The sequence below is a fragment of the Loxodonta africana genome, chromosome 16 (assembly GCF_030014295.1).
Source record: "Loxodonta africana isolate mLoxAfr1 chromosome 16, mLoxAfr1.hap2, whole genome shotgun sequence".
NCBI lineage: Eukaryota > Metazoa > Chordata > Mammalia > Proboscidea > Elephantidae > Loxodonta > Loxodonta africana.
Genome location: NC_087357.1, coordinates 42,138,390 through 42,210,478, shown reverse-complemented (window position 1 = coordinate 42,210,478; position 72,089 = coordinate 42,138,390). Strand labels below are relative to the sequence as shown.

At 38.1% G+C, this 72,089-nt stretch overlaps 1 protein-coding gene across 1 annotated transcript; it reads left to right on the top strand.

Moving 5' to 3' along the window:
- Positions 1-16,314: 16,314 nt before the first annotated feature.
- On the top strand, positions 16,315-68,974 carry KIF11 (kinesin family member 11). The gene is made up of 22 exons (XM_003409233.4): positions 16,315-16,633; positions 23,339-23,471; positions 23,931-24,028; positions 24,112-24,190; positions 25,218-25,403; positions 25,795-25,919; positions 28,385-28,475; positions 28,721-28,963; positions 30,128-30,223; positions 33,585-33,673; positions 40,036-40,123; positions 40,654-40,842; positions 41,489-41,696; positions 42,631-42,803; positions 44,508-44,633; positions 44,711-44,869; positions 49,969-50,075; positions 60,338-60,617; positions 62,640-62,862; positions 64,522-64,673; positions 65,337-65,459; positions 66,763-68,974. The coding sequence occupies exons 1-22, from the start codon at positions 16,557-16,559 to the stop codon at positions 66,892-66,894; spliced, it is 3,177 nt and encodes a 1,058-aa protein (XP_003409281.1). The 5' UTR covers positions 16,315-16,556; the 3' UTR covers positions 66,895-68,974.
- Positions 68,975-72,089: the final 3,115 nt, after the last annotated feature.

Genomic DNA, 72,089 nt, shown 5'->3' with positions numbered 1-72,089 from the left:
TGCAGCCTAGGAAACCCTATGGGGCATTTGTCATATGGGGTTGCTATGGGTGAAAAACGGTTTGTTCTGGTTTGAACCCGTTGAGAATTTGCTTTTTCGCCCAGATACATTGAATCAAAATCTATATTTTAGCAAAATCCCCAGGTGATTCATATGTATAATAAATTTTGAGACCCACTACTCTATTAATGTAGCCCCAGTGGTTATGAGCTTAGTTGCTAACCAAAAGGCTGGCAGTTTGAATCCACTGGAAACCCTATGGGGCAGTTCTACTCTGTCCTATAGGTTCACTATGAGTTGGAATCAACTCCACGGCAACGGGTGTGGTTTCTTGGTTTGGTACTCTACTAGTGGTTCTCAGAATTGGCCCCTAACCAGCACCATTAACATCGCCTGTGAACTTGTTAGAAATGCAGATTCTCAGCAGGGGGTTGAATTTTCATTTCTAACAAGTTTCTAACCAACCCAAACGGTTGGAAGCCCTGAAAGAAATATGTTAAATGTTACCATAAGGATAAAAACTAAAACCAATGGGTTGCTGTCAAGTCCATTCTGACTCATGGCAACCCCATGTGTGCAGAGTAGAACTGCCCTCCATAAGGTTTTCAAGGCTGTGATCTTTCAAAAGCAGATTGTCAAGCCTATCTTCCAAGGCCACTCCGGATTAGTGTTGTTAGGTGATGCTGAGTTAGTTCCAACTCACGGTGACCCTATGTACAACAGAAAGAAACACTGCATGGACCTGCGCCATCACAATCATTGCTGTGTTTGAGCCCATTGTTGCAGCCACTGTTTCAGTCCATCTCTTTGAGGGTCTTCCTCTTTTTTGCTATCTCTGCTTCACCAAGCATGATGTCCTTCTCCAGGGACTGGTTCTTTCTGATAACGTGTCCAAAGTACATGAGATTAAATCTTGCCATCCTTGCTTCCAAGGAACATTCTCGATGTACTTCTTCCAAGACATATTTGTTCATTCTTCTGGTAGTCCATGGTATATTCAATTTTCTTTGCCAATACCATAACTTAAAGACATCGATTCTTCTTTGATCTCCCTTATTCATTGTCTAGCTTTCACAGGCGTATGAGGCAATTGAAAATGACCATGGTTTGGGTCAGGTGCAACTTAGTCTTTACAGTGACAGCTTTGCTTTTTAACATCTTAAAGAGGTCTTTTGTGCAGATTTTTCCAATGCAATGTGTCATTTGATTTCTTGACTGCTGTTTCCATAAGCATTGATTGCGGATTCAAGTAAAATGAAATCCTTGACAACTTCAGTCTTTTGTCTATTTATCATGATGTTGCTTGTTGGTCCAATTGTGAGAATTTTTGTTTTCTTTATGTTGAGGTGTAATCCATAGCGAAGGCTGTGGTCTTTGATCTTCATCAGTAAGTGCTTCAAGTTCCCTTCACTTTCAGCAAGCAATCTTGTGTCATCTGCATATCACGGGTTTTAATGAGTCTTGCTCCAGTCCTGATGCCACTTTCTTCTTCATATAGTCCAGCTTCTTGGATTATTTGCTCAGCATAAAGATTGAATAAGTATGGTGAAATAATACAACCCTGATACACACCTTCCCTGGCTTTGAACACGCAGTATCCCCTTGTTCTGTTGGAACAGCTAACTGCCTCTTGGTCTATGTACAGGTTCCTCATGAGTACAATTAAGTGCTCTGAAATTCTCATTCTTTTCAATGTTATCCATAATTTGTTATGATCCACACTATCAAGTGCCTTTGCATAGTCAGTAATACCCAGGTAAACACGTTTCTGGTATTCTCTGCTTTCAGCCAGAATCTGTCTGACATCAACAGTGATACCCCTCATTCCATGTCCTCTTCTGAATTTGGCTTGAATTTCTGGCATTCCCTGTTGATGTACTGCTGCAACCACTTCTGAATGATCTTCTTCAAAGTTTTACTTGTGTGTGGTATTAATGATATAGTGGTCGGCCCCTGGCCTTGTTCTAACTGATGATATTCAGGTTTTGCATTGTCCCTTTTCACAGATATAGTTGATTTGATTCCTGCCTGGGTTAGTAGTCAAGTGCTTAACCTGATTGTGCCACCCAGGGAACCCTTACCATAAGAGTAAACCAAAACCAAACCCGTTGTCATCAAGTTGATTCCAACTCACAATGACCCTATAGGACAGAGTAGAACTATCCCATAGGGTTTCCAAGGCTGTAATCTTTAGGGAAGCAGACTGCCATGTCTTTCTCGCATGGAGTGGCTGATGGGTTTGAGCCGCCAAACTTTTGGTTAGCAGCTGAGCTCTTAATAATTATGCCATCAGAGCTCCTACCACAAGAATACAATCAGCAAAATTTAGAACGTTTCGAACGCTACAGGACAAGTGACCTGATTTCTTTGACAAATAAATTGCAAAATAAAAAAGAGGAAGGAGAAGCCTATGAATTAAAAGGGACTTAAAATTGACTAGCAATGACAAGCTACTTGCAAAAGTTGATATGAAAATGCAAAGGGTCAAGAAGAAGCAAGTCAATCTGGAAGAAGAATCTGGAGCGTTTTCCATTGCCGTGGAGTCGATTCTGACTCATAGTGTCCGTCAAGGACAGAGTAGAACTGTCCCAAGGGTTTTCAAGGCTGTAATCTTTAGGGAAGAGCTGTGGCTGCTGACCAAAAGGTCAGCAGTTCAAATCCACCAGCTGCTCCTTGGAAACCCTGTGGGGCAATTCTACCCTGTCCTATAGGTTCGCTATGAGTCGGAATTGACTCGACAGCAACGGATTTGGTTTTTGTTTGTTTGTTTTTGACTCCCCTACCTTAAAAAAAAAAGAAAAAAAATTTTTTTTTACCTTGGAATTGACTCAACGGTAACAGGTTTTTTAAAATTGTGCTTTAAGTGAAAGTTTACAATTTAAGTCAGTTTCTCATACAAAAACTTACACACACATCGTTATGTGACCCTAGTTGCTTTCCCTGTAATGTGACAGCACAGTCCTCCTCTCCAGCCTGTATTTCTGGCAACAGGTCTTTTAATCTTTATGGAAGCTGACTGCCACATTTTTCTCCCGCACAGTGGCTGGTGGGTTCCTATTGCCAACCTTTTGGTTAGCAGCTGAGCACTTAACCACAGTGCCACCAAGGGTCCTTTCTGGAGTGCTTACATTATGAAATATTAAGTTATTATTATTCTATAATAATTGACACAATGTGATACTGGCACGAGAGTAGACAAATAGGCCATGACTGGTAATACTACTATAGCTGCATGTATGACCCAGCAACTTCACTTGTAGCTATATAGCCAACAGAAATGTGAACATATGTTCACCAAAAGACATGCACTAGAATGTTCACAGTAGCACAATTGGTAATAGCCCTAAGCCAGAAACAAGCCAAATGTCCATCAACAGTAAAATGGAAAAATAAACTGTAACTTATTCATGCAATGGAATTCTGTACAGCAATGAAAATGAACAAACAATAATTATACTCAGCAATACAAATAGATCTCAGAAACATGAGGAAAGAAGCCAGACACAAAAATATACTGTGTGATTCCATATATATAAAGTTGAAAACCAGGTAAAACTGGTCTATAGTCTTAGAAGTCAGGTGAATGATTACTGCTGGGTGGTAATGACTGAAAGGGGGAATAAGGAAGGTTTGTAAGGTATGTCTTACATGAGTGTTCAGTTTGTAAAAATTGAGCTTTACACTTATGACTTGTTTATGTCTCTGTTCATAATATTTCAATAGAATCTTCAAAAAGAGGTAAAATACAGAACAAAAAAGAGGGACATATTAACCAAATGAAATGTTTAGATCTTGCTTGGATCCTAATTTGTAAAACCCATTCTGAAAAAGAAACATTCATTTATGAGATAATCAGGAAAGTAGGAACACGTTATTTATTTATTTATATTTATTTTTTTGAACCCTGATCTTTGAAATCTATGCGAAAATATTCACAAATGAAACAATATGATTTCTGGTGTTTGGTTGAGAGTAATTCAGTGGAGAATACAAGGTTAGGGAAGAAGTGTAGGTGACAGTATTGGCTGTGAGCTGATCATCATTGAAGCTGGATAACGGATGCTCGAGGTACTAATTAAACTATTGTCTTTGCTTTTGTATATGTTTGAAATCTTTCATAATAAAAAGTTTAAAAATGTATGTTAGTTTTAAGCACAGTACCATTTTAGAGTAATAAAGTAGGTAAAAAGCAACATGCATTTTTAAAGCACTTGTAGATGCATGATTTATTAATTATAAATTTGTTAAACATTTTCCTAAGTGAATCATACTTAAAAGTCTTTAAAGATAAGTTTGAGTTACTTTATGGGCAGTACTTGAAATATCAATATAAAAAATCTATAATTTATATTTTCCACACTTACCACTAAAACAAAAAACAAAAAAACCCACTGCCATCGAGTCGATTCCTGGTGGCGTAGTGGTTAAGAGCTACGGCTGCTAACTCAAAGGTTGGCAGTTCAACTTCACCAGGCGCTCCTTGGAAACTCTATGGGGCAATTCTACTCTGTCCTATTGGGTCGCTATGAGTCACTTACCACTACTTTTCATTTATCCGTTCAAGAAATGTTATGGACCCAGGCTTTGCTTTAGATGTTGAGGACACACCAGAGAAAACAGCAACCAGGCTTCTGTTCTTGTGGAGATTATACTCCGGTGGGAAAGAGAAACAAGTTAACTAATACTTATATAAAATAATTACATATGGTGATTAAAATAACATTAATGTAACCACAATAGGTTTTTACTGCTGGTCAGCTTCACCCAAGTAACAGTTTTGGGACTTTTCCTCTATCACCACTACTGCCCCTCTGGGAGGGGAGAGGTGGCTAGGATTTCACCACCTATATTAAGGGGTTTGTGACTGTTCTGGGATGTTGACAAGAAGAATGTACAAAGGGGACAGTTTAGGTGGGAGCTTAGCAAAATGTCAGCATAGGAAACAGTAGTTTGGCTGTGTAGGCAACTGTCAAGAGAGAGGCAGTTTCTGTGGCACTTCTCACAGGCTAATTGTCCACCAGATCCCCTCCATGGATTCCCCACCATTCATCCTTTTATATATATTTACACACACACACGTATATGTCTATGTATACAACGGAAACCCTAGTGGCATAGTGGTTAAGAGCTACGGCTGCTAACCAAAAGGTGGGCAGTTCGAATCCATCAGGCGCTTCTTGGAAACCCTATGCGGCAGTTCTACTCTGTCCTATAGGGTCGTTATGAGTCGGAATCGGCTTGACGGCAACAGGTTTGGTGTTTTTTTTTTTTTTTTAATATAAACAACCCCTGACCTCCTCATGAACTTCTTCACCTCCTACTCTATTCTCTCCACCCGACGTCCCAGCCAGGAGAATCTCAACTAGAGGTTGAAAGTTGAAAAGGGGTGATCATCTGCCTCTCTTAATTAATGTCTTGCTTAGGGCTGCCTCAAGACTTCCCCCACTCCTTTTAAAAATTTTTTATTATGGTAAAACATATGACATAAAATTTGCCATTTTAACCATTTTTAAGTATACCATTCAGTAACATTAATTACTTTCATCATGTTATACAACAATCACCAATATGCATTTCCAGAATTTTCCATCACCCTTAACAAAAATTTAGTGCCCCTTAAGCAATGAGAGCCTTTGTCCCCCTCCTTCCCCCTCCTGGTAACCACTGATAAACTTGGGTCTGTATACATTTACCTATTCTAGATATTTGTGTCTGACTTAATTCACTCAGCATAATGTTTTCAAGGTTCATCCATGTTGTAGTATATATCAGGATTTCATTTCTCTTTATAGCTGAGTAATATTCCATTGTATGTATATACCACATTTTGTTTACTCACTCATCTGTTGATGGACATTTAAGTTGTTTCTATCTTTAGGCTATTGTGAATACTGCTGCAATGAATATTGGTGTATACTACCTGTATGCATTCCTGTTTTCATTCTTTTGGGTATATACCTATATTGTGGATTGAATTGTGTCCCCCAAAATGTGTGTCAACATGGCTAGGCCATGATTTCCAGTATTGTGTGATTGTTCACCATTTTGTCATCTGATGTGATTTTACTATGTGTTGTAAATGCTACCTCTATGATGTTAATGAGGTAGAATTATTGGAAGTTATGTTAATGAGGCAGGACTCAATCTACAAGATTAAGTTGTCAATCTCTTTTGAGGTATAAAAGAGAAAAGTGAGCAGGGAGTCATGGGGACCTCATAACACCAAGAAACAAGAGCCAGGAGAATAACACACCCCTTGGACCTGGGGTCCTTGCCCTGGGAAGCTCCTTGACCGGGGAAGGTTGATGACAAGGACCTTATCCCAGAGCTGACAGAGAGAGAAAGCCTTCCCCTGGAGCTAATGCCCTGCATTTGGACTTCTAGCCTACTAGACTGTAAGAGAATGTATTTCTGACAACCTCGGAGTAGAATTGCTGGGTCATATGGTAATTCTATGTTTACCTTTTTGAGGCATTCCCAAACTGTTTTCCACAGCAGCTGCACCATTTTACATTCCTGCCGGCAACAGAGAAGGATTGCAATTTTTCCATATCCTTACCATTTGTCTGATAATAGCCATCCTAGTGGGTATGAAGTAATTTCTCATTGTGGTTTTAATTTGCATGACTAATGACTTGAGCATATTTTCAAGTGCTTATTGATCATTTTTTATAACCTCTTTTTTGGAGAAGTACCCTGGCAGTGTAGTGGTTAAGTGCTACGGCTGTTAACCAAGAGGTTGGCAGTTTAAATCCACCAGGAGCTCTTTGGAAACTCTATGGGCAGTTCTACTCTGTCCCATAGGGTCACTATGAGTTGGAATCGACTCGATGGCACTGGGTTTGGTTTTTTAGTTTTATCCTTTCAAATCCTGTGCCCAATTTTAATTGGGTTGTTTGTCTTTGTATTGTTGAGTTGTAAGAGCTTGTTGTATATTTTGGATACTTTATATATTCTGGATGACAAAATCGTGGACAATCACACAATACTGTAAATATTTTCTCTCATTCTGTGAGTTTTCTTTCCCTTTCTTGATAATGTCCTTTGGAGCACAAAAGCTTTTTTAATTTTAATAAAGTCCAATTTATCTTTTATTTTGTTGCCTATACTTTTGGTGTCATATTTAAGAATTCGTTGCCAAATCCAAGGTCATGAAGACTTTGGGACATTTCCTTTTCATTCTTAAGAACGTAGCTTAAAAGTTACAAACACTAAATATTCTTTTTTCTTTGCATTCCTACTAATTCTTCTGAATGTCTTTGATGTCCTCAGAAGGATCCTGAGGTATGGAAAAGAAAGATAACTATGGAGAGTAAAATCTCAAAATTTTCTTTTGCTATGTGGTGAAGGAAATAAATGGGGTTCTGTGAGAGAGTTTGGGGCATTACTTTACATGGGGAAGGTTTCTCTGAAGAAATGACATTTGAGTTGTGGCTTGCAAGGTAAGAAGGAGCCAGTCATAAGAACAATGAGAGGAAAACTCCAGACAGTGTAAGCATCAGTCACAAAGGTTCTGGACAGGAGTCTGGCATGTTTCAGAAACTGGTAGAAGGCCAGGGAGCTGGAAACATATTCTTTCTCTTTCTCTCCCAATTAATCTTTGTTACTGAGATTCTACTATTAGAATACTAAAAACAGTAACCAAAATCTGGAACTGGGGTAACTCTATTCTTAAGCATTTTTGGACTGTTTTTTAGAGGCTTATGAACAATTATAGCTGTGGTTTTTCTCAGTTTGTAACCATATGCAGACATACTTTGTTTTATTTAGCATTCATACCCACAAACATACAGTAGCAGAACCTAACATGATCCTACAAAAAAAAAAAAAAAAATGATCCTAGCAACCATGGAAAAAGATGGCTAAAGTCAAGTACTCTTCAACTGTTGACTAAAATTCTTTTAAAGAATTGCATAGGTGTTGATCAAGAGCCTTAAAAGATCATACAAATCTAGAATATTATGCCACGAACAAAAATGAAGATTATGAAGAATTTTTAAGGTCTCCGGAGAATGCTTGTGTAAAATGAAAAATCAAGATGCCAAACTAGGTATTCAATTGTTATCTAAATTACTGATATATGTATGTATATATGTATGTATAAACAAACACAAAGAGAGAAAGATAAAATACAGGCAATTGGAAAGAAGTACATCAAAATATTAATAGTTGTAATCACTAGATGGTAGAAATCCAATACCCAAATATAGGTATTCCAGAAAGAAAGAGCAGAGAAAAATAAGTAGAAAGGATAGATGAATAATCAAAAAATATTTCCCAGAACTAAAGGAAAGTAGTTGTCAGATAGAAAGGATTCGCCAAGTGCTTAGCATAATGGATGAAAGAAGACCTACACCAAGACATGTCATTGCGGAATTTCAGCATAATGAGGGAAAGGGCAGATTGTTGAAAGCTCTAGAGAGTGAAAAAAGAGGCTACGTACAAAAGAGTGGGTATCAGAATGGCTTTGGAGTTCTCAGCAGCAGCAGAAACTAGAGGACAACGTCCTCGAAATTCTGTGGTGACAATACCTTCACCTTAGGAATGGCTCAGAAGCAGCAGGTCTCCCAGGCTATAAGGACTATTTGCACTTGAACAGTAGGCATCTCTGAAACAACCCATATGAGTCAAAAGCTGGAGGGCTCTCCTCAGATGTTTTTCTCTGTGTGAATCCCCCGGACCTTCCCACATAACGAAATGTGGGTGTGTGAAGATCTACAGTAATAATCAAACTCAAAGTTTCCAGGTAGAAGGGGGACTTAGGTCCACATTTAATATAATTTAAACAAGAAGATATGAAATTTTTTTCATACAGGTTTCAGTGGAGCTTCTAGACTAAGACAGACTAGGAAGACAGTCCTGGTGATCTACTTCCAAAAATTCACCAATGAATACCTTATGGATCACAGCATGCCTCACTTGTTTTGGGTGATCCTTAGGAAGGCTCAGTCTCTCAAGGAGGATGTAATATTTGGTTATACAGAGGGCCGTCGAGGGCAAGGAAGGCCTTCACTGAGATGGATTGGTACAATAGCTGCAAGGATGGACTTGAATGTGACTGAAATCATGAGGATGATGCAGAACTGGGCAACGTTTTGTTTTGCTTTACATAAAGTTGCCATGAGTGAGAGTTGACTTGACAACAACTGTCTATCCATGTGTCCGTGTATCCATGACTCTCTGTCTCTCCCTCCCCCACCTTCCTCCCTCTTTCTTGCTCTAACAGTTGTTAGGGTAAGCTTTTTTATATAGTAAAAAAATAAATAAATAAAATTTACCATTTTAACCACTTTAAAGTGTGCAATTCAGTGGCATTAAGTATATTTATGGAGCCCTGGTGAAGCAGTGGTTAAGCATTTATCCAAAGGGCTGCAGTTCGAATCCACCAGCTGCTCCTTGGAAACCCTATGGGGCAGTTCTACTCTGCCCTGTAGGGTCACTAGGAGTTGGAATCAACTTGATGGCAATGATTTTGGTTTTATGTACATTTGCAGTATTGTACGACCATCACCACTAACTAGTTCCAGAACTTTCAGATCGGCCCAAAAGGAAGAAGTCACTTCCATTTCCCCCTCTTCCTGGGTCCCTGTCAAACACTAATCTGCTTTCTGTATCCATGGAATTGCCCAGTCTGGACAATTCATATAAATGGAATCATGCAATTTGTGACTTTTTGTGTCTGACTTATTTCACTTAACATGTTTTCAGGGTTCATCTATATTGTAGCATATATCAGTATCTCATTCCTTTTTATGGCTAAACAATATTCCATTGTTTATCCATTCATCTGTTGATGGCCACTTGGGTTATTTCCACCTTTTGGCTATTGTAAATAGTGTGGAAAAGATACTCCTGTACAAGTTTTTGTTTGAACATGTGTTTTCAATTGTTTTGGGTATCCTGGAGTGGAATTGTTGGGTCATATAGTATTTCTGGAAACACTGGTGGCGTAGTGGTTAAGAGCCATGGCTGCTAACCAAAAGATCAGCAGTTCGAATCTACCAGGTACTCCTTCGGGCAGTTCTACTCTGTCATATAGGGTCGCTATGAGTCAGAGTTGACTCAATGGCAATGTGTTTTTTTTTTTTTTAACTAGTATTTCTACGTTTAACTTTTTTTCTCTATCTTTTCATTGTTGTAAAAAAATATGTAACACGGCATTTGACAGTTCAAAAACTTTTTGGTGTGTATAATTTAGTTATATCAACTATGTTAATAATGTTGTACAACTATCATCCGTAATCATTGCCATATATTTCATCACCATAGACGAAAACCCACTGCTTCCTAAACAATGGCTCCCCCTTTCCCTCTCCCTCCTGTCCCTGGTAACCAGTTATAAACTCTGGTCTCTATACATTTGCCTATTCTTGTTATTTCACGTAAGTGAGATCATACAGTATTTGTTCTTTTGTGATTGACTTTATTTCACTGAGCATTAGGTTCTCAAGATTTGTCCATGTCGTAGCATGGCATATTTAACTTTTTGAGCAACTGCTCAACTGTCTTCCATAGCAGCTGCACCATTTTACATTCCCAGTCATTTATACTAGTTTTTTTTATTATTTTGTGTGAGGACACTCTAAAACTGAGGTGCTTGACATGATCAAAATGACAGTCCCAAACCTGAATCAAAACTCTATATTCAAATTACACTGTAGCTTGTCGTAAGTGACTTTCTGCCCTTCTAAGAATAGAACCTGTGGTTTGGAGCCTATGACACGTAACTTCTTGTGAAACTTTAACCACTCTCAATAAACAAGAAGCCAGAATATGGTTTGTGAAGAAATGCTTATCAGGAAATGTTTATCAAGATGGTCTCAGGAGAATGCTTGGGCAGCATGCCCCAGGAAGAATACATTTGAGAAAAATCACTTGCTAGGTTGGCTCCAGGAAGTCTATGTTAAAAAATAGATCAGCTAACCTTGTAAAATTTTAACTTTTGATTATCTTGTAGCCATGTGTAATCCCAAGTCCCCATGATTATGGTCACGTACTCCTCCATTTTTCGTATAAAGCTCACCTCTCCCTCAGAATGTTTGAACACCTTGTGATCTTGCATTACATTGTGTTGCCCAGCTTGAGCTGTCCCATCCTCCAATTAAACTCTTTGCTTTCACTTTTAACAGTGTCAGTTTTGTGCAATGCTATGACAATTTTTAATTCTCACAACATGGAGACCAAGGCTGAGAGGTGTTGAATAACTACTTTTGGGTACCCAATATGCATTTATTTTTTATTAATTTTTATTGTGCTTTAAGTGAAAGTTTACAAATCAAGTCAGTCTCTCATACAAAAATATATATACACCTTGCTATATGCTCCTAGTTGCTCTCCCCCTAATGAGACAGCACATTCCTTCCCTCCACTCTCTATTTCTGTGTCCATTCTGCCGGCTTCTGACTCCCTCTGCCCTCTCATCTCCCATCCAGACAGGAGCTGCCCATATAGTCTCATGTGTCTACTTGGTCCAAGAAGTTCACTCTTCACCAGTATCATTTTCTATCCCGTGGTCCAGTCCAATCCCTGTCTAAAGAGTTGGCTTTGGGAGTGGCTCCTGTCTTGGGCTAACAGAAGGTCTGGGGACCATGACCTTCACGGTCCTTCTAGTCTGTCAGACCATTTAGTCTGGTCTTTTTGAAAGAATTTGAGGTCTGCATTCCACTGCTCTCCTGCTCCCTCAGGGCTTCTGTGTTGTGTTCCCTGTTAGGGCAGTCATCGGTTGTAGCTGGGCACCATCTAGTTCTTCTGGTTTCATGCTGATGTAGTCTCTGGTTTATGTAGTCCTTTCTGTTCCTTGGGCTCATAATTACCTTGTGTTTTTGGTGTTCTTCATTCTCCTTTGCTCCAGGTGGGTTGAGACCAAGTAATGCATCTTAGATGGCCGCTTGCTAGCATTTAAGAGCTCAGATGCCGCTCTCCCAAGTGAGATGCAGAAAGTTTTCTTAATAGATTTTATTATACCAATTGACTTGCCGTCCCCTGAAACCATGATCCCCAAAGCTCCACCCCTGCTACTCTGGCCTTCAAAGTGTTCAGTTTATTTAGGAAACTGCTTTTGGTTTAGTCCAGTTGTGCTGACCTCTCTTGTATTGTGTGTTGTCTTTTCCTTCACCTAAAATAGTTCTTATCTACTATCTAATTAGTGAAAACTCCTCTCCCCCTTTCCCTCCCCACTCTCGTAACCATCAAAGAATATTTTCTTCTCTGTTTAAGCTATTTTTTTTAGTTCTTATAATAGCGGTCTCATACAATATTTGTCCTTTTCAATATGCATTTATTGAGTGACTACGTTGAGTAGTTCTTGAAGTCTGAGCCAGCAGCCTATGGTCTGACTTGCCATTTCTGGGGTCCCCAGCTTCTGCAGCCTCTTGAGCCATCAGCCTATCCTCTGATCTGATCCACCAGCTTCCACAGCCTTGTGAGCCAGCAGCCTGTTGTCAGACAGGCCAGTTTGGGTTCCTCAGCCCCTGCAGCCATGTGGGTTGGGAGAAGCCTCTAGCCTGAGGCCTGACCTACGGATTTGGGACTTGCCAGCCTCCTCAACTGTGTGAGCCATTTCCTTGAGATATGGTTCATGAATTCTGTGAGATGTTGCAGTGAATTACAGAACCCAAAGATGGGAGGGAAAATACAGAGTGGAGAAGCAGTAATTGATGTTAGAGATGATGGAGTGGGGCAGCAGTTGGGAAAAGTTATACATTTGGGACATCTTTAACTACTGCCTCATAGAAACCAGCTTTGTGCTGATCCTTATAAATTATTCATGAAATTATTCATTCAGTTGGTCACATGCAAGTAAAATTTTACTGAAGATAATTAAAAAACAGCTGCAGCAGTATATCAACAGGGAACTGCCAGAAATTCAAGCCAGATTCAGAAGAGGATGTGGAATGAAGGATATCATTGCCAACATCAGATGGATATTTGCTGAAAGCAGAGAATACCAGAAAGATGTTTATCTATGTTTTATTGACTACGCAAAGGCGTTTGACCGTGTGGATAATAAAAAATTGTGGATAACGCTGGGAAGAATGGGAATTCCAGAACACTTAATTGTGTGCATGCAGAACTTGTACATAGACCAAGAGGTAGCTGTTCTAACAGAACAAGGGGATGCTGTATCGTTTAAAATCAGGAAAGGTATGTGTCCAGGTTGTATTCTTTCACCATACTTATTCAGTCTGTGTGTTCAGCAAAAAATCTGAGAAGCTGGACTATATGAAGAAGGATGCAGCATCAGGATTGGCGGATGACTCATTAATAACCTTGATATACAGATGACCCAACCTTACTTGCTGAAAGTGAAGAGGACTTGAAGCACTTACTGATGAAGATCAAGGACTACAGCCTTCAGCATGGATTACACCTCAACATAAAGAAAACAAAAATCCTTACAACTGGACCAATAAGCAACATCATGATAAATGGAGAAAAGACTGAAGTTGTCAAGGATTTCATTTTACTTGGATCCACATTCAATGCCTATGGAAGCAGCAGTCAGGAAATTAAACAACACATTGCATAGGGCAAATTTGCTGCAAAAGATCTCTTTAAAGTATTCAAAAGCAATGATGTCACCTTGAGGACTAAGTTGGGCCTGATCCAAGCCATGGTATTTTTCAGTCACCTCATATGCATGTGAAAGCTGGACGATGAATAAGGAAGACTGCAGAAGAATCAATGCCTTTGAATTATGGTGTTGGCGAAGAATACTGAATATACCATCGACTACCAGAAGAATGAACAAATCCGTCTTGGAAGAAGTACAATCAATATGCTCCTTAGAGGCGAGAATGGCAAGACTTTGTCTCACATATTTTGGACATGTTATTAGGAGGGACCAGATCCTGCAGAAGCACATCATGCATGGTAAGTTAGAGGGTCCAGAGGAAGACCCTCACTGAGATGGATTGACACAGTGGCTGCTACAATGGGCTCAAACATAGCAAGTATGGTGCAGGACCAGGCTGTGTTTCATTCTGTTGTACATGGGGTCACCGTGATTTGGAACCAACTCGATGGCACCTAACAACAACTTTGTGCAATCCTCTGTTCTAGATACTGGGAAAACAACAGTGAACAGGACAGACATGATCTCTGATGAAACTTACATTCTAGCTCAGGAGACAGAAAACATACAGACAATGTAATTACAAACTGTAGTGTCACGAAGGACTTAAACAGGCTCCTGAGATAGACAATTATAGGAGGGTGGAAAGACCTTTTTAAAGGGAAAGTTGAACTGAGATCTGAAAGATGAGAATGAATATGTCATGCAAAGAGCCAAAGAGTTTCCGGCACAGGGAACAGCAAGCATAAAGACCTGGCTGCTAGAAAGAACTTAGAAGCTCTGCAGTATAGTTGTGAGCTATGTGGAGAGTAGGTAGAGTTGACGTTGGCATAAGTAAGGTCTAGATCATGAGGTCCCTGCAGGGTATGGCAAAGAGTTTGAATTTTATGTGAAATACAATGAGAAGCCAGTGTAACTTTTTAAACAGATGAGGGACATGACCTGGTTTTTTTTGTTTTTGAAGATCCGGTCCTTTGTTGGGTGAATGCACTGGGGGTAGAGGATAGGAGCAGGAGTAGGAAAATCTGCCAAGGAGGCTGATGACAGTGGTCCATGGAAGAGATGAAGGGGACTTGGACGAGGGTGGTGGCAGAGAAAAAGCAACTGACGGGCATACCTTGGAGAAAGACCAACAGGACTGCACTGGACGGGGGAGTGAAGGAATCAAAGGTCCTATTTAGTGTCATGTGTCCATATTTAAAAGACTAAGATGGAAGTAAGGGGTTGACGAGTTGTTTTGGATATGTTGTTTGAGACGCTGGTGAGCCATCTAAGAGATGTAGGTAGATAGCTTACTATGTAGAATGGAGGTGACTAGTGGTCTGAGCTGTAGATGTTTCCCTGGGGAATATGGGGGAAAGGGGAGGAGCGAGAAGGAGACATTAGTGAGGGAACAAGGAGCTCTGGAGGCACAAAGGTTAAACGCTCGGCTGCTAAGCGAAGACTTGGTGGGTTTGAACCTACCTAGCGGCTCCGCCAAGAACTGGTGATCAGCTCCCATAAAGATTACAGTTTAGAAAACCCTGTGGGGCAGTTCTACTGTCACACGGGGTCGCTATGCATCGCAAAGGCCTTGACAGCACCTAACAACAGAGAAGGAACACCAAGAGATACGACGAGCTTTCCACTCTGCCAGGCCGTTGCCTTTTCCAACCTGTTGCCTTCGAGTCGATTCCAATTTATAGCGACCCTTTTCTAAGAAAGTAAAATAACATCTAGGTCCCTGTGGGCTACGTGTGGACCAGAAGCTAGCTCTAGGAGTTGATTAAGGTACAGGCCCCTGTCTCATTATTTCCCAGGCCTCTGACTCACTACTTCCCGGACTCCCAAACCAGATCAATCTCGGCTGCAACGCCCTATGAACACCGCCTAGACGTCCATATGGTGCCTACGGAAAGCCGGAGGCCACTGAAGGCCGGCGAGCCGGCGAGCACTGCATGCTGGGATTTGTAGGCTGACCGCCGACGGGAGTTAGCGCAAACTCCTTGGGAGTCGGCTGAAGGCGCTCCTTGTAGTTTCAGGGAAGCGGGTCTCTAACCTGCATCAGCCTGCAGCGCTGCTGTCCTAACACGCAAATCTGATCCTGCCTGGAACCATTTAGCAATGATGACTTCTTACAAGCTGAAGAATAAATTCAGAGTCCTTCAAATGACATTTAATGTCCATTTCCTCAGGATTTGGTACCAGTGGTAGCATCATCTCTTAGCATCTCTTCATACCATTCTGTACGCCGCCTTCAGGAAGGCGGCTCGCTTTGGACCTCCCCAAGGGTGTTTGGGTCCCTCTCCTGTGTACTTCCATAGCTCTCTCTTATAATTCTCTAATAATACTCACGGCCACCCTTTCCTGAGCGTTTACTATGTTCTAGACACAGTCTAAACTCATTAATTCTCACCACCACCCTTTGAGACAGTTACTCTTATTTTCATTTTGCAGATGAGAACGTTTCGGCTTAGAGACATTATGCAACTTAAACAAGGCCACGCAATTGGAAAGTGGAGGAGCCAGAATGTTACCATAGCAATTTCAGTCTTAACCCGAATGCTACGCTGAGTTGTCACACTCCGTTCACTCCGCGTTTCCCTCACTGGACTAAAAACTGGGAGGCGATAACAGAGCAGAGTTTTACATTCCCACGGGCCACGCCCACGACGACACCGCGTCCCATGGTGCCTTGCGCGCCCGCGCCGCGATTGGCCCGGCGACTCGGCTCCTTTTTCAAATTGAGGCGCGGAGTCGTTGCTTGGTTTCCCGGACTTCGGGAGGCGACGAGATTGGTGATTTCCGCGGCTGGGGCCGGTTCGGGGGAGAAGTCGTGGCCTGTCAGATCGCCAGGTGGAGAGCGGGAGCTCCGAGTCGCGTGTGTCGGTTCCCCCGGCCGCTAGGGAGGTGGGCACCCCGGCCCGCGCCGGCCGCCGCGCCCCTCGGCGCCTAGCAGCGCAGAAGCCCGCAGCTAGGCCTTGCTTTTTAGGCGAGGACCGTAATGGCGTCCCAGCCGAATTCCTCCGGGAAGAAGAAAGAGGAAAAGGGGAAGAACATCCAGGTGGTGGTGAGATGCAGGTAAGGCGAGGTTGGCAGGATTTGGATCGCCCGAGCTTTGCTCCTGGGTTCTCTCCTGCACGGTCTGCGACCCGACCTTCCTCCGTTCAAAGTTCCCCGCGTTCTGTTCGATAGAAATGATACTAGGTTGCTGTGATGAGTAGTGTCTATTTTCCGGGATAAAGCAAGGGCTGTATTGGATGTACTGGAGTGTATTTAAGCTGGTACTCAAAAAGCGCGTTTGATCATCGTTATTTAGTGGAAAGTGCATTCTTTTTTTAACTTATAAAGATGTTTCGCTTTTATATGCTGCTACGTCTAGTTTGTAGGTTTGGAAATAAGCTGCACACCTTCTTTGCAGATGTTTTAGCGCTTACATTGGGATTGTCATCTTTATCTCTAAAAACGTAATCATCTGCTCTAACTAGGTATTTTCTTCGTCACTAGTAAACATCACTGTATTTAAACTTTAAAAGTTAAGTCATAAGACGAGTGTATTTGTTGAAAGATCAAGGAGAAAATTTAAGCCAGTATAATACAACTATAGGTATAAGGTTTTGCTGCAACTTGGTCTTCCCTTTCTTTGCCTGTTGGTTCATAGACAGTTCAGACCCACACACCTTTTCCAGGGTGATGGTGTAGGTGTGTAGGGTGTTAACCCTCCCCTGACAGGTTTCCAAATAACTTCTTAGTTTTAAAATGAGTTAGTAAAGGAAGAACATTTATAGAAATTTCTGCTTAGAAATTAGTTTATTAAATTTTTTAGAGGCCCTGCACAGCTTACTTGTTGTATGTGTGTTTTTGCTTTAAACACTGTACCGACAACTATCTTTGCAAATATTCTGTAAATCTAAAGGAATTCTAAAATAAAAAGGTTATTAAGAAAAACTGTATCCACGAACTTTCTTAGGCTATTACTCAGCTCTGGTGAACTGAATTGTAGATATCCAAGGTTTCTAAACTAGGTGTGAGAATCTTCGGTGATAACCTTAAGTCTGGGGGATTACACTTACCAGTTACAAGTTACTAGTTGCTTGTTTTGAAGATTTAGTTTTTCAACAGCCTATATTACAAATGCAATTTTTTAGATTATTTTGATTGTTTAAAAAGCCAGGCATATTACTTTTTCTCTGTAGTTTTCTTTTGATTTTTTTGTTTTACTGTTACAAAATATTTCAGATCTATAAAGAGTTAAAAAGAACAGTGTACCAAACATCTGTGTATCTACCACCTAGATTAAGAAACAAAACAGTCATTACGGTTAGAGCCCCCTGTGTACTCCTTCTCATTCCTCTTCCTCCACTAGTTAATTTGGTATTAATCATCCCCATACAGGAGCCCTGGTGGCTCAGTGGTTAAGTGCTTGGTTACTAACCAAAAGGTTGGTTGTTCGAACTCACCAGCGGCTCCACAGGACCGTAAAGATTTACAGCCTTGGAAACCCTATGGGGCAGTTCTACTCTGTTCCACAGGGTCACTATGAGTAGAAATCAACTTGATGGCAAGGGGTTTGGTTTGGTTTTTGTATATTTCAAGACTTAGCTCTGAAGAGATTTCTTTTACTTTATCACCAGTGCAAAATGCTTTGTTGATAGTTGCTGTAGAGTAGACTCCAACTCATGGTGACCTCACGTACGACAGAATGAAATGTTGCCTGGTCCTGTGTCATCCTTACAACTGCCAGCAGGTTTGTTGTGGCTGTTGTGCCGCCGAGGGTCTCCCACGCCCTCCTTGGCCCTCCTCTTCTCCAAACATGATGGTCCAGGCAAGTCCCTGGGTGCAGTGGAAGCCTCTTGCTGCCAGGACCTCGCCTGGATCTTGACTGATGTGTGTCTTTGCTTATATCCTTTCTGGTTATAATAAATGGGTAATTTTAAGTGAAGGAGCCCCAGTGGCACAGTTGTTAAGAGCTTGGCTGCCAACTGAAAAGGTTGGTAGTTGGAACCCCCCAGGTACTCCTTGGGAGAAAGATGTGGTAGTCTGCTTCTGTAAAGATTTACAGCCTTCGAAACCCTATGGGGCAGTACTACCCTGTCCTATAGGGTCGCTGTGAGTCAGAATCAACATGACCAAAATGGGTTTATGGGTTAATTGTAAGTGGGTAATAGGTTTTTTTTTTTTTTTTAATAGGTAGTCTCCGTGAGTTCTACGAGTCATTCTAGTGAATTATAGAACCCAGTGGGGTGCAGTGACAGTCAACAGAGAAACTGGCCTTTGCCTATTTTGCAGGGGCTTTTTTTTTAAGAAGGACAGAGCCCTAACTTGTGGAAACCCAATTCTGGGAGCTTAGGGTCAGAGAAAGTGCCACGTGTGTGGCTGGTGTCAGGACCATGCAGTAGGAAAGTGGGGATATGAATTATCTTTACATTTTGGAAATTAGCCTTCTGTTGGCTATTATTAACATAGGTAAGGAGCCCTAGTGGTGCAGTGGTTAAGTGCTCAGCTCCTAACTGAATCATGTGCACTTTGAACCCACTAGCTGTTCCATGGGAAAAAGATGTGGCAGTCTGCTTCTGTAAAGATTTACAGCCTTGGAAACCCTGTGGGGCAGATGGACTCTGTCCTATAGCGTAACTATGCGTTGGAATTGTCTTGATGGCCACAAGTTATTAACACAGGTGTATACCTAGGAGTGAAATTCATTGTTTAACTTTTTGCAGAACTCCTAAATTGTTTTCTAAAGTGGCTGCACCTTTTTACATTCCCACTAGCACTAGAGGAAGGTTCCAGTTTTTCCACATCCTTGTCAACACTTATTATTTTCTATTTTTCTGATAATAGCTAACGGGTGTGAAGTGATATCTTATTGTGGTTTTGATTTGCATTTTTCTCAGGATTAATGAAGTTGAGCATCTTTTCATATGCTTATTGGACATTTATATATCTTTGGAGAAATGTCTAAGTCCTTTGCCCATTTTTAAAATTGGGTTAAGTTGTAAGTGTTCTTTATATATTCTGTATATTAAGCCCTGTCAGATGTATGATACCCCAAAATTTTCTCCCAGTCTGTACGTTGCCTCTTCATTTTTTGATAATGTCTTTTGATGCACAAAGATTTTTAATTTTGATGAAGTCCTGTTTATCTATTTTGTCTTTTGTTGCTTGTGCTTTTTATGTCATCTCTACGAATCCATTGTTGAAAACTATGCTTTCCAAAAATTTTATGGCTTTAATTCATACATTTAGGTCATTGATCCACTCTGAGTTAATTTTCATATATGATGTGAAGTATGAGTCCAGTTTCATTCTTTTGCATGTGGAAATTGAGTTGTCCCAGTACAATTTCTCGAAGAGACTATTCTTTTCTCATTGAATGGACTTGGCACTCTTGTTGAAAATCACTTGAGCATAGATGTATGGTTTTATTTCTAGACTCTGAATTTGTCTATATGTCTATCATTATATGAGTACTAGGCTGTTTGATTACTGTATCTTTATAGTATGTTTTGATATTAGAACTTGTGAGTCCTCCTAAAAACAAAAAAACAGAATCTATTGCCCTTGAGTTGGTACCAACTCATAGCGACCCTGTAGAACAAAGCAGAACTGCCTCATAGGGTTTCCAAGGCTGTAAATCTTTACAGAAGCAGTGCTGGTGGGTTTGAATTGCCAGCCTTTCAGTTAGCAGCTTAGTTAGCGCTTTACTGCTACACCACCCGGGCTTCTTGTGAGTCCTCCTACTGTATTCTTTTTCAATTTTTTGGGCTCTTTTTGGGCCCCTTGCAATTATTTGAATTTTTACATAAAAATTGATGTATTTGTTAGGATAATCAGCAGAAACCTTGCAACTTTTAATTAGAGAAGTCTAGATAGGAAAATAGTGGCTTGGCAGTACCTTCTTGTAGTACATACAGTCCTCAAAGTTCCTCTCTGGGATTTCTGATAACTTTCAGCAATGTGTGATCTGTGCGAATTTCCTATTCTGTCCTGACAATTTGAATGGTACGGAGTTGGTGACTTAATCACCTCATGGGGAGAGATTAGCACAGGGATGCCAGGAATAATAGACTAATTGGAAAAGCTTTGGCCACATGAGATCAATTCATGCCACTTGATCCTCTTGGCCTACCTCAATATAAGTGGTTCTGATTTAGTTTTGTTGAACTTTTAATAATACTGCATATTCATATGGGTTATATACATTGTGTCGGTTTACGCATAATTGGCAAATGACAGCATTACCAGTTATTACCTGGAAGTTGCTGAGGTAGATTTCCTGGTATTACAAATTTGGTCTTTGACCACTCAGAAACATGCTAGGGAGTGGGACATGCTAGGGGAAGTTGGGGTTTCCTTCTTAAATAAATAGCATCTTGGCTTGTTTAGAGATAAGGGGAAAGATAATTTCCTATGTGGAATTTCCTTCTAAAATGTGTGATACTTAATACAAGAAATAAACTCAGGTCAAGAGTGGGCCTCTACCTTTGGCCCAGATATGTGGTTGTTGTTGCATACCATTGAGTTGATTTTGACTCATAGCAGTCCCATGTGACAGAGAAAAACTGCCCCATAGGATTTTCTTGGCTGTAATCTGGCCTTTCTTCTGTTGCACTGCTGAGTGGGTTCAAACTGCCAACCTTTTGGTTAGCAGACAAGCTCTTAACCATTTGCGCTACCAGAGCTCCTAGATATGTGTAGTTGTTGTATACTGTGGAGTCATTTCCATCATGGTGACCTTGTATGAATGCCCCATAGGGTTTCCTAGGCTGTAATCTTTAGGGGAGCAGATTGCTAGATCTCTTCTTCCGTGGAACAGCTAGTGGGTTTCATCCACTGACCTTTTGGTTAGCAGCTGAGCTCCTAACCATTGTGCTTTGAAGGGATCCTTAGATTTGTAGTACCTGGAACCCATTGCCATCAAATCAATTCTGACTCCTGGTGACCCTGTAAGACAGAGTAGAACTGCCTCATGGGGTTTCCAAGGAGCAGCTGGTGGATTTGAATTGCTGACCTTTTGATCAGCACACAAATGCTTAATCACTGCTCCACCAGTGAGGTGATGTTTAGAAGAGCATATAAAGGATGTTGAAAGAACATATAGCAAAAATTTAATATGGTTTTGATTGAGACATGGATGATGGGAAGGACTCCCTGAGGAAATAATTTTTTTTTTTAATTAATTTTTATTGTGCTTTAAGTGAAAGTTTACAAATCAGGTCAGTCTCTCATACAAAAATTTATATACGCCTTGCTATACACTCCTAATTGCTCTCCCTTTAATGAGATAACACCCTCCACTCTCTCTCCTCGTGTCCATTCAGGTAGCTTCTGGCCCCCTCTGCCCTCTCATCTCCCCTCCAGACAGGAGATGCCAACATAGTCTTACGTGACCACTTGATCCAAGAAGCTCGTTCTTCACCAGTATCATTTTCCATCCACTATTCCAGTCCAATCCCTGTCTGAAAGGTTGGCTTTGGGAATGGTTCCTGCCCTGGGCTAACTGAAGGTCCGGGGTCCATGGCCTCTGGGGTCCCTCCAGTCCCACTCTGACCATTAAGTCTGTTTTTTTAACGAGAATTTGGGGTCTGCATTCCACTGCTCTCCTGCTCCCTCAGGATTTCTCTGTTGGGTTCTCTGTCAGGGCAGTCTTCGGTTGTGGCCGAGCACCATCTAGCTCTTCTGGTCTCAGGCTGATGTAGTCTCTGATTTATGTGGTCCTTTCTGTCTCTTAGGCTCATAATTACTTTGTGTCTTTGATGTTCTTCATTCTTCCTTGTTCCATGTGGGTTGAGACCCACCTTAGATGCATCTTAGATGGCCGCTTGCTAGCGTTTAAGACCCCAGATGCTACTCTCCAAAATGGGATGCAGAATGTTTGCTTAATAGATTGTATTATACCAGTTGACTTAGATGTCCTCTGAAACTGTGGTCCTCAAACCTCCTCCCCTGCTACCTTGGCCTTTGAAGTGTTCAGTTTATTAAGGAAACTTCTTTGTTTTTGGTTTACTCCATTTGTGTTGACCTCTCCTGTATTGTGCATTGTCTTTCCCTTCACCTAAAATGAAACTTTCCTACTATCTAATTAGTGAATAAGGAAATAATTTTTGAAGTTAAGTGCTTCCTTAGCATTTCAGATGAATGAGGACTCTTGATCCAGTCTGCTTGGGTTCATAACTCTGCTCTGGCACTTACCAGGATAATCTTGGGCAATCTAGCTTTTCTGGGCCTGTTTTTTGAAAAATGGGGCTAATTAGAGTACCAACATAACAGTGTTGTCAGAACAAAGGGAGTTAGTTAATACATGTAAAGTACTTGAGATTGTGAGTACCTGGTACATAGTAATTGCCCTACGTATTAGTCATTATTTTTATGTTGTGCCGGGTACACACTGGCGAGTTTATATTTTAAACAAATTTGTCATACTCTTTCTAGTGAATCATAATGTAACTTGATCAGATTGTAAGAATAGTGGAAATACAATTCTGAAAAATAAATTTGGCGTTTTTTACAAGTTAAATTCTGTTAACATTTACTCTAAGAAGCTGTCAGAATTGTAATGTTTTGCATACTTTTGAAAGTTAAGTAAAAAACAACTGATTAAATTTTTGGGAATTAAGGCCCTTAAAATTCTGCTGTTGCTTTAGCAGTATTGTTTAATCCTCACCGCCAATAGTGAAAGTAGTCAGAACTTCACATTGTTCTTAGTTGTCTGAAGTAGCTAATGAAAATGTCATTACTAATCTGGTAACTAAGAGTTCTTGAATAACTTTGTGTATTTTTTTATAGACCATTTAATTTGGCAGAGCGGAAAGCTAACGCCCATTCTGTAGTAGAATGTGATCATGTACGAAAAGAAATTAGTATACGAACTGCAGGATTGGCTGACAAGAGCTCAAGGAAAACATATACTTTTGATATGGTACTTAATTTCTTTTTAAAATGGTGTTATTTCTTAATTACCTATTAATCCAAAGATTTCCTGGTGTATATATATATAACTCCTGGAAACCCTGGTGGCATAGTGGTTAAGTGCTACGGCTGCTAACCAAGAGGTCAGCAGTTTGAATCCACCAGGCACTCCTTGGAAACTCTATGGGGCAGTTCTACCCTGTCCTATAGGATTGCTATGAGTCAGAATCGACTCGACGGCACTGGGTTTGGTTTTTTGGTTTTATATTACTCCTAGGTTCTCTAATAAGTGTATAATTAGGAATTCCAATTGACTCTGAGATGTCAAATGGTTTCTAGTGGTGCTGAATGAATTAATATGCTAAACAAAATTATTAATATGAGTAACTTGGGATAATTTCTTTTTTGGGGGGAAGATTTCTTGGAGAAATTATTTTAAGAAATATTTAGATTTTTTTTGTTTTGATAGGTTTTTGGAGCATCCACTAAACAAATTGATGTTTACCGAAGTGTTGTATGCCCAATTTTGGATGAAGTTATTATGGGCTATAATTGCACTATCTTTGCGTAAGTAGAACACTGTTTTTCAAATTGATGAAACATTTTATATAGGTGTATTTGTTTTTGATCACTTTTGTTAATTTTGACAGGTATGGCCAAACAGGCACTGGGAAAACCTTTACAATGGAAGGTGAAAGGTCACCTAATGAAGAGTATACCTGGGAGGAGGTATTTATTGTTTATGACAGACTTCTGTCTCTAACGTGGGCCAAAATTTAACTGAATAGAACTTGATTGAGGGCCTCTGTCTTGAAATAGAGAAGATCAGAGTACCCAGGTCAATGTAAATTTAGGATAAACTATTTTTTTTATTACTGTAGTAAAATTAAAGTATATGGTATGGTTCCCGTTTAATAAACATACAGTCTTGTTGGGAGAGAACCAATGTATTTGGCATAGTTAAATGACAAGACGGGTGTTTTGTACACAATAGTTAAAGCAGAATTTTGTGGAATAGTGGAGTATGAGTAGGGCCTGAAAGAAAGAGCTTCGTAGTGAGGGAATGAGTCTCAAAAAGCATAGTGGGGGTAGTATGTTACTTTCATTAGTGATGACCTTGAGTCTTCAAGAAATTATGGTCACTATATTGTTTAATATAGAAAACATACAGTACATTTCACAAAGATTTCCATCAAATGTGTTTAAATCTAATTTAGTCTAATGACTAAGTTGATTTTCCAAATTATTAACATTTAGGTAGAACCTTTTTTCTAGTAGATATGTATTGGAGGCATCTATTTACTTTGTTAATGGATAATAGAATTGTAACCATAGGATATATGGAATAGACTGAATGCACAGTTTAAAAATTTAGAGATGCATAACAATTTTATTAAAGATACTTGGATATTCTGACATCTTTATGTCAGAATTAGTAACATTCTGTTAGATGGGCCATTTTTATCATTCTCTCATTAAAAGATGGAAAGAATTGTTGAATTTGGCTTTTTAAGTAGGTTCAGTTGGCTTCTGTGTAATGCTCAGATGTAAAGCTGGCTGACAGGTATGTTTAGAGTTGTGGAAGGGATGAAGAAAAATAATTACTGTTGAACAGACTGTTGTGAATGACTTGTCTTTGCTAATATTAGGTTTTTTTTTTTTTTTTAATTTGCTTTGGTAAATTGTTATCTGTGTTTTAACTACCACGGTAAATGGTATTGTTTCTTTATATTAATCCTTATTAATATAATTTCAGGATCCCTTGGCTGGTATAATTCCACGTACCCTTCATCAGATTTTTGAGAAACTTACTGATAATGGTACTGAATTTTCAGTTAAAGTATCTCTGTTGGAAATCTATAATGAAGAACTTTTTGATCTCCTTAATCCATCTACTGATGTTTCTGAGAGACTACAAATGTTCGATGATCCCCGTAACAAGGTACCTCTGTCTTTGAGAATGAAAGGTCTCTAAATTTTAATGTGTGATGCTTTGAGAAGTCAGAATACTATTGTATTTTAACCAATCTAATGGATTTTTTTTTATATAATTTTTATTCTGCTTTAAGTGAAAGTTTACAAATCAAGTCAGTCTCTCACACATAAACCCATATACACCTTGCTACACACTCCCAGTTACTTTCCCCCTAACGAGACAGCCCGCTCTCTCCCTACACTCTCTCTTTTCGTGTCCGTTTCGCCAGCTTCTAACCCCCTCCACCCTCTCATCTCCCCTCCACGCAGGAGATGCCAACATAGTTTCAAGTGTCCACTTGATCCAAGAAGCTCACTCCTTACCAGCACTAATGGATTTTTTTTTGATATTTTGTCAGAGGGGAGTGATAATCAAAGGTTTAGAAGAAGTTACAGTGCACAACAAGGATGAAGTCTATCAAATTTTGGAGAAGGGGGCAGCAAAAAGGACAACTGCAGCAACTTTGATGAATGCATACTCTAGGTAAGAAAGCTATAGTCTCCTCCCAACCTTATTTTCTTTTTAAGAAGAATTGGAAGCTTGGGGGAAGTCAAACTGGAGTGAATTGAGATATGTGGATTGTGTGCTCTAACGAGGGGGCCTTGGTAATTGAGAAACTTGAGATTTATAGAGAAGGGGCCAGTATTAGAAGAATGTTGAAAGGAGGACAAAGAGAAGTTGAACTAGAGAAGTATTAGACTTTTTTAAGCAGAAATCTTTTTTTTCAAATGAAATTGTGCATGTGAGTCCAGTGTATATGATACTAATATGTGGCTGCTATAGTTGATTTAGGGATATTTGGAGGCTTACTTCTTTAGCCTCATGAAAGTGGCCCCTGAGGCACTTTTCTAGAGCTCCTAGGGATTCTTAGAACATAGTTTGAAAACCACTGGTTTGAATAAGGCTTAGAAAAAAGTCAAATGGCTTTATTTTAAAATGGCTTCATTTTAATGTAGGAAGACACATGATCACTAACAGTGGCTTTCTTGTTGGGGGGGAGGACATATTTGAGAACATCGCTATAGGATGAATCCTAAATTCTAGGAAAGCAGTTTACCAAGACAATGGTGTTTCTTTCTGCTGGTCTTTAAAGGAAACATCAGAGTGTAATGGGAAGAGCAATGGATTGAGAGGTAGATATTTGTGTTTAGTCCCAGCTCTACAGTTAACTAAATATTTGACTTGGGGCAACTAAATGAGCTTATCTGAACATCAGAGGCAACTAGGTAAATTTATATGCATATCAGTTTCCCTGAGCTACAAAATGATTGTTAAGGACTAAATAACTTACTTCTGTGGTCCCTTATCTTTGAAAATGTCTATAAAATGCTATAACAATTATAATTGCAGCTATGTAAAATATATTTGCATTTAAAGAAGGGAGAAAAATAGCATAACGTGGAAGTAGTTAAGATAATGAAATTGTAGGTGATTTCAAAATTTTAATTAAATTTCCCTTTTAATGGCTTTTCGATAAAAGGGAAATTTCATTGATTTGTAACTTAATTTGACAGAATTCGGAGGAATGAACTGAAGACTAGGTAAATTTTCTTTTCTTTTCTTTTTAGCTACCTTTATCTGAAATATAAAATTCCTGTTCTATGTTGTTGTTAGGTGCCATTGAATCAGTTCCGACTCATAGTGACTCTATGCACAATAGAATGAAACACTGCCTGGTCCGATGCCATCCTCACAGTCATTTTTATGTTGAGCTCATTGTTGCAGCCACCCTGTCAGTCCATCTCACTGAGGGTCTTTCTCTTTTTTGCTGACCCTCTACTTTACCAAGCATGATGTCCTTCTCCAGGGATTGATCCCTCCTGATAACACGTCCACAGTATGTGAGACGAAGTCTCGCCATCCTTGCTTCTAAGGAATATTCTATTACTCCATACATTTGTATAATTTAGGACTCCCTTTTTCTTAAATGCAGACTAGAATAAAGGTCTCTTTTTATGAATTTATGTGCTAAAGATTATGAAAAGTTTATCCAATTTTCCAAAATCAGAATTGACTTCTATGTTTAATTACATTAATTCTATAATTTTAGTTTAGGAATGGGTAGATGATGGTAGAAAAATATGAGGTGAATATTATAATTCCAATCTATATGTTTATATCTTACTTGTACCCTCCCCTTTTTCTGTAAAAATGCTTAGTGTACTTTTTTTCTGAGTAATAACTGAAAGCACAAAGAAGAAAGTTAAAAATTAGTCCACCATTAATGACTTGTTAATAAACATAGTGATGTTCACCAAATATCATTGATACAGGAAGGAAAGATGTCTTTGGTCTATATAATTTTGTTTCCCTCAGATAAAAGCTGAATGTCAGTATTTAGCATAAGGTAGACTTTTGAACACTTTATAGTCTAGCCACAGTTATTTTGTAGTATTTCAGTAATCATTACTATTTACAATTTTCTGATGTTCAGGAGGAGGAATTACGTATTTCTCGTGGTATTCTCAGAGAGGAATGTATTTTGACAACAGGGACTAATCTAATGACTTGCCTGGTGCTGCTTGAATTATGGTAATGATGTATTTTGAGTGGTTTTCTTATGAATAAGATTCAGTGCAAGCCTGTGTAAGGAGCGATTAGATCCTCGGACCCCTTCCCTTCTGACACATTCAAGGAACTGCCCCAACTCCAACCCACATCCAGCTTTCAGAGATAACTAAGGATTCTAGTTCCTAAGTTTTTCTGGGCTTTAGCGGTTTTTAGGTAGATTCTTATTGGGGTCTCCCCTGCAGGGTGCAGGTATGAGAAAGCAAAAACTTAAACACTGTTCTAGCTACCTTCCATCTTCCAGAATCTTATCACTATCTCCTGTCTGGCATCTTTCTCTGCCCTGTGAATTTCAATCTTCCTTGCAGTTTTGAATATTTGATTGAAAGCAAATAACGTTTTGCATTATAATGACTGGGCAACTCAATCTTGTTTTCTAGTCGTTCGCACTCAGTTTTTTCTGTTACAATACATATGAAAGAAACTACGATTGATGGAGAGGAGCTTGTTAAAATTGGAAAGTTAAACTTGGTAAGCATCTTCCTTAATACCATTGTTTTTTTCTTGACCAGTCACAGAGTGGCTTGAAATCTTGTACCTCTAAGCAATATTTTTGTAGTTACTGGGTTATTAGCTTTGTAGTGGTAGAAGAAATTTGTTAGTTATACAGAAATTATTTCGTTGGCTGTTTCATACATTATAGATAGTATGAGAATGAAAGTCTTCAAGTCCAAATTCAGTAGACTAAATATTTATTTTTATTTTTTAAATTAAAGGTTGATCTTGCAGGAAGTGAAAACATCGGCCGTTCTGGAGCAGTTGACAAGAGAGCACGGGAAGCTGGAAATATCAATCAATCTCTGTTGACTTTGGGAAGGGTTATTACTGCTCTTGTAGAAAGAACACCTCATGTTCCTTATCGAGAATCTAAACTAACTAGAATTCTCCAGGATTCTCTTGGGGGTCGTACAAGAACATCTATAATTGCAACAATTTCTCCAGCATCTATCAGTCTTGAGGTGAGCCCTTTGAAAGGTATATGCAAATGTCGTAGCTGTAATTCTTGTTTAGCTGCGGCATGTCTAAAAAGTTCATTAATAAGCTCCTTTTGTTCTGTACTATATTATAAAAGAATGTGGACATTGCCCTTATATAGAAGAGAACACCACTGAAAGATTGTCTTTCTCCTTCCTGGCAGAGTTTTTAACCTTAAAAAGCCAATTACTTAATGGCTTTTTCCACACAGTCTTCAGAGAAAATTGCTGTGGTCATTAGTGCTATGGAAATTTAATTGAGGACTCAGAAGTGGGTCAGGTGGATGCTAGCGTTATATAGGGCGCTAGAGAGCATCGAAGATGGGGTTAGAGATGTGAGAAGAGATGGAAAAAGTTAGCAAGAAAGGTGATAAAATCTACTTTTACTTTATTGTTATTATCTGTTTATCTGCTGTAGAGTTAGAAGGTCTCTAGCTCCCCTGTCATTTTTTGAACATCTTTATTGAGATACAATTCATATAAAATTCACCCATTTAAAGTGTACAATTCAACAGTTTTAGTATGTTCACAGTTTTGCAGTCATCACCATTTATCTAATTGCAGAACATTTTCATTATCCCTGAAAGAAACCCTGTATCTGTTAGCAGTCGCTCCTCTTATGACCCCTCTTCAGCCCCTAGCAACCACTAATCTACTTTCTGTCTCTATGGATTTGCCTGTTTTGGACATTTCATATAAATGGAATCAGTATGTGGTCTTTTTGTGACTGACTTCTTTCACTTAGCATAATGTTTTTAAGGTTCATCCATGTCGTAGCTTGTATCAGTACTTAATTCCTTTTTATGGCTAAATACTATTCCATTATATGGATAGATGACATTTTATTTACCCATTCATGGGTTGATAGAATATATTGAGTTTTAAGACTAATCTAAATGAAAAAAAAATTGGATTGAATTATAAAATTATAAATTTAGAGTCCCTAAAAATTGAAGAGAAGGAAAAAGAGAAACTGTAAGTATCTCTTCAAAAACCTTTTTTGTAAAGTTTGGGAATAATAGTCCTAATGGGTAGGTTTTTAAACTAGCTATTACCATAAATTATTACCTGTAAGTTATATATTACATTTTAGATAGTATTACTACAATAATCTCAGTGTCTTCAGTGATTGGCCTTTTTTCATGACAGGAAACTCTGAGTACATTGGAATATGCTCATAGAGCAAAGAACATATTGAATAAACCTGAAGTTAATCAGAAACTCACCAAAAAGGCTCTTATAAAGGTAATTGTGAATTTTTGTGGAGTAATGTAATCCTATTTGACACATGTGAAAATAAGGCACTGAAACAGATCATTATTAAATAATCTGTTAAATTGCCTGTGGTAAGGCTTTTCATCTAGTGATTTAAACTAAATACCTTGTATGTTAAAAACATTTTTTTATAATGTTAATATGTTGAGTTTACCAGCTATATCAATTTAGTTGGCACCATCAAAAAAGTTTGCACATTTATGAAATTTATTTATTTATTTGCAGCTTCGAGGCATAATTTACATACCATAACATTCACACATTATAAGTGTATATTTCAGTGGTTTTTAGTAAATTGATAGAGTTTTGCAACTTCACTACAATCCAGTTGTGGGAAATTTCTACTCGTAATTCAATCATTCTTTCTTTCTTTTTTTTTATTATACTTTAGGTGAAGGTTTACAGAGCAGGTGAAGGTTTATAGTTTCTCATTAAACAATTAATACACATTATTTTGTGACATTGGTTGCCATCCCCGCGACACATCAACACTCTCCCCTTCTTGACACTGGGTCCCTCATTACCAGCTTTCCTGTCCCCTCCTGCCTTGTTGTCCATGCCCCTGGGTTGGTGTACCCATTTAGCCTTGTTTTGTTTTATGGGGCCTGCCTAATCTTTAGCTGAAGCAAAAGCCTCAGGAGTGACTTCATTACTGAGCTAAAAGGGTGTGCGGGGGTGATACTCTGAGGGTTTCTCCAGTCTCTGCCAAGTCAGTAAGTCTGTGGTGGTAGCCAGACAGCATCTAATTGTGTTGGACTCAGTCTGGTGGAGGCTGTGGTAGTTGTGGTCCATTAGTCTTGGACTAATCTTTCCATTGTGTCTTTGGTTTCCTTCATTCTCCCTTGCTCCAGATGGGGTGAGACTGCTCACAAGCTTTTAAGACCTCAGATGCTACTCGCCAAAGTAGAATGTAGAACATTTTGTTTATAAACTATGTCATGCCATTTGAGCTAGATGTTTCCCAAAACCATGGCCTCTAGAGCCCTCAGCCCAGCAATTCCGTCCTTCAGGAAGTTTGGATGTGTCCGTGGAGCTTTCATGACCTTGTCTTGGACAAGTTGTGCTGGCTTCCCCAGTATTGTGTACTGTCTTACCCTTCACCAAAGTTTCCACTTGTCCATTTAGTGTTTTTCCCTCTTCGGTCATTCTTCCTTCATTGACTAGCTGGGCTATCTCAGCTTCCCAGGGGTATAGTTCTTATAAGAAATGCAGGACAAATGCTTGATTTATTTCCTTTATTTGCTAGTTTTCAGAATAATTAGTTGGTTCCCTAACTCTTTTAGTGTCATTATAAACTCACTGGACTTCACATATTTGTGTCTCAATCCATTGTAGTTATTATCTTCATTGATATTTAAATTGCCTCATCTGTGGGCACCTCTTCAAGTCGGTTCCTGAGTCCCTTTCATTATCCTTAGTAGGTTTCCTTAGCTTCCTTCCCATCTTGTTGGGCAAGGTGTTCCAGGTTTATCTTGAATATTTCCTGTTTTAGCCCTAGAATCAGACATTGCTGTAAGGAATCCTAGTTCCTTTTAGTGTGAAATGCTATTTGGAGAGGAACCTGGTGTAAAAATGGCATGGAGACATCAGACTTCCTCCTCTAACTTCATAAGGAGGAGATAGAATCACCATCAACGTCAGCCCAAGGCTGATTCCCATGAGGTGGAGGTCAAGCATACCTCTACTCTCCAGCCTTTTTACCAATTCTGATACCAGCCGTCCCTTCCACAGCACTCTACTTCTCTGCTGGGTTCAGTAATTCATTGCAGTGACCACACAGAACCCACAGACCATACTCGTAATTATGAGATTTATTAGGGAAGTAACAGGTTACATTTCAGGATCAGAATCAATCTGGAAGTAACAGGAACAACTCAGGACACAGTTCTATGATCAGGACAGCTTTTTCTCGGCTGTGCCCACAGACAGGCCTCTGCCACTGGGCCCTCACTCTCGACCTTGGCCTCCACCCTTCTTTATTTATTGTGCTTTAAGTGAAAGTTTACAAATGAAGTCAGTCTCTCATACAAAAACTTATATACACATTGCTATGTACTTCTAGCTGCTCTCCTCCTAATGAGACAGCATACTCCTCCTCTCCACCTTGTATTTCCCACGTCCATTCAGCCAGCTCCTGTCCTCCTCTGCCTTCTCATCTCACCTCCAGACAGAGCTGCCCACATAGTCTTATGTGTCTATTTGAGCCAAGAAGCTCACTCCTCACCAGTATCATTTTCTGTCTTATAGTCCAGTCCAATCCCTGTCTGAAGAGTTGGCTTCGGGAATGGTTCCAGTCCTGGGCTAACAGAAGGTCCGGGGACCAGGGCCTCTGGGGTCCCTCTAGTCTCAGTCAGACCTTTATGTCTGGTCTTTTTATGAGAATTTGAGGTCTGCATCCCACTGTTCTGCTCCTGCAGGGATTCTCTGTTGTGTTCCCTGTCAGTGCATTCGTTGGTGTAGCCGGACACCATCTGGTTCTTCTGGTCTCAGGCTGATGTAGTCTCTGGTTTATGTGGCCCTTCCTGTCTCTTGTTGGCCCCCACTCTTGGCCTTGGCCCCCGCTTGGGCAAGTGTTACAAAGCTCTTTAGGTCTCCGATAAGTACTTGGAGGCACACCACTCTATCAAGAAGCCTCATTGCCCAAAGGCACTCAGCTCTCTCATTCCATTAGCTGGGAAATCCAATGTAGCTGCTTCGCTCTGTGGGCCACGAAGCCTATCGTGCCATATTGCATTGGTCTCCTGTTTCCTGCCGTCTTGTGCTGCTGCCGCCTACAGTGTTAACAGCTCTCCCTATCTCCTGGATCTAGGAAGTTCTCAGCACAGAGACCCAGGGTCCAAAGGACACATTCTTCTTGGTGGTAGTGAGGTTCCCCCCAACCTCTGGGATTGACTCTTTTTAAGCCTAATGGGATGGCAAAACAGATCAATCCCTTACAAGAGTTCCATGCACCTTATTTGCATTAGCAAAACCGTCCAGTCCCCTTGGTGGGCCACAAGCACCTTGTTTACATACATAGTCCCACCCAATCATTTTGTGGGAATTACGGGACCATGGTTAGAAGGATCATATTAAAGCAATTCACTGCACTGCACCTGGGCATTGGAAGTTGTGTCTTTTTCTTAAGAAGCTCTTATTTTTATAATGAGTACATTTGAAGGAGCTTTGAAAGCTTTTGAAAAGTTTTATTTTTAAACAGATTAATCATCGATTGAATTTGTATGTGTTTTAAAAAACATGAAAAGGCTAACTTTGTTTTATTTGTGTTATATTTCCTCCAAACTGAATGAAAAACTTAAGTGTTAACACCTACAACGTTTCTCTTGTATAGGAGTATACAGAAGAGATAGAGCGCTTAAAACGAGATCTTGCTGCAGCCCGTGAGAAAAATGGAGTGTACATTTCTGAAGAAAATTTTAGGTAAGCCCTTGGCTTCCAAGTTTATGGTTACTTCCTAAGACTAGGCATTTTCTGACGACCCACCGTTTGAAGTAAAATTTACTTATGTGGCAGTAAGTAAAACCTTTTTGTCTAGTGCCTCCTATGACTGCTTCTTTTCATTTTAACATTAACAAGTAGTTTTCAAACACTTGTTTTAGAATGTTTTTATTAACTTTTTATATTTAAATAATTATAGATCCACATGAAGCTGCAGAAAGAGTACAGAAAGGCCCCATGTATTATTCTTCACACATCTTCCCTTAATGGTTACCTCTTTGTACTGGTTTCCTAGGGCTGCTGTAACAAAATACCACGAACCGCGGGCGGCTGATAAAAACAGAAACTTATTGTCTCACACTTCCTGGAGGCTGAGAGTCTGAGATAGGGGTGTTGGCCATATAGTTTTATCCCGAAGCTTTGAAGGAAAATCTTTTTTATGCTTCTGTCCTAGCCTCTGGAAGCTCCAGGCATTCTTTGGCTTGCAGCTGCAGTATCACATGGCATGCTTCTTCTGTCTTCTATGTGTATCTTTTCTTTTATAAGGGCACCAGCCATTGAGGATTGGAACCCACCCTACTCCAGTATGACCTCATGTTAAGCTAACTAGTAACATCTTTAATGATCCCATTTCCAAACAGGGTCACATTCAGAGGTACAGGGGTTAGGACTCCAGCATGTCTTTTTGTGGGGCACAATTCAATCCATAACATTTTCGTGTATCTGTAGTACAATATCAAAACTAGGAAATTGAAATTGGTACAATGTATGTATAGTTCTATGCCACTTTATCATGTGTGTAGATTTGTGAAACCGCCACCGCGATCAAGATATAAAACTGTTCCATCACCACAAAGATCTCCTTTGTTACTACACCTTTCTAGTTACACCTGCCCACCTACCCTAACAGTCCCTACCCCCTGACAGCCACTAATCTGTTTTAAACTTTTTAAGCCTTGGAGTAGTAAAAACAGCAACAATATCAACAGAGAACAGAAGAGGAAGAAGGCAAGCAGGGTACTAGTGATCATAACTTGAAAATTCCTGATTATATTTATCCTGGAAGGTATTGCTGTTGAGTCGATTCCAACTCACAGGAGGATGAATTTGAAGGGCATACCTTTTCTTTTTTTATTGTACTTTAAATGAAGGTTTACAGAACAAACTCGTTTCTCATTAAACAGTTAGTAAACGTATTGTTTTATGACGATGGTTAACAATCCCACAACATGTCAACACCCTCCCTTCTCGACCTTGGGTTCCCTATTACCAGCTTTCCTGTGCCCTCCTGCCTTCTAGTCCTTGCCCCTGGACTGATGTGCACCTTTAGTCTTGTTGTCTTGTTTTGTTTTATGGGCCTGTCTAATCTTTGGCTGAAGGGTGAACCTCAGGAGTGACTGCATTACTGAGCTGAAAGGGTGTCTGGGGGCCATACTCTCGAGGTTTCTCCAGTCTCTGTCAGGCCAGTATGTCTGGTGTTTTTTTTTGTGAGTTAGAACTTTGTTCTACATTTTTCTTTAGGCCTGTCCAGGACCCTCTATTGTGATCCCTGTCAGAGCAGTCAGTGGTGGTAGCCGGGCACCATCTAGTTGTACTAGACTTAGACCGGTGGAGGCTGTGGTAGCTGTGGTCCATTAGTACTTTGGACTAGTCTTTCCCTTGTGTCTTTAGTTTTCTTCCTTCTCCCTTGCTCCCGAAGGGATGAGACCAGTGGAGTATCTGAGATGACTGCTCACAGGCTTTTAAGAACCCAGATGCTACTCACCAAGGTAGTATGTAGAACAGTTTGTTTATAAACTATGTTATGCCAATTGAGCTAGATGTTCCCCAAGACCATGGTTCCCACTGCTTCCATCCCAGCAGTTCCGTCCCTCAGGGAGTTTGGATGAATCTATGCAGCTTTCATGACCTTGCCTTCACAGGGCATATTTTTTATTAATAATGATAAAAATATTTATATCTAATTGATAACAATGAAAAGCATTTTAATATAATCTTTTACTGAACTTTTTTTATAGCTGTTACATTACATGATCACTGTAATACTATATAAATCATTTAATAAATTCAGTTTTTCCCACATTATTTCCAGTTATCCTGATGTGTTCCATCCTTCTGATTGGTTCATATGCTAACTTTAAAAATGCTAAATTTATATTGCATCAGTATCACAGGTTACTAAAAAATATTTCTCCTTTTATTATTTGTATGTGACTTCAGTTTTTTCTGGTACTTTCATAGCCCATATCCAGTTGGCAAATTTTTTTTTTTTAATTATTTTGTAAATTTGCATTTAATTTTTAAATTCAATCTGTTCTTTTTTTGTTTCTCTGTGGTTTTCAGATAGTCTTTTCTGTAGTGAACACCAGAGTGTTTCATTATGTTTTCAATTTTGTATTGTACTGTATCCTTATTTCTCTCACTTGTATATTTTTTAATACTTTAATTCTTATTTGATCAACACTTTTTATATTTTATGTTTGACATCAGAATGATCTTGGGTGCTAGAAAACTCAACTTCAACTGTCTTCAAAAGCCAAGGATATTTATTTGCTTATAAATGTGGAAAGTCCAGAATTAGAGAAAGCTTCAAGGTCAATTGATCCAGTAACTCAAGGACCCAGTTTCTGTCTCTTCCACCTGTTGTACTGAGTGTTGGTTTTCTTCTAGGGCAGGTTCTTTCTCAAGGATATGATGGGCAACACCAGAGCAGCTACATGCTACCTCATGTATGCACAAAGCTTCCAACCTACATAGCTGTCAAACAAAAAACACTTTGAGGAAAACACATTCAAAAGACAGATACCAAAAAAAAAAAAAAAAAAAAGGCACTAAGGAAAGAAAGATAGGGAAAAGTAAACTTCAATAACGTAAAGAATTTTCAGAAATAAGGAATATATGGTACCTGTTTAAAAACAGAAAGGGCAGGGAACAGAGAACAGGAGTTCTCTGTCAGTGACAATGAGAGGCTACCTTTAACTGTGTCCATATATGAACCGGTAACTGGCAAGACAGTTTATATTTTATTGATTGTCCTAAGCCAGCCAGGCTTGGTTCCTGGAACTGGCTATGGGATCAGGCCCACCCAAATAGCTTGGCTTCTGCATAGTCAAGGGAGTGGTCATTCCCCAAAGGAAATTTGGATGTTGTGGGAAGGAAGAAATAGATGCTACTACAAGTGGTTTTGCTCCTTGCTTTGGTAAGGGAGTGTCTTCTATTTTTTTTTTCATCTTTTGCTATTTAATACATTATTATGATTATGATTGATTATCTAATTTCCTTGTCTTGTTGCCCATCTCACTGACTTTTTTTTTAGATTAAGAAATAACTTTAGTTTGTCATTCTCAGTATTAAAAAGACTGCAATTGCTCTCTGATAAGAGGCATAGTCTGAAATAAAGGTCTTTCTGAAAAAGCTTTTGGAGTTATTGCGCTATAAATCAGAGAAGGATCACAAAAACTGCAGCCAACATTTAAAACAGGTATAACGCTCTACCCTAAGGTTAATAGCAGACGTTTTAAAGGTGTTTCAAAAATAATCTCATCCATGGAATAACAATGATGTGTTACCTCTTGTACATTCAGTATAACGATTTAAAATGTCCCATTCTATATGAGACCCATTTCCAATAAACAGCTGACATATTTAATCAAAGCACTGTTAGAATTAACTCTTTTACATATCAGTTCTAGCTTTTCCTTTAATCAATATCTCTAGCTAATAATTTTGGGAATTGCATTTGCAGAAGAATCTGTTAATTAAGCAAAGCATGGGGTAGGAAAGAGTTGGTAGTTACAAAGAGCAAGAAGAATACAGAAGATGGGCACGCGTGTCAGAAACTTGCTAATGCTCAGAAAATCGGAGACATAGTCTAGTGGGTCTCCTAGACCCACTAAAGCTTTGTGCTTGGGGAAAACATCTCTGACTTTTTTTTTCTAATTTTAAGAGGCTTCTTTGACTTGTCTTCAAATAGTTTTCTTTAATTTTATTTCTGCTGTCTAATTTTTCGTTTCTAACAACTCCTGTGCTCTGTCCCCTGCCCTTTCTGTTTTTAAACATAGCAATCTATTCTTTTATTTAAAAAATAGGTACCATATATTCCTTATTTCTGAAAATTCTTTATGTTATTGAAGTTTACTTTTCCCTATCTTTCTTTCCTTAGTGCCTTTTTTTTTGGTATCTGTCTTTTGTATGTGTTTTCCTCAAATGTCCAGTGTTCTTTGTTTGACAGCTGTGTAGGTTGGAAGCTTTGTGTATAGGTGAGGTTTGTGGACCTGTGGGTTCGCTGTAGGGTGAAAAAGTGTGGTCTAGGTGTTAAGTTTGGGGTTCCACCAAATGTCATTCTTTGTTGGGCTTTTGCATTTGGGCAGGGCTTTTCAGGCTTGGGATGATGCCCCTACTTTTCTGCTTGGAGAATATGCTGGCTGCTGATATTCTCAGATTAGAGTGGGTATAGGGGGCTGAGGATTCCACCGTTCACTATGTAGGTTTTCGCTTAATTGCCTTGTTTCCAGCCCTGAACCTCACCGACCAACCGCCATTGTGTTATTGAAAGTGAAACTAGAGATTCCAGTGTAATTCCTCTACACTGGGGTGGATTTTACCTCCCAGAGGAGATTTGGCAATGTCTGAAGACATTATTTGATTGTCACCACTTAGGGGATAGTGCTACTGGCATCTAGTGGGTAGAGGCCAAGGGATGCTACCAAACATCCTGTAATGCAGAGGACAGTCCCACAACAAAGAATTATCTGGTCTAAAATGTCAAGAAGGCTGAGAAATCTCTAGAGGATAATCGTTTGGTCTCATGAAGGTTTATGTTGTATGATGCTGATGGGTGTCTTGGTGTGTCCATTTGGCTTTTTGTCTCTGGTTTTTGAAAATAGCTCTTGGAATTTTCCAGCTATCAAGGGACTTTTGTTTTTATAAAATAGTCAGGTAACATTGAAATTATGGTGCTGACAAAAAATATTGAATATACCACGGACTGCCAGAAGAACAAACAAATCTGTCTTAGAAGAGGTATAGCTAGAGTACTATTGTAAGTGAGGATGTCGAGACTCAGTCTTCCATACTTTGGACATGTTAACAGGAGGGACTACACTCTGGAGGAGGACATCATGCTTGGTAAAGTAGAGGGCCGGTGAAAAAGAAGACCCTCACTGAAATGGTTTCACACAGTGGCTGCACAATGGACTCAAACATAGCAACGATTGTGAGGGTGGCATAGGACCAGACAGCCTTTTGTTCTGTTGTACATAGGGTCACTATAAGTCATCACCAACTTGGCTGCACGTAACAACAACTTATACATGTGTAGATTAGCAGAGGGCTACACAGGCCCCATCCTGGGGAGGAAGCATGATACATTCAATCATGCATATTCACCATGTATATTCATTGAGGTGCCAATGACTACGTGACCCTGGGCCTTGGAGCTCTCTTTTGGGCTTCCTGGAGTGGCCAGAACATCCATATATGGAAGAGCGGCCCTATGCCTCGACCTTGCCTGATGCATCATACGCTTGTATATTTTGTGGTTATAATGAATGAGTAACTGTAAGTATAAGTGGTCTCTTTGAGCTCTGTGGGTTATTCTAGTGAATTATCAAACCCACTGGGGGCAGTGAGAGCTATCAGAGAAGCTGGTGTTTGCCTATTTGGCAGGGGCTGGAAGGACAGAGTCCTAACTTGTGGTGATCCAACCCTGGGGGTTTAGGGTCAAAGAGGCAGTTCCACGAAAGTGGCTGGTGTCAGGACGATGAGGTGGGAAAGTTGGGATATGAGTTTAATGTCACATTTTGGAAATTAGCTTTATGTTGTCTATTATTCACACAGTGTGTGTTTGGGGGAGGGGGTTGTAATCGTCTGCTCTGTATACATACTTAAATTCAGTCTTCTTGGTTTCAGGCCCTCATCCCACCTGTGATACCTGATGCTTTCAAGTCTCAAGCCTTTGAGGATTCTGTGTGGGGCACATTTATACCCCATATCCCTGATTACAGACACTTAGGTTACAACTACCCTAAGTCACTAAGTTTGTTATAGTCCTCTCTCAGCTTTCTAGCTTCTTAAATTTGATACACACGCATGTTTTTTCCCCTTGTAGGTCAGGATTCCCAATTCAGAATAGAGGTCAAAAGGAAAATATAAAACGAGGATAAAGAGTACATTTGTTCTTTGCAATTTGTGTTTCTTGCTTATTGACACTTAGGCATCATTATCATTACAGTGATAAATAGTGGTGATGAGTTTGTGTAACTGCCATAATTGTGTTCGAATGAATTTTATAGATGTTAGGAAAAAAATATTAACTGTCAAATTCCTATTGAAATTTATTTTAGAGCCATGAATGGAAAACTAACCGTTCAGGAAGAACAGATTGTAGAACTGATTGAAAAAATTGGTGCCATTGAGGAGGAGCTAAGTAGGGTAAGCATTAAAAGTATGTTGCATCTTAATTTTACTATCATCAATACTGATGAGGAAGCTTACCTTTTTTGACACTTAAATTAATGCAACATGGCAAGAAATTAACTGAATTGTGTGATTTTGTTGTTAAAGCTACAAAACAGTGGATGCTGAGACATTTCATTAACATGTTTATCAGATGAGGGAATGCAGATTTATATATTTATTTAACTGGATGTTAAAAAAAGGTAATAACTAGGTAAGGTGGAGAGATCTGACCCTTAGTTGCCACCGTCACATCAACATCTTTATATTCAAATCCATTGGCAGTGTTGGAAAGAATCTGAAGAATTAATACCACTACACTAGACCTGTTATTTAATCTCAAAGTTTTGAATGAAATTACAGGAAGAAACCAGGTGCTGTATAAAATGCGCTCATGTACCTGATAACTTGTTATGATTTTTGCATGAAAAAATTTATTCAGTTCTTATATTACGAATTAGCCAGGTGTTTCTCAAACTAGTTCAGCATTAATTTGTGTTAATTAGGTTACAGAGTTGTTTATGGATAATAAAAATGAACTTGACCAGTGTAAATGTGACCTGCAAAATAAGACACAGGAACTTGAAACCACTCAAAAAAATTTACAAGAAACTAAATTACAACTTATTAAAGAAGAATATATCACATCAGCTTTGGAAAGTACTGAGGAGAAACTTCACGATGCTGCCAGCCAGGTATGTCCTTTGGTTTGACTTTGGGCTTCTGTTAAAGAAATTAGAATGAATAAGAAGTAACTTTGTTTGCTTAAGCATTAATCGGGAGATCCTATTTAACCACCCAAATGAGATTTCTGTCAATTTAAAAAATGCTATTTTGCTGTTTCATCGAGATTTTCCTCACTGGAGATGCTGATTTAAGAAAAAACTATTCCTGAAGTTTTTAAAATAGAACATTAATATATTTTGTGGACATTAAGAATAATGGTGTTATGATGCTTTTCCCCTGTGATGATGACTGAAACTAATCAGATATTAAGAATTTTAATACCTTCTAAGGATGGAAGATGTTAAAAATATTTAACTTTTTATTTGCTGTACCTTTTAGAAAATAGTAAAACAGGAGAAGAATTTGTGAAGAAGCATAATTAATACAGTAGATTGGTAAAATCCGTTTCGCTTGCCTAGATTGCCAAGGGAGGAGGAATAGGCATTCCTGGGCAACTGGATAAATTAATGTTAGGTTAAGAATTTCTTCTGATACAATGTCTTAAAACTTACTAGTTCTCATCAGGAGAAATCGTTATATAGCACAGATATTTTCATTTGATTGCTTTTATTGTAGTCATCTTATCAATATTTATTTTTTAAAAATCATATATAGTTGCTTAACACAGTTGAAGAAACTACAAAAGATGTATCTGGTCTCCATTCCAAACTGGATCGTAAGAAGGCAATTGATCAGCACAATGTAGCAGCTCAGGATATTTTTGGCAAAAACCTGAATAATCTGTTTAATAATATGGAAGAATTAATTAAGGATGGCAGCTCAAAACAAAAAGCCATGCTAGAAGTTCACAAGACATTGTTTGGTAAGGCCAAACATTTCTAATTATTTTAGTCTTTGTGTAGTTAGTATGAGCTAATTTCAAAACTGTTAATTTAATGTTACAGAAAACTTAGGTGACAGTGTCACTAGTCCCTTGCCAGTGCACATACAATTTGTTCAGGTTAGGTGTTAATGCTTTACTGCCTTTGAATTAAAACAAATCTTAGTTCTTTTCTTTGTTATTGTTTTGTTGAATTGCGCTAATTAAACACAGCTAAGTGTATAAACCTTTTTTTTAAGTGTATAAACTTTAGAAGTAAAACGCACCTTTATCCCCAACCCCGGCTGATTCTCCGTAGATATTACTGTTAATTTTTTTTTTGTTTCCTTCTAGGAATTTTCTATGCATGAACATTATTCTGCAAATTTTTTTTTGAGACTGTATCTTGAAAGTTTGTCACAAATGTGTATATTATTTTTAATCGTTCCATTTTGTTCTCCCTTTAGAAAGAAAACTCTTAAATATTAAGTTTATTTATTATGAAAGTATTATCCTCATTATAGAAAATTGAGATGTTGAAAAATTAAAAAATCACCTAGAGTCTAGTAATACTAATAAGCCAGTTACTATAAATTCGTGTATTGTTCTCTTCTGCAAACTCTTTTACCCACTATAATACTGAGTGTTAATTTTATTTAGAGATTAATTTAAAAAATATTCTAATTTTGGTTTACTGTGTGTTATATTTATGAGTCAGATGCTCTTACAACTATGTCAAGTGCTTGCAGAATACTATCGAACATATGTAATATATAAAATACTGCTTTGCTTATGTAGTGAGCCAGTTATTTTAAGCTTATTTGATATTACAAATCTCACAAGGATATCATTTTGCCTACCTCTTTGAAGTGGTTCTAACTATACTTAAATATTTTTTTCAAAGCTCACATGTCCCTTTTTTTTTTTTTTTGTATAGGTAATCTGCTATCTTCCAGTGTCTCTGCGTTAGACACCATTACTACAACAGCACTTGGATCTCTTACATCCATTCCAGAAAATGTGTCTGCTCGTGTTTCTCAGATTTCTAATATGATACTGAAAGAACAGTCATTAGCAGCTGAAAGTAAAACTGTACTTCAGAAATTGATTGTTAGTAAATCTCTTGAAATATTTTTGAAGATTATATTTGATAAGTCTTCAAAAACAACGTTAACTGCTATTCTTTCATCTTAAGCTTTACTACACACAGGGATAAGCATATCGCTATCAGAGTGGGTTTATAGTTCTAAGACCAAATCTCTCCACTGTTTGTTTGGTTTTTTTCCTAGAAAGATTAATATTCAAATGCATATAATCAGCCGTTGGAACTTTTTTTTACTCGTAACTTATAACATTACCAATAGGAGTTATTTTTAGGCCTTATAAAGACTAGAAAAGGGAGAGTTAGCTCCAGATGAATTCAAGGGGCCCATGACTTGCCAGTTAGCTCAGAAACTGGTTTAAGTCAACATTTCCCCAAGGACCTTGTAGATATCTGGGACGGTCAATCTGATGTTTCACTGACCTGACCAGAAGGGAATGTTGGGTAGTTAATTTTAAAAACACAGCTGTACAGAAAAATATGCAAGAAAAATAACTTACAGAATTTTAGAAATACATATAACAAACAGCCCCTAGGCCACATTATGGGGTCAGCTATGTGTGGCCAAACCCTTCTGGTCTTTAACCATAGGCTCTTTTCCACAGTTCTATAGAAGTCACTCATCTAATTACACTTAATATTGTCTCTTTCATATGTGATTTGTATATATCCTTTCTCTATTTTGTAATTGTAGAGTTTGTCTAGTGTTGGCCATATCACTTATTTTGTTTTCATCTTTGTGCAAGCTTTCTGCTTCTCTTCTTGATTTTTACCATATTTATTGAATATTGCTCAAGTAAACATATAAACACAGTGCCTATTCAGTTCTTGTATGGCACTAATTGATAGGTTCCTTTACTTGCCCACATTTGACGAAGTTAACAGATACTCTGTCAGTACTAATGCTTCGGAGATTTCACTAAATGATAGTCTTTATTTAGTTATGTCTTCCTAAATACCAAGGTTGTAGCATTGCTAAAGTCAGAAGAAGAGATGACTGCCACCTTTATAGAATTAGTTTAGGTTAGTTGATAGTATTTTGTTCTGAAAGAATATCAGTAGCCTTTTAAGTATTTATTAGTTTTATTTCTGTTATAGCTTGTTGTCTCTGCCCTAGTGAAAGGAACTTAGGCCAGGATTTTGTTTTCCACAGTTTTACAAAAATCCCCAATTTCCAGGTACATTCTCAGTTTTCCATATACTCTACAAAATGTTTACTTGAGGTGTTGTGGTGGTGACATGATGCAATAGGATGTAAGTTCCTCTTACCCAAAGGCTACTCTTGAAGAATTTTGGATTCTGGCCTTTTTGACTAGTAGCTTATACCTGTTAGAAATTTATTTTGTTAAAGTATATCTATAGGTTTTTGGGGAAATTTTCCTTTGTTGGGAATTCTGAAATCTTACCAACTGACCATCATCTTCCCATTTCTTATTCTTACTTCTGTTCCATTAGACTATTAGTTTATCTATACTAAGTGACCATTTTCTTAATTCCTGTAGGCAGGACTAAGTAACTTATTTTGAACATAAATTCTAGTAATGGATATATCTCTCTAGATTATAAAGAATTGAGAGAAAATAGAAAGTTTAGAATTTTAATAATACATGTGGGTATTATTATCAGGGTATTTAAGATATTATTTAATCAGCCAGGCTTATAGAAGTGAAAATATTCTTTTTAAAAATCTGTTTTTTTCTTTTTAAAACCAGAATGTACTTAAGACTGACCTTCTGAATTCACTGGAAACGATTTTATCTCCCACTCTGGTGTCTATACTGAAAATCAATAGTCAAATAAAGCATATTTTCAAGACTTCATTGATGGTGGCTGATAAGGTAACAAAGGTTGTGTTCTTAATATCTTAAAATTGAGGTGTCGTTTAAGAAAAAAACTAATTTTTTTTTCTTCAAAGATAGAAGATCAGAAAAAGGAAATGGATGGCTTTCTCAGTACACTGTGTAGTAATCTACACGAACTGCAAGAAAGTACAGTTTCTTCCTTAGCTGAATCACAAAAGCTATGTGAAAATTTAACTGAAGACCTGAAGACCATAAAGCAAACCCATTCACAGGTATCTTGTTTAGCTGATTTGAGGAGTGTAAAGAGAAGGTCTTCTGATGTTTAAATTGATAATCCACGTTACACAATCTGAATGCTGTAAAAGTAATTCAGAAACCTGAAAATACCATAACCACTGTTGCTTATAAAAAAAAAAAAATAGTAGTGATTAATGTAAAATACTTGAGAACACTTTCCTTGACCAGTAAGTATTTGCAGGTTTGCTGCATATAGAACCCTATACTGACGTATAAGACAAAACCGAAATAGTCCTTTCCTTATACTAAGGTGATAAATGAAGCTGGGAGAGTTTAACCTTTACTAGTGTAATTAGAATAAAATGGCTGTAATGTTGAAAGTGAACATGAATCGATATTATAACTTGATAAGGTGTTTTTTCCTAGCGTGACAAAGACAGTTATCTTTTATAAACTAAATTCTGCTTTATCTTATTTCCATCTCATTGATGACAGTCATTTAAATTGTAAATTATTATAACTTTAAATATTGATTGATTATAAATGTAACTCATGACTTATCTTCCTACATGTAAACTCTTCGCTAGTACATGAGGCTTTACACCAAAACCTAACCTTCAAACCAAGGAAGTCATAATCTATGAGTATCAGATATACGGAAAGCAACTTTTAGTGTTCTTAAGGCTTACAGAATGAGGCTATTACCACGTGACAGCACTCTTTGTTCAATAAAACTGTTGACATGATTTGATGAGTAGTAAAGGATTCTTTCTCTTTGGAAAGCGAGTGAGAGGGAATTTATACTCATTTTCTTTGAAAGGACAGGGGAAAAAACACCCAAGATTCTTAGGCAGGAATTAAAATATCCTTAAAATAAGATCTTATACTACTAGTTTCTCTAATTGAGAAACATGAAATTTTTCAGAGAGAGGGTTAACATGAGAAATTAGTAAAAATAATAGTTAACATTTATTAAGCAGCTCACTGTGTGTTTATTCTTCTCACTAATATAGATATGGAGACCTGGTGGCACAGCGGTTAAGAGCTATGGCTGCTAACCAAAAGGTCGGCAGTTCAAATCCACCAGCCGCTCCTTGGAAACCCTATGGAGCAGTTCTGCTCTGTCTTATAGGGTCTCTATGAGTCGGAATCGACTTGATGGTAATGGGGTTTTTTTTTTTTTTTTTAATATAGATACAGGTTCTATTACTAGCCCAGTTTTCTTTTTTAGAACTTTTATTTATTTTCCAGGGAGGGATATTTTGTCACTGACATTACTTAGAATAGCTGGAACAGGTTGATAATATAAAGCAGATTGACTTTTAGTCAATTTCATCATTATTGTTTATAAATTCCACATGGGCAGTGTACCTCATTATTATCTGCACCCTTTGTGCAACACTCCCACTGCCCCAAACTGGAACTCCACTGCCTGCTGTGAGCACCTGCCTTGCCCAAGTCAACCTAATTTGGTCTGAGATGTAGTAATAGTAAACTGTTATTATTATTTTTTTAAATTGTACTTTAGATGAAGGTTTACAGAACAAACTAGTTTCTCATTAAACAGTTAATACACATATTGTTTTATGACGTTAGTTAACAACCCCATGACATGTCACCACTCTCCCTTCTCAACCTTAGGTTCCCTATTACCAGCTTTCCTTTCCTGCTTTCTTTATTTTTTTAGTCCTTGCCCCAAGGCTGGTGTGCCCCTTTAGTCTCGTTCTGTTTTATGGGCCTGTTCAATCCTTGGCTGAAAGGTCAACTTCAGGAGTGACTTCGTTACTGAGCTAAAAGGGTGTCTGGGGGGCATACTCTCAGGGTTTCTCCAGTCTCTGTTAGGCCGGCAAGTCTAGTCTTTCTTTTTGAGTTAGAATTTTGTTCTACATTTTTCTCCAGCTCTGTCTGGGACCCTCTATGTTGGTAGCCAGGCACCATCTAGTTGTACTGGACTCAGTCTGGTGGAGGCCATGGTAGATGTAGTCCATAAGTCCTTTGGACTAATCTTTCCCTTGTATCTTTAGTTTTCTTCATTCTTCTGTGCTCCCAAAGGGGTGAGACCAGTGGAGTATCTTAAATAGCCACTCACAGGCTTTTAAGACCCCAGACGCTACTAACCAAAGTAGAATGTAGAACATTTTGTTTATAGACTATATTATGCCAATAGACCTAGATGTTCCCCGAGACCATGGTCCTCACAGCCCTCACCCCAGCAGTTTGGTCCCTCAGAGAGTTTGGATGTGTCTATGGAGCTTCTGTGACATTGCCTTGTACAAGCTGTGCTGGCTTTCCCAGTATTGTGTACTGTCTTACCCTTCACCAAAGTTCCCATTTATCCACTGTCTATTTAGTGTCATTCCATCCCCATCCCTCCCCTCCCTCATAACCATCAAAGATTGTTTCTTTTTGCATGTAAACCTTTTCATGAGTTTTTACAGTAGTGGTCTCATACAATATTTGTCCTTTTGTGATTGACTTATTTCACCCAGCAGAATGCCCTCCAGATTCTTCCATGTTATGAGATGCTTCACAGATTTATCATTGTTCTTTATTGTTGTGTAATACTCCATTGTGTGTATGTACCACAGTTTGTTTACCTGTTCATCTGTTGATGGGCATCTAGGTTGTTTCCATCTTTTTGCTATTGCAAACAGTGCTGTAGTGAATATGGGTCTGTTTGTGTGACAACTCTTATTTCTCTAGGATATATTCCTAGGAGTGGGATTGCTGGATCGTATGGTATTTCCATTTCTAGCTTTCTAAGGAAATGCCATATTATTTTCCAAAATGGTTGTATCATTTTGCATTCCCACCAGCAGTGCATAAAAGCTCCTATCTCCCCGCATCCTTTCCAACATTTGTTATTTCCTGTTTTTTTGATTCGTACCAGTAATGCTGGGGTGAGATGGTATCTTGTTGTGGTTTTGATTTGCATTTCTCTAATGGCTAGTGATCAAGAGCATTTCCTCAGGCGTCTACTGGCCGCTTGAATGTCTTCTTTGGTGAAGTATCTTTTCATTTCCTTTGCCTATTTTTTAATTGGGTTATTTGTCTTTTTGTTGTAGAGATGTTGAATTTTCTTGTAGATTTTAGAGATTAGACCTTTGTCTGATTTGTAATAGCCAAATTTTTTTTTTTCCAGTCTACAGGTTCTCTTTTTACTCTTTTGGTGAAATCTTTTGATGAGCATAAATGTTTGATTTTTAGAAGATCCCAGTTATATAGCTTATCTTCTGGAGCTTGTGTGTTATTGTTTGTGGTTTATATCCTGTTAATGCTGTGTATTAGGGCCTCTAGCGTTGATACTATTTTTTCTTCTATGAACTTTTGGTTTTATATTTAGGTCTTTGATCCATTTTGAGTTAGTTTTTTAATATGGTCTGAGGTATGGGTCCTGTTTTATTTTTTTGCAGATAGACATCCAGTTTTGCTAGCACTGTTTGTTAAAAAGACTGTCTTTTCCCCATCTGATGGCCTTTGGGCCCTTGTCGAAGATCAGGTGACCATAGGTGGATGGATTTACATCTGGATTCTCAGTTGTGTTCCATTGGTCAGTGTGTGTCGTTGTACAAGTACCAGGCTGTTTTGACTACCGTAGCTGTATAGTAGGTTCTGAGGTCAGGTAATATGAGTCCTCCTACTTTATTCTTCTTCAGTGGTGCTTTACTTATCCGGGGCTTCTTCCCTTTCCATTTAAAGTTAACGATAAGTTGTTTCCATCTCTTTAAAGAATGTTGTTGGTATTTGGATTGGGATTGCATTGTATTTGTAAATTGCTTTGGGTAGAATTGTCATTTTCACAATGTTGAGTCTACCTATCCATGAGCATGGTATGTTTTTCCATTTATGTAGATCTCTTTTGGTTTCTTGCGGTAGTGTTTTGTAGATTTCCTTGTATAGGTCTTTTACATCCCTGGTTAGATATATTCCCAAGTATTTTATTTTTTTAGGCTAGCCCAGTTTTCTAATGAGGAAACTGAGGCCTTGTGAACATTCAATAGTAGGCAGATCATCTTACATAGGATAGTGTTGATTACTTTGCCTGTAAGGCATCCAATTTTGAGTGGCTATCTATGTTTCTGGGCAATTTGGAGAAATTTGCAATTTCAGCAATTTTTCGTACCTCTGCATAGGGTATTTGCCTGTCTAGAATAAATTCTGAAGTAAATCAGCTTTTTATAAATAGCTTTCCTGAGATGCTCGTGATGGCTAGACAACTATTTAAAAAACAAAAAACTTCTGCCCTGAAAAGTTCTTACCATAAATAGTTTGACTTCCCTGGCTTTAAGGAAGCAAGTTCACTAAGTGAGGTATTTCTTAGGTTTTCCAGAGCTTGAAGTTAGCTGTAACAAAACAGTTTTATAAACCTGTGAACACATACTTATATGTAGTTAAATGTAATAATACCTTAATTTCCCTCTACTTTGAGACTAGTGAGAATACTGACAGACCTTATTCATAATCAAAGTGTTAGATATGTGTGGTCAGCTGATAATGTTGTTCAGAGATACTGGCCAACTAACGGACTAAACAGTGAAGACGACTACGGATGCAGTTTCAGCTCTCTGGTCTTCAGTGGGGCTTTTTCATTTTGCGGCGTAAGTCCCTGTCGTGTTTTGCGCCTATAAGAGCTTGTTTTTAAAAATCTTAAATATGAGGAAACAAAATGTAAGACTATTTACATTTTATTAATATGATCAAACTAGATTCTGTAAAACATTTCAGCTCCAATAATCGATACTATTTTTGGTTGCTTGACCCTTAGATTATCAGCATTAATTTTTCCTTCCACTAGCATTATCAGTTACGAAGCAAGTTTGTTTATCTGCCAACATGATTCTCAAACATAATGTGATATCTTGGCATGCTTGATTAATTTTGAGATTCACTGAAAGTAGTTTGTTATTAACAGCTAAAATAGCAAAGTTTGCAAATTGTTTACTTCTAAAAAATCCCTAAAATATTAACCTTTTAATTTCAATTCCATTTCTTTCCTCTGTGGGAGAGATGGAGTTAAAGTTCTTGTCAGGAATTTGTATAATTCGCCCCTAAGGGAGAATACTTAATGTCATAGAAAAAAAGTTGAAGTGTCATAATTTCAAGTCTCTTTCCCCTCCCTGCCCCTTTCTTACAGGAACTTTGTCAATTAATCAATCTTTGGACAGAGAGATTCTGTGCGTTGGAGGAAAAGTGTGAAAACATCCAGAAACCACTCAGTAGTGTCCAAGAAAATACTGAGCAGTAAGCTATTTTTATATTCTCTTAACTTTTCTGTAAGCCTGAAATTATTTCAAAATAGAAAGTTTGAAATGATACAAATAATTGCTATATACTTTCACCCAAATTTTTAATTTGATAATATTTTGTTTGCTTTATCATTCTCCTTCTCCCATATATAGAATATATTATATATATATTCGTTTTCAGAATTAGCTAAGAGTAATTTGCAGACATAATGTTCCCTTTGTCCTAAGTACTTTAGTGTATGGTTTAGTGGGTTATACTAAAACCAAGGTTATTTTCTTATATTACCATGGTACAATTATTTAAAATCAGAAAATTATGATCAATAACTACTGTTGTCTAATGTATAGTCCTAATTCAGATTTTGCCAGTTGCTCTTGATCCAGGATTTAATACAAGAGCAAACATTGCATTTAATTGTCATGTCTCTTGAGTCTCCCTTAATCTGAAACAGTTCTTTGTCTTTCGTGTCCTTGCCTTTTCTCAAGAATATAGGACATTTCTGTAGTAGCCTATCCCTCAGTTGGGGGTTGTCCTTCATAATCAGTTGTGGTTCTCAAAAATACCACAAAAGTGATGAGGTGTTCTCAGTGCATTGTATCAAAAGGTACATGATATCTATTGCATTATTGGTGATGTTTTATTTAACTTTATAGCTTGATTAAGGTTGTCTGCCACATTTCTCCACTGTAAAATTAATCTTTTTCCCTTTGTAATTAATAAATAATTCATGGGAAGGTATTTTGAAACTGCATAAGCTTCTTGTTCATCTTAGCATCCATTCATGTTTGAAACAATTATATCATCATGTTGTTTGAGGAATTGGTCTATTTCATTTAAGTTGTTGAATTAATGTGCATTGATTTATTGGTAATATTCCCTTATTACCCTTTCAATGGCTGCAGTATCTCCTGTGTCATTCCTAATATTGGGAATTTGTGAATTCTCTCTTTTTATCATTTTCAGTCTTGCTAGAGGTTTACTAATTTTGTTGATCTTTTCAAAGGGCCACCTTTTTAAAAAATTTTTATTGTGCTTTAGGTGAAAGTTTACAGCTCAAGATAATTTCTTATACAAAAATTTATACACATATTGTTATATGACTTTAGTTGCAATCCCTATAATGTGACAGCACACTCCCCCTTTCCACCCCGGATTTCTTGTGTCCATTCAGTCAGTTCTTGTCCCTTCCTGCCTTTTCATCCTGCCTCTGGTCAGGAGCCGCCCATGTGGTCTCTTGTGTCAGCTTCAACTAAGAAGCACGCTCTTCTTGAGTATTATTTTATGTTTTATAGCTCGGCCTAATCTTTGTCTGAAGAGTGGGCAGCAGAAAGAGTTTTAGTTCTGGGTTAACAGAGTGTCTGGGGGCCATGGCTTCGGAGGTTCCTCCAGTGTCAGCCAGACCGTTAACTCTGGTTTTTTTTACGTGAATTTGAGTTCTGCTCCGCACTTTTCTCGCACACCCTCAGTGACCCTCTGTTGTGTTCCCTGTCAGGGCTGTCCTTGATGGTAGCCAGGCATCATCTAGTTCTTCTGGTCTCAGGCTGATGGAGTCTTTGGTTTATGCGGGCCATCTTTTTTTGTTTTATTGATTTTTCTCTATTGTTTTTCCATTTTCATTGATTTCTAATATCATCTTTATTATTTCCTTCCTTCTGATTGTTTTGAGTTTATTTTGTTCTTTTTCTAGTTTCTGAAGTTAGGAGCTGAAGTTTGAGGCCTTTTTCTCTTTTCTGATGAAAACATTTAGTGTTATGAATTTCCATCTCAGTACTGCTTTAGCTGTATCCCACAAATTTTGATATGTTCCATATTCAGTAAGTTCTATTTTTTTTTAATTACATTTCTTATGAAACTTCTTCTCTCACACATGGATTACTTTGAAATATGTTTAATTTCTAAGTGTTTGTGAATTTTCCTGTTATCTTTCTATTACTAATTCCTAGTTTGATTCCATTATGATCAGAGATCATACTCTGTCATTTCAATTCTTCTGAATTTGTTGATTTATTTATTTATGATTCAGGATATAGTATATCCTGGTGAATGTTCCTTGGGTGCTTGTGAAGATTGTGTATTCTGTTGTTATTGCGTGGAGTGTTCTGTCTATGTCAGTTAGATCCAGCTGGCATTAGTAGCCCTTCTATATTCTGATTTTCTGCTTAGTAGTTCTATAAATTGCTGATAGGGGAGTGTTGAAGTTCCCAAATGTAATTATCATTGTATAATATTTTTTTCTTTGCAGAGTAATATACTTTATCTAGCATTAATATTTTTTTAGCATTAATATAGACACTCCAGCTTCTTTTGACTAGTGTTTGTGTGGTACTGTATCCTTTTCATAACTTTCAGCCTACTTATACCATTATATTTGATGTGTTTCTTGTAAGCAGCCTATAGTTGGGTCATACTGTTTTAATCTACTCTGCGAATGTTTTAATCCATTCTGTCTTTTGATTGGTGTATTTTTTTTTCTGAGTAATTGGTGTACTTAGACTATTTACTTTTAAAAGTAATTTGTTATGTTAGGTCTTAAATCTGCCATTTTATTATTTGTTTTCTGTTTTTTCCCTCTGGTTCTCACTCCTCTATTTCCTCTTACTTTCCTTCCTGGGTTCCATGGTCATTTTTGTAGAATTCCATTGATTTCTCTGTAGTGTTTTTGAGTATATCTTGTTGAATAGTTTTGTCAGTGGTTGCTCTAGGTATTACAATATTTATATGCAGCTTATCATGGGCTATTGGTATTGAAATTTTATCACTTTTAGCGTAGAAAATTTACTTCTGTTTATGTACTTTTACCCCCCTCTGCTGTTTTCAATGCAGCTGTGTCAGTATGTTTACTTTGTATACATTAAACATCACCTCAGATGATTTTTTCTTCAACCTAGAAATATGATTCTTTTTATTGTGGTAAAATATTTATAACAAAACATTTGCTTTCAGCCATTTTTATGTCTATAATTCGGAGACATCAATTACATTCACCATGTCATGCAACTGTCATCACTATCCATTTCCGATTTTTTTCATTACCCTTATTGGAAACTCAGTACACCTTAAGCAGTAACTCTCCTTTTCTTCCTCCCACCTGCCCCTGGAAACCACTAATTAACTTTAGTCTCTATGCATTTGCCTATTCTATATATTTCATATAAGTAGGGAAACATGATTTAAAAATTCATTCTAATTCTAATTTCACGTGAAGAATATTTTGAGATATATATATATATAGTCGGAATCAACCTGATGGCAATGGGTTTGGTTTATTACATTAATCATGTTGTACAACCATCACCCATACCAAACCAAAACCAAACCTGTTGCTGTTGAGTTGATTCCGACTCATAGAGACCCTATAGGACAGAGTAGAACTGCCCCATAGAGTCTCCAGGGAGCAGCTGGTGGATTCGAACCACTGCCTTTTTGATTAGCAGCCAAGCTGTTAACCACTGTGCCACAGTAGTTGCCAAATTCCCCTCACCATAAACAGAAATTTGCTGATTCCTAAACAATGACTTCCTCTTTCCCTGTCCTTCCTGCCCCTGGTAACCACTAATAAACTTTGGTTTCTGTATATTTGCCTATTCTTGTTATTTCATATAAGTGAGATCATATAATATTTGTCCTTTTTATTAACTTACTTCACTCAACCTAATGTTTTCAAGGTTCATCCATGTTGCAGTATACCTCAGGATTTCATTTCTCTTTATGGCTGAGTAGTATTCCATTATATATATGTATCACATTTTGTATACCCATTCATCCATTAGTGGACATTTAGGTTTCCACTTTTTTAAAAGCCTCTTTTAATGGTTGTTCTAGGGTTTACAATATACATTTTTAAATAATTTAAGTCCACCTTCAAATAATATGCTGTTTCACATGTAACGCAAGGACCTTTCAACAGTTTTTTCTCAATTCTTCCCTCCTATCTCATGTCATTGTTTTTATATATTTCACTTTTACATATGCTCTGTAAACCCAGAACATTATTACACTAATCGTGTTATTTATTTTCTTTTTTAATGTGGCTACTAGAAAGTTTTAAATTACATACGTGGCTTCCATTATATTTCTATTTAACAGTACTGCTCTAGAATTCTGGCTATTAACCTGTCCTACGCCTAATGCATATTATCTCTTTTTCAACCCTATTATTGGTCCTATTCATTACACAGTGTTCCATTCTGAACTCTTTCTAGATTCTGAATATAGAAGGTGTTTCCCCCATTTTATTCCTACTTTCTAGACTGGCAGATTTCTGGTTTCTTCCAAAGCTTTGGAGGGAATACTAGAGTAGGATTGGGGTAAGAAGAAAATTATGATATATTTTCTTAAGGCCTTTGCAAGTCATTTTCACTGCTTTCAACATTACTGACATTTACTGCCTACACTTGTGTTTCTCAAAGTGTGATCCAGGGGCACTGAATTATCCAGGACTTGGGCCCAGGTATCTAGGTGATTTTTATGTACACCAAAGTTTAAGACCCATTGGCTTTGGCATTTTTTGTGGTTTGTAGTCACTTGTGAATAAGTCTTATCTTCCCACTTGGTTGTGAGCACCTGGAGGGGAGAGATTTATATTGATAGCCTCCCAGTTTACCATTTTAATTTCTTTCTTTCTGAATTCTTCTCACTTGTGTTAGTGAACTTTGGTTTCCAATACCTTTGCTTACTTGCTTGGTTTGTTCACATGATGTACCATCTAGTGGTAACAGAGGGTAAGTTCAAGCTCTTTATTTCCTTTTTTAACCAAAGTTTAGCTATGATCCTGTAAGACTACTTTGAATGCTATCGCAGTGAAACTTACTAAGAAAATTATCAATGAATTTTAATGTATATTGTAATTGATGCAAGTTTTATGTCAACTTTATGATACAGTGTACTGTGTGCTATATAATAATGTGTCATAATTTTATTTTAATTATTAGAAAGTTTTATATTGACTTTTTGTTCTATAACATTTGTAATGTTTATGATTTATTTTTTATGTCATAGCAAGGTAAAACTGCCAAATAACAGAATGACTTGGGCCAGTGTAGGCACTAGACTAGAGGCTAGGAAAACAGAGCCTAGGATTTAGCTCAGTGATTCTCCATCCTGGCCACACATTAGAAATTGCCTTGGGAGCTGTACACAAAGATGCCCTAGCCCTTGAGCAGTAGTTCTCAAACTTCACTATGTATCAGAATCATTTTAAGTGCTTTTGAAAATTTTGTTTCTGCCACCTTTTTTTTTTTTTTTTTCTGATTTAGTAAGTTGAGGCCTGAGATTTTACATTTCTAACAAGTTGTCAGGTAATGCTAATGCTACTACTCTGAGGCCTACACTTTGAGAACTACTGCCTTAGAGTTTCTGCTTCTGTTGGTGTAGAGTTGGGTATGAACATTTTGAAGCTCCCTTGGGTAATTAAGGAACCCTGGTGGCATCGTGGTTAAGCACTATGGCTGCTAGCCAAGACCTCGGCAGTTGGAATTCACCAGGTGCTCCTTGGAAACTCTGTGGGGGCAGTTCTACTCTCCTATAGGATCGCTATGAGTTGGAATTGACGGCAGTGAGTTTGGGTTTTTTTTTTTTTTTGTGTGGGGGTAATTAAAATGTACAACTAGTGTTGAGAACAGGGCTTCAAACCAGTTCTTTCCGGTGTGACCCCCCTGCTGAGAATTTGCCTTTCTACCCCAGAGATGCTGAATCAGAGTCTACATTTTAACAAGATCCCCAGGTGATAAGGGATCTTGTTAAAATGTAGGTTCTGATTCAGTATGTCTGGGATGGAAAGGCAAATTGTCAGCAGAGGGGTCACACTGGACCTAACCGGCTCAAAGCCCTGGTTGAGAACCACTGATTTATTTAGATGATGAAATGGAGGGAAACTTCAGTTAGGGTTATATGAAGTTCTAAGCTGAGTTAGAGTCAGAAAATCAGGTCACACCTACTATTCATGTGGCATCAGCTCCCATTAGAACTAACTGGAGAACTCCAGTTTTAGAGCAGAGGTTTTTACCTTTGTCTGCACATAGAAATCACTTGCGTCTCAGATTCTGATGTAATTGGTCTGGAATGTGATTGGGCATTGAGAGAGCTTTAAAAAGCTACCTAGGTGATTTTAATACGTAGCTGAGGTTAAGAATTACTGCTTGTATTAGTTTATATTAGCTCACAATTCTGTAGGTCAGAACACCAGCAAGGCGTGACTAGGCTCTCTGCTCATGGCATTACAAGGCTAAAATCAAGGTGTCACCTGGACTGAGTTCTTGTCTCTGGATTTTTCTCTGAGGAAAAATCTGCTTCCAAGCTCATTGTTCTTGTCAGAATTTACTTCCTTGCAATTGTAGAACTGAGGTCCCCATTACCTTGCTGGCTTTAGTGGAGGCCACTCTTCAGCTCCTAGAGGCCACCCACATTCCTTGCCACTTGGCTTCCTCCATCTTCAAGACAGCAACAGCATATTGAATCCTTTTTGAGCTTTAAATCTCTGACTTCCTCTTTGCTTTTTAAAGGGCTCCTGTGATTAGGTCAGGCCCCCCTGGATAATCTTTGTATTTTAAGGCCAACTGATTTGGGACTTTAGTTGCATCTGCAAAATCCTTTCACGGTAACACATAGGTTAATGGTTCATTTAATAACTATGTGTGTCTACCAGGGCCTGGAAGTCTTGGGAGCCATCTTAGAATGATGCGGATGGGATCAACTTGTTTTTTCTTTTCCAACTTCAGTGTGTACATATACTTAACCTTTTGTTTTCCCACACAATAAGCTTTGAGTGTATGAGATAATACACTGGTCAGTTTTTTAGCTATGCCTATAAATTTTTAACTTTTAGTGCTCATTCATTTAAGCTCTTTCTCCATTTCAACTGGTTGGCTTAATAAGTCCTTGGAGGAAGAATATACTGAGGATCTCCTTTTTCAGAAAAATAATGGGGTAATCTGGAACACCCTTCAGAAATAAATAGCTTATATTAAACAGTTATTTGTTTGCTCACACATCCTTAATTTATGAACTGACGCTGACTGCAGATAAACCCAAGAAGAATATCCAGCTTTTAAAGAAGACCTGTTAATATCATATAGAACATATACCAGTTGAAAAGGCTATTTCTGTCAGCTGTTGTATGTTTCTCCATTCTAGGAACATTTGTCTTAGCTTGCATTGGTTTCTATAATCAGAGTGCCTTCTCCCTGGGCAGTACCTATTAGCCATTAAAATTCAGTTCCTGTTGTTACAGATTTTTTTATAGTATTATGGGGGTTATTTTGTACCTATTTTTAGTATACTTCATAAAATTCTGCTGTTTTCACAAAGATACATTTATTTTTTCATTCTTCCTCCATATCTAAAGGAGAGCAAAGATTTCATTAGGTTACATGCTTTTAAATTACATTAGAAGCTGGTCATATTTGTTGTATTTGATTATTATATGTCCTTATTGATTCACTACTAGAGAATTGTGAATTGGATTTTGTTGTTGGGTGAGGTAATGCCTTTGGAGAGAGAATGTGAGGAATTTTCCAGAAAAGTACAGAATCAAAAGTGGAGGTCTAAAAAATTGAGTGGGTAAGTTTATTTATTTTTCAACAACTATTTTGAGAACCTACTAACATGTTGACGTGCTATAGGTCAGTAGTTTTCAAAGTATGGTACCTGGAGCTGCAGCACCAGCATTACGGGGAACTTTTAGACACGTATATTTGGGGAACTCCCCCTGGACCTGAATCAGAAACTCTGGAGTTTTGCCTAGCAAGCACTCCAAGTGTTTTTGGTGCATGTTAAAGTTTTGAGAACCATAGTAAGTATCTTTGCAGGTCTGACAAGAGACAGATTGGCTTTATTTCCCTTACAATATGTATACAACTATTTTAGGGCATTTCAACAGGTTGTGAGCTAAGTCTCTTGCTCTTAAGGAGTGGCAAGGAAAAAAGCATAAACTTTAGTTCTTCTCTGTTTGGTTCAGGGCTTCGAATCCCTGCTGAGAATTTGCATTTCCATCCCTAGATATACTGAATGAGAATCTACAGTTTAACAAGATTCCCAGGTGATTCTTAATGTATAACAAATTTTGAGGACCACTGCTGTACTAGAATTGGTCCCTAACCAGCAGCATTAGTATCACCTGGGAACTAGTTAGAAGTGCAAATTATCAGCAGGGGTTTGAACATGAAGAACAGGTTAGAAGCCTTGTTTTGGTTTCACAGCTTTCCGTGGTGTTATTGGAGCCCTGGTGGCATAGTAGTTAAGAGTTTAGGTGCTAACCAAGAGGTTGGCAGTTTGAATCCTCCAGCCACTCCTTAGAAACCCTATGGGGCAGTTCTGCTCTGTCCTATAGGGTTGCTATGAGTTGGAATTAGCTTGATGGCAACAGGTTTGGTTTTGTGGGATTATTACCTAGAACAGGGTTTCTTAACCTCTTGCCATTTTGGGCTGGATAATTCTTTGTTGTAGGGGCTGTCCTGTGCAGTGTAAGATGTTGAGCAGCATCCCTGGTCTACCTCCTTGATGCCAGTAACACCCCCAAATTGTGACAACCAGAACATCTCCAGACATTGCCAAATGTGCCCAGACATTGCCAAATAGGCAAAATGACCTAAGGTTGAAAAATCACTGACATAGAGGCCCTTCGAATAGGTGTCAAGTTCTAAGCTTGAGTACCCCTAGTTGCTATGATTTTTGACCATCAATAGCATTTCAGAGTAACTTTTAGAGCCTCTTTTGTCTAATGTTAGAGACAAATAGTATTTTCTTATGAATTAGGAAGAGATATTATTTCAAAGCTTACAGTTTATAGAAAACAAAACAAACAAACAAAAACCCAGAGAGTTTCCAAAGAGCGGCTGGTGAAGTTGAACTGCCGACCTTTTGGTTAGCAGCTGAGCTCTTAACCACTGTGCCACCAGGGCTCCTACAGTTTATAGAAGGGAGTACTCAAATGTCCTGAGTGTAATAAGTCACCCGTAATATGTAAAAAAATAGTTCGGATCCCCTCCACCCCCAGGCGCTTTGTAATAGATACTTTTAAAAGTTGATCAAAGATAGTCAGGGATTTGATCCCACGTATTTTTTTTTTTATATATTTTATAAGCATTCTGTGATCAATTTTAACAATGAGGAAGTGTTTTCATTATTTCCTAGCACTTATAAGCCCAGGTATTAAGAATTCCGTCTCTTTTTACAGAGTCTGGTAATGTTTTGTTTTGAAATGTAAAAAAATATCAAGCCCATCTTGTTGATCACTAGGACATCCTTTCACAGGAGTGGTGGTGGTGGAGTATTAATCTTTTGAACTATTTAGACATTGCCACTAAAACTTACTAAAGAATTTGTGTTGTACTTCATAGGCATACATTTTAAGACTAAGTCCCTTTACTTTCTTAAACTAATAGAATTGGAAGCACATGTGGGCTTGTAGTGGATTGCTTTGGATTGACTCTCTGAAACCACCATGATGTGCATATGAAAGAGTTTGCTAATATGTTCATGAGTGTGACTCTAACCACACCTGGGATGCCTGAGTAAGAAGGCATGTTCCTATACACACTTGCTAGATGCCATATTCATTCTGCACATAGTCACTCACTATTCTCCCATCTTGAAAAAGTGCTCTCTAGGTATCTGTGTGTTATGGGTAGCTCTAATAAATCCAGAAGAGCTGTTGGACCTGTGGGTAGGAAAGGAGAGCAAAGCCTTGCATAGGGGAATAGGAAAACCCAAAAAACCAAATCCAGTGCTGTCGAGTCAATTCTGACTCATAGGGGAATAGGAAGTAAACTGAAAATGCTGAGTAGGCTGAACCTCAAAGGGACCTGGGAATGGCAACGCTTCTGATACAACCACAGCCCAGTTGTGAACTGAGCACTGTAGGAGATGCTGGAATGAGTAAGTTCCTGCCCTTGTCCGTAAGTAACTTAATCTAATAGGGGGAATAAAACAAGTAGATAAATTTCATTTTAATATCTGTAGAGTTACATACAATAGGAGGTACAAAGAAAAGCATTACACCTGGAGGAGGGCTGGGAAAGATTTTATGAAAAAAGACATTTTCAAAGGTCATTTAAGTGCAGGTATATATCAACTTTTTGTGAACAGACACTGGCAAAAGCATCCACTCTTAATATAGAAGACTAATTGAGAGCAGGGGCTCTGAAGCCAGACTGCCTGAGTTCAAATCTGCCACATAAGAGCTGTGTGATCTGGGGCAGGTTATGTATCTTTTGAATCTTAGTTTCCCATTTCAACAATAACATTTTCTTTTCTTATAGGAAATCTAAGGATCTGATCAATAAAACAACTTCCCACAGCACAAAATTTTGTGCTGATTCTGATGGCTTGTCACAAGAACTGAAGTGTTTTAACCAAGAAGGTACAAAATTGGTGGAAGAGTCTGTGAAGCACTGTGATAAACTCAGTAGCGACCTTGAAATAATATCTCAAGAGACTGAACAAAGGTGTGAGGCCCTGAACATAAGCACACTTTGTTTTTCCGAGCAGTGGGTATCTTGCTTAAATAAAAGGCAAGAGGAACTTCAGAGCTTATTGGAGGTAATAACTTTGTAACTGGAACCTACTTTGGGGAGAACAGTGATAATTAGGAAATTAAATATGTTTGGCTAAGAACTAGCTTCAAAACAAATTAGATTTTAAAATATAATGAATGGCTTAAACTTTTAAGTGTAATACTTGGTATGCTTATGTGGGATCTTGTTTCATGCTTTGGTGTATGTCTCCTAGTTCTAGAAGTTAATTTAACATTTGTGTGATTTCTGTCCTGTGGTTTTTGACTTGTTAGTTTCTTCAGGGAAGGGCACCCTGTCTTTTGACATATAATACCTTTCACTTATATATGTTTTTTACTCTTCTCCAAGTACATTCAAACCCATTATTGCTTTAAGTATTTAGGATATTGTTCTGGTTGCTCAAAGGATACTTGATACGTTTGTGGGTTTGCTTGAACTTAACACTTGCATGAGCCCTTTGTGGCTTAATTTTTCCTTCTGTGCAATAAAAGGATTTTACTAACATTCTCAAGAATTAGGTACAAACAATTAAGTATTTTAAGCTATTTAAACTGTTTTCACTAAAATGAACCAGGGTTCACAGGGAAACGGCTGATTTCAGGCATGAGGCAGGAAATGTACAAGGTGAGCCTAGACAGCTTGTCATACCAGAAAATATGGAAGCAATTAAACATTACTGAAGTTGTATCAGGTTGACTTAGGAGCCAATCTAAAGGCATGATGGTATGGTTTGAACATCAGAAAGAATAATGGTTATAATACATTAGTACACATGAAATATGTTAAAACTCATGTATTCATTAAAAACCTCATAGGTCTCTTTTTGAGCATACTAGGGAAGCAATGCATTATTCCTAAAACTGGTGAATAAAGGGAAACAATTGAGCATCCACCTGTCTTTCCAGAAAAAATTCTATCTTGGTTTAGCAGGGTAAATGATAAGGAAAAGTATTTCATAGACAAATCCAAGGTAGTAAAATGCTGAAGAAGTGATAGAATATCACCATTTTGCAACTCGTAATGAAACAACCCCCATGAACATTAATGAGTATTAAAACCATTTGATCAATAGCTGGTGGAGAACTTTAAAATTAATAGGCTGACCACACCTGAACCCACCGATAATCTTAGAACATGAGAAACACAATCAGGCATTAAGTGCTTTTAGCACTTCCTATGAAGAATTCTTGCCAAAAAATTGAACCTGAAGTAGACCAAGCCTCTGGATCCAACTAGTTTATGGGAAATCAGAGGACAGATGAACATAGGAAAGTATATCACGCAGATACAGTCAGCCAAATCCAGAATCTGAGAGATTCAATAGAGCAAAAGATATGGTTTCTTCAACCAGAAAACTTTTTTTCAAGAAAAAAAAAAAAAAAGGAGGGGTAACCTATACATCAAAAGAGACTTCAGACTAAGAGAACCTTAAGTCCTTGTTTACCCGGGACGGTCTTTATTTACACCAGTTTCCTTGGGAGTAATTATTAAGAATGGCCACTCTCACTCTCAAAAATGTCTCAGTTTGGGTGATAAATTATAATAGTCCTCCACTTAAGACATATCATCCAAATCTAATGAAGAATTCCGATTCAAACAAACCAATTGTGAAAAACACTTGTGAAAACTGGTCAAATCTGAACACTGACTAGATATTTGAAATGAAAAGAATCATTGTTCATTTTTTTAGGTGTATGATAGTGGTCTTGTGGTTATATTTAATTTTAAAAAGCTCTTATCTCTCAGCAATATATGCTGAAGTAAATCGATGAAATGATACAGGATTTGCTTCAAAATAATCCTGAATGGGAGGAGGAGTAAGTGGCCAATCTTGTTTCAACTATACCCTATGTGTTGATACAATTGTTGAAGCTGAGTAATGAATGCAAATAATTTTCTGTCACTTTTTTTTTGTGTGTGTGTGTGTTTAAAAAAAACCGTTATTATGGAAAATTTCAAGGTAAGAGAAAATGATGTATTGAATAAAGTACTGCCAACTTTAATTTTAATAATGAAATTACTAAAGGCTCATTTGTATCATTTACAGGTTGTAAGCCAAGTTTGTGAGGCTTCAAGTTCAGAGATTACTGAAAAATTAAGTGGCCATAAAGCAGCTAATGAGAACCAGTGTAACACTTTCCTTGATCAAATAACTATTGATGAAGAGCTATTGATGTCACAAAGTCTAGAACTTAATGAAACTATAAAAATTGGTTCGACTAAGCTTAATTGCTTTCTGCAACAGGATCTGAAACTGGATATCCCAACAGGTACTTTAAAATAAAATTGTTAAAATTTCTAAAAGTTGATTTCAACCCTGTACAGTGGCAGATGTTCAGAAAAACTAGGACCTGCCATTTCTTTGAAGGAATTTACTACCTCACTATAATTAACTCAAATATAGACCAATTGGAACCCCAAAATGGTTTTAATGAACTGGTAGATGATAGAGGTGATACGTTCTCCTAGAAATTTGGGCATTACAATTTAGTAAAATTTCACAGAGACATTTGTGGAGACGTTAAGAGAGAATATTTTAAAAACAAATTAAAAAAAAAACAACCATCTTCCTAGCACCGTTTGTAAAAGAAAAAGGACATTTTAACACTAAAAATGTTGGAGGGACATGAATAAAGCTCAGCACATTATGCCGTTTGTTATTTGTCCGTCTCATATTGTCATAGACTCTTAGATTGACATTTGACTAACATTTGGGAATCACTGTTTTGGGTGATCAGAGATGGCAGAGATCAGTGTAAGCTGTAATGCTTCAGGGAAACCTTCATAGAAGAAAGTATAACAAGCTGTTTTACACAGGATGAATAACTGGATTATTTTGGTATTAGATTGTGGTGATGATTGCACACACTGTAAATTTACTAAAAGTCATTGAATTATACTCTTAAAATTACTAGTGAATTTTGTGGTATGTAAATTATACCTCAAGGAGCCCTGGTGACACTGTGGTTAAGCACTTGGCTGCTAACCCAAAGGTTGACAGTTTGAACCCACCAGCCTCTTTGCAAGGGGAAAGATGTGGCGATCTGCTTCCGTAAAGATTATAGCCTTGGAAACCCTATGGGGCAGCTCTGCTGTGTCCTGTAGTGTTGCCGTGAGTTGGAATCCACTTGACAACAACAGATTTTTTGGTTAAATGTTCCTCAAAGCTGTTTGATGTAAAAAGAAAGAAATTATAAAAGGAAGATGGTACAAAGGATATTGGTTCATTTTTTTCCCCAAGAGAACTGTATGATTTATTGGTCACTTTTCAATGAGATTAGGAAATTTAACTGTTATGGGGAAAAGCAAGTGCCCTTGTAAATGATCAGAATACGAGCTCTCATTATAAAGAAATGTAACTGGTTAATTCTTAGTTAATACACCTAATTTATAGTGAAATGATTACCCCTTTCAAAGTAATCATGTTGGGAAGAGTGTACACTTATCCCAACAAGTGTTTCAGAATACTTCTGTGACTCTTTTAGAGCCTACAACACATCTTTTGTATAGCCTTCAAAAAACCCCCCAAAAATTATATAGTGACTCTATAGGACAGAGAAGAATTGCCCCATAGAGTTTCCAAGGAGCGCCTGGTGGAATCGAACTGTCGACCTTTTGGTTAGCAGCAGTAGCACTTAACCACTACTCCACGAGGGTTTCCCTGTATAGCCTTAGAAATGGCAAATTTCATGTTTGGGGGGGTAGGTTGAATATTGAAAATAGTTGTCTATTTAAGATCAGTTGTCAAGTTAAATAGTATTAGTTGCAAGCCATATATGCCTAACAGGTAACAAGACTGATTCTCATGTATGGCAGTGGTTATATTTTTGGAAGACTCATTTGGAAGTATAAGTTTTAGCATATTTTAAAAAACATCTTATTTATAGCCCAAACTTCAATTTTTCCCTCTTATATAATGTCCACTAAAGGTATGACACCACAGAGGAAGAATTATTTATACCCATCAACACTGGTGAGAACAGAACCGCGTGAACAGCTCATTGATCAGTTAAAAAGGAAACAGCCTGAGCTTTTAATGATGCTAAACTATTCAGAAAACAACAGAGAGGAGACCAATCAGGTAAATTTAAAGCATTGTAATTTTAGAACTCTCCCATAAACTCCTGATATGACCAAGTTCATGTGAAGAATTTTAGTCTCTGCCCTTTCAATCCTACCTTCCTCTCATTAACAACAGTTACCTGGCCCTTAAGCCTATTTATTTTAATCTTGTCATTTTTAAAATTATTAATTGAATACATAACAATAGCCAACATGTATAGTGTTCTTATTACGTGCTGGACACTGTTCTAAGCACTTTATATATACATGAACTCAATTCTGTTGATAACCCTATGACGTAGATATTAGTACTAGCCTCATTTTATAAAAGAGGAAACTAAGAATTAGCTTTCTCAGGCCACCAGGATTGAATTCTAATTAGAACCTAGATAACCAAGCTTCATAATCAGTGCTCTTAACTAAAGTGTAACAGAAAAGTTAGGAAAAGTAAAAAATATAATCTCAATATTCTGAAATTATCACCTGTAGCATTTTAGTACAGGCATTTCTACTTGTATATGAAAACATTAGAGATTATTACAATTATTTTGTAGATTTACTACCAATTTTGTTGAGGTTTAACCATGGGCATTGTGTTATATTCATAGAAGAAAACTGCCTTTACTTTTGTGAAGATTTTTAAGCCCCTGGATTTAGCCACTCATCCAGCTTCTTATTTTAGGACTTGGGTGAAGAGAAAGCAGTCCTGGGGCACACTGTTGCTGTTGAAGAACCTCTAAGCCAAGATCCACCTGTAGATGCTGGTGTCAATTATTCCTCAGGTGGTGGGGTTCCATTTTTCCAGGTACCTGATTATGTCATGTCAGATAACCCTTCCACATTTGACTTAAGTCAGTCATTTTCTTTTTAATATAAAACCCATTTCTTAGTTAAACAATCTGGTGGAACAACAAAGAAAATTCATTCCTTTGGGGTAACTTGATAACTTTTCCAATTTAAATTATTTATAAAAAATCTTGATATTGATAAAGGGTTTTCTATCAGATAAACAAAAGCAAAATTTGACTTAAATGTCTACCTTCATCTGGTAATCTTTAGCTATTACATTTATCTCCCTTTTGTCTCCTATATATTGAGAATGGATACTGAGAGGTGTCACTTCTTTCTTCCCTGCACATTTGACATGGAAGTTAAAGCCTATCTCTGCCCCTAATCAGACTTTAAAGGCTGGGGACTTAAAATATTTAGAGACCAAAGGGCTCTCATGTTATACTAGTGATTTGTCCTGTCTGAGGCTCTTCCCTTTTAATTATTGCCTCATGTTCCCTGAGCTCTCTGCCTGCCCTGATCCTATGCAGCTAAGTCCTGGGCTCTACTCCCTTTCTAACACTGGTGGAAGCATTGCACTATAATCTGCACAGCATCTGTTCTTCTATTTTGTGGACATGAGCCTGGACAGTTTCTGCGAAGTAAAGATTTCCTTACATAGGACATTAATGTCACCAGTCTCACAAAGCTCTCTATGAGCAAATAGGAGGATTCCAATGAAATAAAGCTTCCAAATGAGATGTATGAAATAAGCATAAACAAAAGTTACCTTAAGGGTAGCCCAAATACCAGAGTCTCTCCTTAAAATAGAATTGCCTTTTTTCATGATAATCTTTTTTTTCCCTAGAATGGAGTTTCTCAACAGTGGTACTATTGACATTTTGAGCCAGATAATTCTTTGTTGTGGGGGACTACCCTATGCATTATATGATGTTTAGCAGGATCCCTGGTGTCTACCGCTAGAAGCCAGTAACACCTCTTAGTTGTGGCAACCAAAAATATCTCCAGATATTGCCTGGAGGGTACACTCACTTCCTGTTGAAAACCACTGGCCTAGAGTAAAATCTGTAATTATGCCTTGAAAAGAATGCAGAAAATTAATATTTCTTTCACCCAACTCCTTTCATTTGTGTTAAATGAAGAAGGCATTCACTTCTACTTGTCAAACAAATTGTTGGCTCAACTCTTTGTCGAGCTTTTTCTTGTTTTCCACACTTAAACTTCTTGCTTATAACCCTGAGAACTTTGAAAATAGGCTATAGCTAATGTGTATCAAGTGTTACTTTATAGTGACTTAATTTCTCCCCTTAAATCCACAGCATAAAAAACCACATGGAAGAGACAAAGAAAACAGAGGCATTAACCCAGTGGAGCGGTCTAAAGTGGAAGAAACTACAGAGCACTCTCTTACAAAGAGCAGACTGCCTCTACGAGCCCAGATAAATCTTTAGTTAACCTGAAAATTGGGAATTTTATTTTTAAGAAAAATGAAAGATGAAACCTGTAACCCCAGAACTTGCGCCTTGTGTATATATTAAGAATAGAAGTTATCGAGGCAATACTGTAAATTTAGTTGAAATTAATATATCTACCCATTTTTCTGTTATCTCTGTAGTTCACTGTGTATTACGTTGGGTTTCATTTTGGATTTGCATTGAATGAATATGCATTTCTAGCTTTTGATATAAAATAGCCCTTTCATAACAAATGAAAAAAATATTTTTCTTGGGTATTGTTAAATAGCAAATATACAGAAGCTAAGCTGTACTCTTCTTCTAAACTTGAACTTATATAGGTAAATATCTCCAACACTTGGCCTTGGAAAGACCATCTCCTTTCTTTCCTTGTTATGATTGAATTATGTCTGTATATGCTTGCTTCCTTTGCTAGACTGACTTTCCTATTCTGACTTCTTGTCAGCCCACTTTCTCCCATGTTGTCACCAAACCATTTGTAAAGCTACAAGAATGTATGTGTTCTTATTGTAAAACAGCCAGAATTTTACCTAAAAATCTTTTCAGTGGTTAGCTCTAACATCACTGTCAACAATAAACATATCCTGGAAATATTCTTCCCTTACATTTTTAGTTTGTTTCCCCCTAGATATGAAAGCCTTTCATCCTTTTATGAGGCCTAAGCCATTACTCCAACGGAGTTCACATAAAGTTAACTTTTCCAGAATATAGATTGCTGTTGTGGGAGTACTCCCTAGAATTCTGATTAATGGCTGCGTGGCCCCACTGTAAGGCCTATATCTTTTGGAGAAGGTCATAATTATTTAAAGGCTTTTTGAAACTAATAATTATGACTATAATTTATATTCTTTTATTTACCTGATAAAATTTTTGTTGTTGTTTGTATATAATAAAATATGTATGTACATATTTTTCTCTATTGAAATCTTAACCCTACAAGGGCCCTGACATTTTTGATCTGACAGCCAAATTTCTGGAGGTTGAGATGTTTAAGCATGAAAAACCACAGTACTTAAAAGGAATATGAGGGAAGAATAAATTTTGTGCCCACATTGAGTTTAACTATAAATTTAGAGACTTGACTTTGATAGTTAAGAAAGCCAAACCCTACAGGAAAATTAGAAAATGTGCCACTTTGAGGATCTAAATTATCCTTGCAGAAGTGTTAACCATTTTAATAAAAATAACAGATATAATTTCTCTGCAAAATCAGATGTCAACAGAAGCTATGGATGTTGTTGTTAGCTGCTGTCGAGTTGGCCACTAACTCAAGGCTACCCCATGCACGAAGGAATGAAACAGTGCCCCAGTCCTGTGCCATTTTCTTGATGGGCTGGGTATTGAACTGTTGTGATCTTTAGGGTTTTCACTGGCTGATTTTTGGAAGTAGATCGCTAGGCCATTCTTCCTAGTCCATCTTAGTCTAGAAATTCCACTGAAACCTGTTCAGCATCACAGCGGCACTCAAGTCTTCACTGACGGATGGCAGCTGTGCTTGAAGTACATTGGCCGGGAATCGAACCTGGGTCTCCCACATGGAAGGTGAGAATTCTATTACTGAACCACCAATGCCTTCTATGCTATGAATAATATCTAATAAAATAAACCACCCTCAATAAATCCGTGATTAATAAATTTGGTTTATACATTAACTTGCTTGCTCCATACTTCTTATCTGGCAATGGGTACATTTATAGCATTAAGCAAAATGCATTAAAATTTCTAAAGTAAATTTGTACACAGGTATCATCAAGGAGGAAGGGCCCTGGTAAAAGTCCTAGGCTTTCAGCTGGACTCCAAAAGGCTATATGTAGGCATAATAAGAATGAAAAATAGTCCAGCCCCCACAGGGTCTGTAAGTCTAGTTTCAAATCATCTCATTCCCTGAGTGTATTACGGAAATTTGGGAGTGCTTATGAAACTAGTTTAACTGCTTGGGGACAGAAGGAAAAATAAATCCTTTAATGAGGAATTTAATATCGGAGCCTTAAATTAGCTCTACAAATGTTCACATACAATATTAAAAAAAAAAAAAAAATTTTTTTTTTTTTTAATAGCACTCAAAAAATAACCAAGAACTGGACTATAAGACAGAAAATGATACTGGTGAGGAGTGAGCTTCTTGGCTTAAGTAGACACATGAGACTATGTGGGCAGCTCCTGTCTGGAGGCAAGATGAGAAGGCAGAGGGGGAGAGGAGCTGGTTGAATGAACATGGAGAATATAGTGGAGAGGAGAAGTGTGCTGCCTCATTAGGGGGAGAGCAGCTAGGAGTGCATAGCAAGGTGGGTATAAATTTCTGTATGAGAGACTGACGTGATTTGTAAACTTTCACTTAGAGCGCAATAAAATAATAATAACCAAGAGTGATTATCAGTGGAAAATGGAGTAGATAGCTCCAAGGGCCCATCCCTCCACAGAAACATGGAAACATCAAACAAAAACTGTCAAGATCAACTTTCTGAGAACTTGAAAATGACCAAAGGTTTACAAGAACCAAGTGAATGTTGAACCATTCCTAAAAATGGTAGGAAAGTTCTGCTATATTTTTCTTTCCCTTGCTTCACCCCGCTCCCCAGCTCATTGCCAGTATGGACAACAGTAGCCTACATCCTAGTGTGGGACCTTGGTCTGTGGTTCCAGAGGAAGCAGAACATACCTAATTAAAGAATTGGGTTTGTCTGGTCTGGGGGGGGTGACCTAAAGGACTGATGCAAGGCACACTTGCCTTTGTTTTGCCTAATTTAGAGCTCACTCAGGGTGGAAAAGCAGGGAGCATTCCTTCTTGAAAACACTAGAGCAAACTGAGGCAAACTTAAATTTGAGGCAAACACTAGAGCCCCAAAAGCCTAGGGGGGGACCCTGAAGAGATAGTTCCTTAGGGAAACTATGGCATTCAAAAGTGCCCAGATATACCAGGGAATTTAGAAAGCCACATGCATGCTCAGAAAAGACCAGAACATTCTAAGGTCTGTGCAATCCCTATCAAAATTCTAAGAGCCTTTTTTGCAAAAATGGAAAAGTTGATCCTCAAATTCATATGGATTTTAAGGGGCCCTGAGTGCTTAAGAGCTCGACTCCTAACCAAAAGGTTCAAATCTACCAGCTGCTCCCTGGAAACACTATGGGGTAGTTCTACTCTGTCCTATAGCTATGAGTTGGCAACAGGTTTGTTTGTTTGTTTGGATTAACCAAAGCAAATTTGAAAATACAAAGTTGAGGATTCACTTCCCAATTTCAAAATTTACTACAAAGCTTGTCAACTGCTGTCAAGTTGGCCCCCAACTCATGGCAGCCCCATGCACAATGAGACTGGACCATTGTGATCCATAGGGTTTTCACTGGTTGATTTTAGGAAATAGACCACCAGGCCTTTCTTCCTAGTCTGTCTTGGTATGGAAGCTTTACTGAAACCTGTTCGGCCACATACAAGGTGTCTGTGCATGAGATGTATTGGCCAGAAGTCAAACCGGGTTCTCCTGCATAGAAGGCAAGAATTTTACCACTGAACCACCACTGCCCCATTACTAAAAATCTACAGTAATTAAATCATTGTGGTACTGGCATAAGGATAGACATATAGACCAAGGAAATGGAACTGGGAGTCCAGAAATAAACTCATACATCTGTGGCCAACTGATCTTTTTTTAAATTTTTATTGTGCTTTAAGTGAAAGTTTACAAATCAAGTTGGTCTCATACAAAAATTTATATACACCTTGCTATATACTCCTAGTTGCTCTCCCCCTATTGAGACAGCACTTTCCTCTACTTTCTATTTTCGTGTCCATTCAGCTAGCTTCTGATCCCCTCTGCCCTCTCATCTCCCCTCCAGATGGGAGCTGCCCACATAGTCTCATGTGTCTACTTGATCTAAGAAGCTCACTCTTCACCAGTACCATTTTCTATCCCATAAAAACAAAACCAAACCCAGTGCTGTCGAGTCAATTCCGACTCATAGCGACCCTATAGGACAGAGTAGAACTGCCCCGTAGAGTCCCCAAGGAGCGCCTGGCAGATTTGAACTGCCGAACCTTTGGTTCGCAGCCATACCAGTTAACCACTATGCCACCAGTCCAGTCCAATCCCTGTCTGAGGAATTAGCTTTGGGAACGGTTCCTGTCTTGGGCTAACAGAAGATCTGCGGACCGTGACCTCCAGGTCCTTCTAGAGGCCAACTGATCTTTTAAAAGGGTGCTGAAACAATCTCCAGTGGGGGCTCGGGGTGTGGTAGTATATCCAACAAATGGTGCTGGCACAAGTGGGTATCTATATGATATACAAAAGTTAATTCAAAATAGATCAATGACCTAAGTAAGAGCCAAAACTAACGAAAAGTAGATGAACTGAACATCGGAATTAAAAACTTGTGCATCAAAGTCATTAAGTGACAGACAACCTACAGAATGGAAGAAAATATTTGCAAATCATATACTTTATAAGAGTACCCAGAATATATAAGGAACTCTTACAACTCAACAAAAACAATCCAATTTTAAAAATGGGCAAAGGAATTTCACCAGAGAAGAGATACAAATGACCACCAAATACATGAGAAGGTGCTCAACATCATTAGTCATTAAAAAACCTGTTGTGCGGAGTCAATTCCGACTCAGCAACCCTATACAACAGAGTGGAGCTGCCCCATAGGATTTCCAAGGAGCGGCTGGTGCATTAGAACTGCTGAACTTTTTGGTTAGCAGCTGAGCTCATAACCACTGGCTCCCATTAGTCGTTAGGGAAATGCAAATCAAAAATCCCAACGAGGATGGCTACTATCAGAAAAATAGGAAATAACAAGTGTTGGCAAGAACATGGAGAAATTTGAACATTTGTACATTGCTAATGAGAATGTAAAATGGTTCAGCCACTGTGGAAAACAATCTAGCATTTCTTCAAAAAGTTAAACAAAATTACCATAAAAAGTGATGCAGCAATTCCACTTCTAAGTATATATCCAAAAGAACTAAAAACTACTCAAATACTTGTACACACATGTGCATAGCAATACTATTCACAATAGCCAGAAGATGGAAACAACCCAAATATTCATCAGTAGATGAATGGATAAACAAATTATGGTATTTACATACAATGGAATGTTATTCAACCATTGTAAAAATGATTTGGGGGCGAAGTCTGACCTCTAACTTCACAAGAGGGAAGGAAAAT

Excerpts from the sequence above, each read along its gene's own strand:
- KIF11 (XM_003409233.4), top strand. The coding sequence starts at position 16,557 with ATGGCGTCCCAGCCGAATTCCTCCGGGAAGAAGAAAGAGGAAAAGGGG. Across the intron at positions 25,920-28,384 it reads TTGATGAATGCATACTCTAG|TCGTTCGCACTCAGTTTTTT; the intron begins GTAAGAAAGCTA and ends CTTGTTTTCTAG. Across the intron at positions 40,843-41,488 it reads TTCACGATGCTGCCAGCCAG|TTGCTTAACACAGTTGAAGA; the intron begins GTATGTCCTTTG and ends AATCATATATAG.